This window comes from Arachis ipaensis, chromosome B3 (genome assembly GCF_059453495.1).
Source record: "Arachis ipaensis isolate K30076 ecotype BB chromosome B3, ASM5945349v1, whole genome shotgun sequence".
NCBI classification, from domain to species: domain Eukaryota; kingdom Viridiplantae; phylum Streptophyta; class Magnoliopsida; order Fabales; family Fabaceae; genus Arachis; species Arachis ipaensis.
In genome coordinates, this window is record NC_142438.1 from 39286504 (window position 1) to 39358592 (window position 72089).

Here is a 72089-nt window from a genome sequence, read left to right on the forward strand (position 1 = left end):
CAACCACTTGAACTTGTCGGATCGTGTGGGTCAAGAGAATGACGAGGGTAATCAAGTTATGGATGATGACAATGAAGAACAGGAGCTACAGTCACCGCCACCTCCACCTCCACCTCTACCTCCACCTCCACAAGAACAACCACAATCCTCAAACCCATATGTACCTCAAACACAGTTTACCATATCATATCTAATACATCAACAGTATTGGGGTACTCCACAGCTTGACTCAGGAGATGGAGCATCTTTTAGCCAGTTACTTGGGTTCATGGTTGCAGAAGCAGATCAATCACAGTACGGCCATCAGCCTGATATCATGGCTGGTAGGTATTCCTTGGACGCGATGCATCCATACCGTACTTCCTCGGTTAGTACTGGAGGGTTGGTATCTGGTAACTCTAGTAGGAGTGACAGTGGTAGAGGAATTCTTAATAGTCAAAACCCTCGCCGTGTTTTAATGGGTCTAATTGAAGAAAATTCTAGGACAGCTGAGCTAGAGACAGACGAGTATTGAGGATGACGAGGAGGATGAAGATGAAGACATGGAAGAAGTGAAGAATCTCGTAATGATGCTTCTGGTGATGATGATGATGGTGCAGGTCCTATTATTGCTTTATTCTTTAGCCAATTGATTATATTATATTCATATATGGTTGATTTGCTTATATTATATACTTGCTGGGTCAATTGATTATATTATATTCATGTATGGTATTTGTGTTGATTTTATTATATTATAAACTTGTTCAATCAACTAATTAAGTTATACACAGGTGAGGCACGAACTCCAGCTGAAATAGTTAAAGGCTACAATCTCAGGGTTGATCCGCCATGTCGTAGCGCTAATCAATACACTTCGTCCCTGTTCAAAAGGATCTCCAAGAAATACAAGGATCTTGTGGATGACGTAAAGTGGGCAAGGAGAAAGTAGCTTTTGTGTAGTTAGTATTATTATTGTGTATGTTATCGAACACTTTTCTATGTATCGTTTGAATGTTCTATGTATTATTACAATGCATATCATGGAGTACTTTTCTATCGCAAATGGCATATAGTAGTTTGATATCAGTTACAATGTTTCAAATAACATACTTTATACCTTGGATAAGTTATATAGAGTCGCAAATATCATAGCTACTTGGATTTAACGCAAAATACATAAATCTACTGAGCATTATTGCCGGCACTTGCACCACCTACCTGACGGCATCTACTACAGCTGTGTCCCTCAGCCCCACATTGCTTACATCGCCTAGGACGACGTAATATTCGCATGTCCATCTCGTTCAAGAAGCGCGTCATCCTTGGACGACCTTTGGTAACTCGTCTCAGGTACGAATTCGGTACGAATCGAGGCCTGTTGTAAGCAGGCCATGTAGTAGGATTCCCTAGTGGCCTAAACTTGGCTCGGTAAACCCGTCGAACTTGGTCCATCTTATACACATTAAGAACATACACTTGCCAATCTAGTCATTGATTTTCACAACATGCAAACACATGTCGACAAGAAATTCGGTCCACCTAGAACTCACCGCAGTCACATCATTGTCGACGGAGGTCGACGGTATACTCCATTGCACTTGGCATCTCACGCACTTCAAAGACCTCATTTTGCCTGTCGAAGCAATTCACCTGGATGTTTCCTGATGCAAGTTGATTTGCATGCAATTTGGAGGTCACAAGCTTAGAAAAAACATGGCCGGCATTAATCTGAGCCTCCGCCTCGATAAGTTGCTTTGATAAGTGCAGTGATGGGGAGATTGTGTGCACCCTTCAAGATTGAGTTGATGCATTCCACGAGGTTCGTCGTCATGTGACCCCATCGGTAACCACCGTCGAATGCCAATGCATACTGTTCGCGGGGATTTGGTTTAGCCAGTTAGTGTAAGCCTCGCCCCGTTCTCGTAAACGTTGGTAACGCAATTCGTACTCGCAGACCGTCCTCGAATATCCTGCACAATAAGAAAGGACAAATCACAAAAAAAAAAACCAATAACAGTACACTGTTAATAATGAACTTCAAATTACAACGAGGTTACCTATATTGACGATAAGTTTTTGTAGGTACAGTGCCTTGAACTTTCTTAAAAAATTCGACTCTATATGCCTGATGCAAAACATGTGAAAAGCTCTGGGAGGCGACCAAGCTCCGTTAATGCGGGCCACAGCTGCATTGATGGATTCGCGTCGGTCAGAGATCAGTCCCATACCATCTCGAGTCACTACATGTTGTCGCTGGTTACTCAGAAAAAAGTGCCACACATCAGAAGTCTCTCCCTCCACAATAACAAATGCAATTAGGATGATATTGTTGTTACCATCCTGTGAAACTGCAACCAACAGACAACCCTTATACTTTCCGTACAAGTGAGTCCCGTCTACTTAGACAACTAGTTTACAATGTCTGAATACTCTAATACATGGGTAATAACTCCAGAAGACTCTATGCAACACCCGGATATCAGTAACCAAGTCATCGCCTTGATATGCAGGCATAGTCTCAAAATGGACAACTGCTGATGGCTCCTTATGACACATGGCCTCAAACTATATAGGCGAAGCTTCGTAAGATGCTTCCCAACCTCCAAATATTTTTCCACTGGCTTTTGCTTAGCCAACCATGCTTTCCGATAGCTGATAGTGTAATTAAATTCGAATGTACTTCTGCAATAACTAATTTCACCTTTATCGAGGGGTCAGCCTCAACCAACGGCTTTATTGCTTCTGCAATTGTGTTCGAATCCAACTTCGAATGATCCTGAAAAATGGTTGCTCTGGTGCAAGTGTGACTACCATTATACCTCATTATAACCCAACAGTACTTTCTACTAATCATGCTAACCCTGATAAGCCAATCACAACCTGACCCATACTGCGTACATTTGGCATAAAATGTCAGCGGCTCCGACTCATAAACCTGGTAGTCTACACCTCTTCGGATAGTATAATCTTTCATTACTCTAATAACAGCTTTCCTGGAATTGAATTCCATTCTCACAGCAAATTCACCATCTACGACAACAGGAATTTCTACCACGACGACAGCCGTAGCGTAAATATTTAATACACAAATATTTAATAAGTGCAATTAAAAGTAAATCAATAATCATTATATCAAACTTAATATAATTAATAAACACTAATTAAAAGCATAAGCACATAAATAAATACTAATTAATAAACAATAATTAATATTTAACTTAAACAATGACTAACTAGAAATAATATTATTAACTAAACAAACACAGAAACAAATGCTAATTACGTATATTATCACATGTCACGTAACTATTTGGTCACATCGATCAATATAAATTATTATAAAATTCTAATCCTTCGTATATACATATAGGCAATTACGTGCCTGCATTCGTATACTCCGGAAACTTCGAAGCATGCATGGCTTCCAAGTCCAAAACTCGCATGAAAGACGGCTCCTCAAACGGATGTTCGTTTGCGAGTGTATTTGCCACGTCAGTCACATTTGGTGCCATAGTGCCGTCACCTTGGTCTTCGTCTCCATCTGGACCAACAACTTCGTAATTGCTTTCAAACTCTTCCTCACTGTCGCTGTTGTAATCTTCCCGTTCAATATTTAGGTCGGCTTCAGACTGTTCGAATTCAACATACACTTCAATAAACGATATCTGACCGCGACTTTCAATGTACATTGAAAACATCTCTTGCATGCTCGCTTCATCAGTTACATATTTCGTCTGAAATTGAACGAATCCACCAAATACCGGTATGGGATACCTGTATAAAATACCTGTATTCTCCTAGACAACCCAGATTCTATCTTCTCACAAATTACACCTTTTAGTTCCTCGAATGAGATTGTGAATGGAATAACAATATCTAACGAATTTTCACAAATAAATTTCACTCCTTCATTTGTTTCTAACAAAATCTGACCGAAATAATATACTTTCAGTAAGACTCTATTATCCATTTTTCTCACTCACATGAATAAACTTCACACTCAAGTTATTTTTCTTCGTTCGAAAGAACAGAGAAAGATAGATGGAGGTGCTGAGGGAAGAAGATGATGAATTGAAGAACTGCTCTAATCAGTCCAATACGAGCTACTCACACTTATATAATGTAAAAATATATATATATATTATACTCAACTCGGACCCAGCGATTACCGTTAACGTATTCAAATATTTATTAATCAAATTCGGACGGTCCGATTTGATTTTAGAAAAAAAATTACTAATCGGATGGTCCGATTAGTCACTCCTAAAATTCAAAATTTTTCCTCCCTCACAACTCGGACCATCCGATTTGGTTATCCAAATTTTTTTGTACAGAATTCAGATGGTCTGATTTCTTCCATCAGGTCTCAGCAAAAACTGTCCCACATCTATGTATAGCACTCCCATATTCCATATCAACGCATAACTCACATATAGCTGGCATATCTAAAATAATGAGCCTCTTTGCGGTAATGTCATTGATTCACCATGACTTTTGTAAAAGTTAAAAAAAAAACAAACAAAAGCTTAGTTGTATCTTTGATTTTGTAAAATTTGTTCACTGTAAAATCTTTAAAACAAAAGTATGTAATTAAATACATAAGATAATTAATTTTTTCTAAAAAGAATCAAACAGTCACATCTTTTTACAGAGGATGGGGGACGAGAGCGTGGATGATGATAAGAAGACAGCAAGCAATATAGGATTTAAAAAAAAAAAAAAGAATTCTAAAGTGAAGTAGTGGTTAAAATGATAAATTGAGAACCTAATCATCTTGAATTAAAATAATAGGACTCTGATATGATAAAAATTATGAATTCAACCGTGATTAAAATTAAACAAATGTTATGTACACACATTTGTATATAATTATTGCATTATTTAATCAACTTTAATATGTATTTTATATTTTATATGTATTTTATATAAATGATTGATTTGATAATTAATTTTAGTATATCCATAGTTAAAAATTTACAAGTAGTTGTTATTATGTGAAGTTAATCATTAAAAATTGTTAAATAATTTAACATATTTGATTAAATTATCATCTAACAATTTTTAGCTATCAAAATTTTCACCTTATATATAATATGATTGATCTTTATAATTTTCCTTACTTTTAATTTTTTTAAGAAAAAAAAACCCTAATAATTAATTATTAAAAAATTAATAAAAAAATTTAATTTTATATCAATTTTATACAGATAATTAGTATTAATATATTAATAAAAATAATTATTTTTTAAATTTACTCTTTAAAAATTTATTTAATCACAAATACCTGATTTAATACATTAAAATTAAATTAACTTGATAAATAATTAAATATTACATAATAAAAATAAATATTGCAATGTATAATTAATTATATATTATTACATTGATAAAAATAATTAATTTTTAAAATTTTTTTAAAAAAATCATCTAAACAATCTAATTAGAAAGAACCGAAAAATTTTTATTCTATAAAGTAAAACACTTCTAATTATTTTTATATAAAATTGACTGTTAAAAATTATTAGATGATAATTTAGTTAAATTTAATAAATTATTTAATAAATTTTATAAAAATATTATTTATATATTAAAATTAACTACTAAAATTAGTCATTAATATATTTATATTTATATATATATATAATTTAATTTATTTTTAATATATATTTATATTTTAATATATATTTTATACTAATAATTAATTTTAGTGGGTAATTTTTAACACACTCGCACTTCATAACTATAAACTTCGTGCATACAAAAATTGCTCCCGAGAATTGAGATTGAGGAAAATTTCAGAAAAATAAATAATAAAAGGAAGGAAAGGAAAATAAGAACTGCAAAGATTCAAAGATTCCGTAAGATTCACATATTATTAAACTCAGAGCATCAGAGGTTCGTTGTCATCGAGGGCCATCGCGTATCCTAGGGGGGGGGGGACTTTGCACTTGGGTGGTTCTAGTTTCTGCGTTGCATCGTTGCATTGATTTTCAGGTGGAAGAACTTCCAAAATTTCACCGGAACATTATGAGCAATTTCATAACCCTGTGTAGGCCTCACACACTGTTCTTCTCTTCTTTCATTACTTGCAGATACCTGTTTCAAACCAGGGCTTCTTTAAGGAACCCTAATTGCGATTCCCATTTTCCCTCTTTTTCGTTATACTCTTCCTGGCTCATCGATTCCTGGGGTTCGAGCAGGACTTGACTATGGTTTCGCGTTAATCAGAGGAGAACTCTGGTCAAGGCTTCAAATTGGGACGAACAACAATCCCCTTGGTAAAATACTGAAACTTTTCACTCTAAAGTTCGTTCCTTTTCCCGAAAACAACGAAAAAGGAAGAAAAGGGGAAAAAAAATCAGCCAAAACAGAGTCTTGCAGCTGAAAAGACCACCGATTATAATTTGGGTTTTGCTAAAGTTGAAACTTTTTACTGATTTTTTTTTTTTTTTGAAAACTTCTAGTTATTATTGAATTCAATGCATTTGGGGTTGTCACCTTCATTCGCGAATGGTTGGTTGTGTAGTGGTGTAAATGATGTTAGCCTTTGTTGTAGGAAGAGAATAGGGATGGGAAACTTCCTATGGATACTTGTTTTGACAGTTGATTCTTGAATTGACTATGCTGAAACAACAGAATTGGACAGAGATGCTGATGAAGAACAGATAAAGAGCGCTTATCCACGATTGGCTAAATTCTATCATCCAGATGGTATGTAACTATATTTGTTAATTCCAGCCACTGCTTCATTGAAGGGTTGTATGTAACACTGATTAATGATGGCCTATCTTATCACATCTAGAAGCAATATGTTCATATGGCCATTTAACTTGAAGCTTAGTTTCTGCGACTACTTTGCATTGTGGCATTTACATCTTGTCTTGGATACTAGTAGTTTGCTAGAAGTACAGTTCCACTGTGCTTGTGTTGTTTTCTAAGATGAAAATGTCTGAATACATATAGTAACTCTACTTCACTATTCCAGTCTATGATGGTAGAGGAACCCTTGAGGAAGGCGAAACAGCAGAAGCTAGGTTCATTAAGATCCAAGCTGCTTATGAATTGCTTATAGACAATGAGAAGCGAAGACAGTATGATATGGATAACCGAGTCAACCCTCTGAAGGGAATATCTTTTATGCATCTGACTATCTTCGCAGTTGATTCTAGTTACTTGTTAAGTTTTATCTTTCATAGAGGAACTTCAATATGTTTAACTTTTGCTTTTCTAACTTTTAACCTTTTTGGAACATGTTGTGTGCATTGTCTTTTAATTTCTATACTTCAAAGGTTGGTGAGTAAAACTATGTCTACGATTGAAACAGTTTGACATACAAAGTGTTCACATATTGATATATTAAATTGCCTTATTCCTCAATCTTACAATCCTATAGCAAAGTAGGACATGCTATCAATTTCTTCCCTTGTATAAGCGTGCCAGATTGAGTTACTTAATCAGATATTACTGTTTTGTGTTTCCTATGGAGAATGCATTTATGATGCTTTCTTGTCACTTTTTTATCTTTTGAATCATAGGAGAGTGTCTAAGTTTGATTTGTGAAATCCGTGACCATATCCTTTCTTCTTTTTGTAATCTCATAACACATTACTTCTCTTCATATTGTCAAATGTCAATTGAAGTGGTGTTTTGATTCCTTCAGGCGTCTGAGACATGGATGGAGTGGCTAATGAAAAAGCAAAAAGCTTTTGATCAACGTGGTGATATGGCAGTTGCTGCTTGGGCTGAGCAGCAGCAACAAGAGTTGAATCTACGTGTCCGTCAACTTTCTCGTTCAAAGGTATTAGGGCATACTTAAAATTTATCACTTCCAGGTTTGAGTGAATTTTAAAGAATACAGGGCATAAATTAAGTCAAAACAACAGTTATTTTGAATAGAAGGAAGTAGTTTTTCACCCTAAAGTAGAATTTGTGTTTTGAAATGGCAACAGTATAACATGCTTTTTTTTTTCATTTTCTTTTTTTTTTTTACTTTTATGTGACTGAAATAGTTTGTAAAATCTTAGACGGATCCTGATGAGGCAAGGAAGATTCTGGCTAGAGAGAAGGCAGCTGCTGCTAAGAATTTCTCCAATACCCTTAAAAGGCACACACTTGTTCTCAAGAAAAGAGATTTGATGAGAAGAAAGGCTGAGCAAGATCAAGATAAACATATCAGCCAGCTCTTGGCAGCAGAAGGTCTTGAATTAGATAGTGATGAATGAAAATGGGACATAATTCTCACTTATCAACATAGTTATCGGAACCGAACCGGTAATATGATCGGGTCATCGGATTACTGGTTCAACCGGTGGGTCACTGAATCCGGTCATAATTAAAAAAGTATAAAATTATATAAATAAAATTAAAATAATGTCTTAAAACTTAAAATGTAAGTCTTTACAAACATTAATAATCTAATATCAAGTCTTAAACATAACTAATAATCTAAAAAAAAAAAGATAATAAACTAGTCTTTAGTACAAAATATGTTTTCAATTTATATCAACAAGAGCAAGTGAAAGATAACACAAACATTAAATCAAGTCCAAGGGGTGAGCTTTAAGTTGGCATCAACATCTTCATAGGACAAATTTAGAGCTTGATCAACATTTTTTTCATTTTGATTTGCATCAATATCTTCCATAGCATTATTATAAATTCTTTTAGTGGCAAGATCAGGGGTAGAAGTTGTTGATGATGCTTGTTCTTGAGATGGTGGTGTTTCTGATGGTGTTTGAGATGAAGACATTTTTAAAATTCTAGCAAAAGAAACCAAAAATATTTTCAACAACAAAAGATTTACTTAAGTCAGTTTTTAAGCAATACAGCAATTGCCACCATTTCACCAAAGTTCACTGACTTTGTGATTCAACAAAGTGAACAAACAGCAACTCTAAAAAAATCCAGCAATAAACAACAACAGTTCTAAAAAACACAGCAACTATACAACACAGCAACTCTAAAACACAGCAACCAGCAACAAACAACAACGCCAAAAAACTAAATACAACATCAGCAACCATTAGATTCAAGTTAAACAATAATTCTAACTAAAGTAATAACCATCAGATTCAATAACTCTAAAAAATCAAATACAATAGTAATAACCACCAGATTCAATAATAATACTAACTAAAATATGCTCAGCTTCAACAATTCTAAAATTCAATTACAACAGTCAACAGCAACTACCAGGTTCAGTATTCAACAATTCTAGATTTCTAGTAAAAGACCATGGTAAAAAACTTGAAGGGAGCTCACCTGGATAACTGGTTCCCAGACCGCGACCAAGAAGACGTCCACCACCACCCGACTGACCCGAGGGAGCAGATGCATAGATGTCTTTTGTGAACTTTCTGTCGCCGACGAAGTGAACGTAGGGCAGGAGCACGGGACCGCGACGACGACGAGGTGAGGAGACGAAGTGAGAGACTGAGAGCGACGAGGTGAGGCTGTGACCGTGAGAGACCGAGAGTGACGAGGTGAGCGGAGAGGCGACAAAGTAACGAGGTGAGGGGAGAGACGATGGAGTGACGAGGTGAGGGTGAGCGACTGTCGAGTGTCGACGACGAAGGATCAGAGAGAACGGAGACGAGCACCCGGGGGGGTTCCACACTTCCACTGGAATTAGACTGATTTGATTTCTCAGATTATGGGCAATGGGGAGGGGGGAATAGCCATTAGGGTTCGTTGAAAGGGGAGGGGGGGATCTGAAAGCGAAACGACGTCGTTTCTTTTTTTTTTTTTTTTTTTTTTTGAAAGGAAAAGCACAACCCGGACCGGGTTGAATTAACCGGCCGGATCACCAGTTTTAACGTAAGCCCGTCAGATCAAACCGGGTTCCAGTCGAACCGGTCAGGTCGAGCCGGATTTGATAACTATGCTTATCAATAGCTAATATTTTATTATTATTATTATAAGGAATATAGATGTACATATATGTATTTTGTAACTTACAGTATAAAGATGAATGAGATTTTACTTTCCCAATTGTAGCACTTAATTACTTTGATAGGAAATCCTAGACATCCTGTATGCATATGTAGTTATGTATGCATATGTAGTTATGTATGCATATGTAGTAAAAATTATCTTTGAAAAATTATGAATTATTGATTTTTATTTCCTCCATCAATGATTGAGATGTACCATATACTATACTTTAAACAAGCTAAATCCAATATGGTTAATGCGTTATTTGGTCCCAGTATGCATAATTGAATATCCAAAACACGTTAATGGTTAAATATTCAAAAAAGTAGAAAATTTGTAACCACAATCTCAATATATCTATTCCTAAACTATCTCCTTTTTAACACCCTTTATTTCTATTTTCTCTTCCTTTATTTACTTAAACCACAATCTCAATATATCTATATTGTGTAATCCTTCTTTTCATTTATTCATGGTTTTATTACATACAATGAGAGTTGTCTTGCCATGGAATTGCAACATGGAGAAGTCGTGGAAAAGGTCAAACTCAAAAAGTGATTCACCTCATTCTCTTCGAATCCTCAATGTAAGCTGAATGTCTCTGAGAAAGAAGCTTAATGAGGGGATTCTCTACATCATCATCAGCCTTACTCTTATCTCGTTGAACCGTAATCTTGTCGTCAATGGTGACAACCACCACTTGCTCTTTGCGCGTGGAGAGCTCGTTCGCAACAACAGCATGCATATTGTACTTCTCGAGAGCACCCCGCGCCTTTTTTATAAGAATGTTTGAATCTGTCTCTAACTGTTAACCAGGGAGGAAAGGTAAGTCTATTACAATATCACTCCAAAAAATTATAAAGACCAAATATCCAACCCATCAATACCTTGAAAGATATGCAAAAAGCAACGGGTGCCCAATCTTTCCTAAGCACTGATAGCATCTTTGGCACTTGAACAAGTTTCACATCCAAGATGTGAGATCCAGATTGAATTTTATGTTCTACCTGCATAGGATAAATATATAGCAAGTAGATATTACCAAGTCAAATATATTTTATGAATTGAGGTGTTTTAATTTCAAGATCCTAGCTTTGCAGAGCAATTTTCACGATGATCATCAATCTCAAAATAACCCTTAAATAGTTTCGATGATTCAATAAATGTTTTTCTGCTTATACTTTTCAGTTTTCACAATCTAAGCAGGACTAATTAAGTTATACAGTGTTATCTGTATGCTAATTCTCTAAATAATAACTAACTCTAGCACAGATGTTGAAATTGACATGGTTAATATTCTTGTATCTTAACATATTACAAAATCATTCAAGCCAAAATTGAAGTTAATAAGGGATGAAACTTTCATGGAAAGAAGAATCAACATATCAATTTTATACCATGTCCTTCCAAGGAACATAAAAGTCAGATACTGCAGCAGCAAGAAAGAACATTGCACGTGGGCCAATATCCTTCATTGGCTTTGAAATTATTTGCAGCATCTACAAAATAAAAAACATATTTATCAATGATCAATTTGTGCCAAGATATATAATTATTAAACACTTAAAGTTAAGCTACAAAATAACAAGTGGCTCTAACAATCTGATGAACCCATGGAAATGAAAAATAAAAAATAAACAAATTATTGCTGGCAAACACCAAGAGAGGAAGAAACTATATACACCACGTAACAGATTGCGCTGTATTTTTTTACATGAAATTAATACAAAGAAATTATAGTGAAGTGAAGCTAACCTGAAGATACTCAAATATAGTGCTGAAGGGAAGCTTTAACAGGAGACCACTATTCACTGCCTGCAATAGTATGATATCATAGTAAGGCTATACTTATTAACAAAGACAAAATGAAAAAAAAAAAAAAAAAAAAAAAAAAAAAAAAAAAAAGACGATGAAATGACAAAATCTTAGCTACAGATCATACAGCATGATGATCCACGATAGCGGTCTTCACTGCTTTAGAATAAGCCTCACCGACTGAAGTATATAACAGCATTCAGCAAAATGCAGAAAACCCATATGTTTGAATAAAACAGCAAAATAAGATGAAATGAAGTGGGCATGCAAAATAACATCATTACAAAATATCCAATTAAGTATCACTTTGAGTGGTCTTCATCTAAAGACAAGATTAAAAAGCAAAAAAATTGCATTATATGATGAAATTATATATATGATGGAATTTTGTCAGCCTTTAGCGAATCAAGATAAAAATTAAGAATCTTCTAGAGGAAGAAGAGGGGAAAAAACTTACAAGGCACTTAACATCATTGTTTTATACAACTAACGACCTACATGATCAAGTCTTTTATTTCAGTTTATCACAATTTTTAGTGCAAATTCTAATGTGAAGCATCGCCTAGTAGAGTTATTGGATCATTTTATTTATATTCTTTTCCTTCCCTTTTTTAATGGTACAAGAAGAGGATGAAGCAGAAACCAAAGACCTTGAATGTTTAATCCTTCGGTGGCCTCAAAGCAATCAAGTAAGGGATCATCAGGAAGGGATCTACAGAATGGCTGAAAACTTCCTCTGAACAAGAGTTACAGGTAGTAAGCAACAACACACAAAAAACAAACATAAAAGAAGGATACACAGAAAAATTCACCTCCGGTACAAGAAGATCACAGCATATCCTGCCTTCAGAAAATACCTACACTCAACACAATCAGCAACATTGTATTCATTCCCCTCCAAGAGATCACCAAACAAATATCCAAGAAAAAGTTTCATTGACAAGAACAAGAACAAGAGCAAGTGCAAGAACAAATACTCAGTGGATGTGGCTCCCCTATGACCTGAACTAAAGTTGTCAACATAGCGAACGCACCGCTGCTCCAATGGAGCAGTGGTGCCACCAGAAGTCACACAAACAATTCTCTTACCTATCCCATTTTCTGTGAAGGCAACAACAACAACAACAAAAATCCACCACACATTATGCAGGGCAAGCATAAAAAAACACAAAAGGAGAAATGCCAATAAAAGAAAGCATAATTTTTAATGGTTTAGAACACAATACAATACGATACAAAAGAGTGTCACTGTCACAATCACTTGCCTGAAGATAAAGAATTCAGCTGAATGAAGTGATTCAATTTCTGAATGATATCATTCCTATTCTGGAGAGGTGGAGCAGAATCAAAGAACGCTTTGACTTGTGAATCAAGGGTTTGCTCAGTATCTTGGGATCCATTTGGTGCATCCATCTGAAACAATTACACCCACAATGTCATTTATCATTCAAACCCATGAGAGATAAAGCAGAAGGAATTAGAAAAGTAAAATATATAACCAAAAAAAAATCAATTTTTTTGGGTGCTCAGGATAGAATATCTAACCTTGAAGGAAAGACTTTCAGATTTGGGGGTTATTATTCGCACAAATGAAATTCAAAATTAGTTAGTTAGGGAGAAGAATCAGAATCTTACTGTTGCATGTTTATGAAGCGATTGGGTTCAAGTTTTATATAATCCAAACTTTCAGGAAGAAATAGTTTTGATTAATAGCCGACAATTGGTCCATGAAGATTAAGATTAGCGTGGTGTTTGGAGAGCAAAGGAATTAGATTCTCTCAAGAATTCGGAACCCCACCTTAAATTATGACTGGGTCCATTTTCTGCACCCATACCCGACCCCTCACTCGATAATATCCAAACAGTTCGGGCCAATTTTAAACCGGGTCTTAACAATAAATTGAACCAGAAATTGAAGATGAATAGATGATGAAAGCAGCAGTCAGCAAATGGATAGATATTAATAGGGGTGTACATGGCCCAGCCTGGTCTGGCCCGGCTCCGAACACTTTAGGAGCTAATTTAGTGTGATTTCATTGGGTCTAAGTTCGGGTAAGGGTCTCAAAAATAGATCCGGTCATTATTTCGGGTCGGGTCCGGGCCATATCTCGGGTTACCCGAACTCGGCCCGGTCATCATACACAATTAATATTTTGTGTTATTAGGCTGCGTTTGTTTACAGAGACAGGACACTGAGACAGGGACACAGAGACACAAAATTGTGTTTGGCAGAGGAGACATGGACAGAGACAGTGTGTCCAGAGACACTAAATTAGTGTATTTTGTGTCCATCCTGACAGGAAGGACACGGAGACACTAATAAGGGACACAACTTATTTTTTATTTTTTCTTTCTTTATTTTTGTTAATTTTTCATAATTATATATTTTATTATTATATTTTTCATCTCAAATTTTTTGAATGAAAAAAATGAGAATAAATTGGATTTTCATAATTTGTTCTAGTTTATCACCAAACAGAATACAAGAACACAAAATTTTGTGTCTCTGTCCATCAGTGTCTTGTCCTGTCCTGTTCTCAGTATCTTGTCCTATCCTGTTCTCGAAAACAAACGCAGCCTTAGTGATGGATGATGGCTATTCTTATGTGGAATTTAAATATTGTAAACCTTAATATTTTGTGCTATTAGTCATTATAAGATTATAAGTTAATGTTTTATGTTTAAAATGTATAAGACTTTAGACTAATGCATAATATTGTGTTATTTGTATTGATTTAAATATTTGGTGTTATTAGACAATATTAGTATTGATTATGGTTTTGCTTTAATTTTAAAGAAGGATTGGTTCTTGTTATATTTTTTTAAGTGAATTTTACTATGTGAATTGTGAAATAATGGTTGGAGAACATTCTTCCATAGCCAAACCCTCACTCACATTATCAAACCCACATAACTCTTCACTTCGAGCTCTGATCGCAGCACCATTTGCGGCCACGTGACCGCGACATCGAGCTTTACAAAGCCCAATACATTGTAGGATAAGGAAGTCATGTTTTCTTCCTCATTTTCCTCATTTCCAATTTCAAAATTTATAAGCAAAGATATTGAAAATTGTTAAATTTCGGTTTTTAGGTTCGAATTAGCTTGAGAAAAATGCTTAATCTTGCTTAATTGGTGCTTGAGTAAGGTGATAATCGTAGAACCCTAGTTAACTCATTGATTTTGTATTTTGGGTATACATATGTGAAAATGTGTATTAGGTTTGTATATATGAAAATTGGAGTTTGATTGTGAACATTGGAGTCTTGGTGGAACTTTGGATGTCATTGCTTTGGATCCTTAGGGCTGAGTTTTGAACCTTTTGGTGATGCTTTTAGGTTATACGAGGAAATCGGCTAAGGTATGGTTTAGGTTTCTCGTATTTAGTATATAATGTCTTGTGAAAACTTAGGCTAGAGGGCCATAGGATAGGTTGGAATGATTAAGTATGTTGTATGCTTAGTACTTGTGATAATGATTGATGATATGGATTGAGCATGTGTTGGAGATCATTGTTATGGTAGAAATAGGATGCTAAATAGAGATTGAATAATGATTTACTAGTTGATGGTATTGAATTATGCAAGTAACATAGATTGTTGATAATATTGTTGATTAAAGTGAGAAATTTAGGTGTGAAATTGTGTAATATTGAAGTATGATTGATTGTGGTATGATGTGAGAATTTAGTGCTGTATTGGTATGCTATGATATGTTGCTGTGCTGAATATATGTATAGGAGGTTGGATTTGAGTTTGGGTTTTAATGAAAATTGAGGTTTGAGGTTTTTATGTAAAATAGATTTTTGGCTGAACTTTGGCGAGCCATAACTTGGCTTCTAGATCTCTAAAGCATTTCAAACCTATTTCATATGAAAATTGAGTCTGTGAAGTTTACGCCGTTCGAAGAACGGATGAAAAATGTTTTAAAACAAAAAAGTTATGCGCATCAAAAGTTTGGTATGTAAAGCTGAAATTCTACAGACTTAACCATTTTTTAACTAATCTGCAATGTATGCGTACACGGTCCCTCTATACACGGATGTTTGATTCTGTCCAGCGTACCTGCGTACGTGGACGAGGTAATGCATATGCATGATGGGCAAATTTCACCCACACACGTACACGTGGTCCACATATATGCGTGACCCCTGTTTTCAGCAAATGGGATTTTAGTGTTTTAAACATGATTTTAAACCTCTAAACCTCTAATTTCATTCTTTTAACCCTAGATCTTAGTAGTATGCCTAGTAACAAGATGAAGCTAGAAATAGGTGGTAACTTGGAGATGAAGAAAGTTTGAGAAGTGATGATTTAGATATGAGGAGATAGGTTGTATAAATTTATATATATATATATATATATATATATATATATATATAAATTTACACTTCTTATATTATAAGCCTGATTAAAGAAAGGAATAAAAGTTACATTTGAGCAATCTTTCTTTAAAGTGCGACCCCAAGAGATGGTAGAATGTGAGGATCCCCTTCTTTGTTCCTCCTGGTATTGTACAATCGCCCCCAACGAGATGGTGGGAGGTTAGGATCCCCTCCTTTATCCCTCTTGGGGATATGAGAACGTACATCCTGGGTAGACGCAAGGGTTGTGGTTTCACCCCACTTGCTCTAAGTTGATTAGTATAGATGCTCCCCAGGTAGATGCAAGGATGTAGTTTGCCCCACTTGCTCCGGGTTATGATGAACTATGTATAAAACTGCAAATTTATGATATATAAGTAAAGTTATGCCTATAATGAATGATTATGAATGAATATGAATCAAATAAGGCTTATGCACTTATGTTATATGAGATACGAGTGTCCCTGGGTAAAGTCCTGTGGCTTGCCACCACGTGTTCCAAGTTAAAACTCGATACTCTGCTGACCCTATGACGTAAGAGGTGACTGGGCACTTATAAATTCTTGGAAAGGTTAACCCCCATTGAGCAATTTTATATATATGAGAAAAAGCTATGCATAGACTCTTGGGGATGCGTGTCGGGAGATAGTCTAGGGTTTAGCAGCTGGACTTGTCGGGTTGGCTTGATAACCGACAGATGAGACTTATCAGCCACATGACCAGCATGCATCATATGCATATTGTTTGAATTGCTTGCTTGTGCATTAATTGGGATTGCCTAAGTGATTATAATATGTTATTTGTTATATTTGCTATCTGTATTACTTGTATTCTACTTGTGTTTGCCATTGTTTGCTTGTCTGTCTATGCAATTTCTTCGGAGTTGGAGGAACGGAGGAAAGGCGGAGAGATTGAATGTTTTAGTTTGGATTTGGTTAAGTTAGAAGCTTAGAGGACCACCCGTTTATGATTTTTGTTTTAACTCTTTAAGTTTTATAATCTGAGTGTCGGTGTTTTAGGATTGCCTCTAGCTTTCCCAGGACCTTATATCTTATGTATGCGACACCTTTACCATGTTGAGAACCCCCAGTTCTCATCCCATACAAAATTGTTGTTTTTCAGATGCAGGTCGAGATGCACCTCGCTAGGCGTCTGGAGTTCTCTGCAGCGAAGTGGGCTATTCGGGATTCTACTTTTGTTCTATTTTGTTATATCTATATGTATAGACTCTCCCTATGTATATATGCTTTACTGTTGCACCTCATAGAGGTTTATAGAGAACTAAAGTTACTTTTAATTAACCTCAGTGCCATTAGTCATGATTATGAAATGATTATAAATGAATATAAATGAAATGAGGCCTATGCACTTATGTTATCTGAGATACGAGTGTTCCTAGGTAAAGTACCATGGCTTGCCACCACGTGTTCTAGGTTGAAACTCGATACTCTGTTGACCCTACGACGTAAGAGATGACCGGACACTTATAAATTTCCGAAAAGGTTAACCCCCATTGAGAAATTTTATATATGAGAAAAAAACTATGCATAGACTCTTGGGGATGTGCGTCAGGGGACAGTCCATGGTTTAGCAGCCGAACTTATCGAGTTAGCTTGATAACCGATAGATAAGAATCATCAGCCACACGACAGGCATGCATCATATGCATATTATTTGAATTGCTTGCTTGTGCATTAATTGGGATTGCCTAAGTGATTATAATATGCTATTTGTTATATTTGCTATCTGTATTACTTGTATTCTATCTGTGTTTGCCATTGTCTGCTTGTCTGTTTGTGCAATTCCATCGGAGTTGGAGGAACGGAGAAAAGGCGGAGAGATTGAGGGTTTTAGTTCGGATTTGTTTAAGTTAGAACCTTAGAGGACCAACCGTTTATGGTTTTTGTTTTATTGTTTTTCAGATGCAGGTCGAGATGCACCTCGCTAGACGTCTGGAGTTCTCCACAGCGAATTGGGCTATTTGGGATTCTACTTTTGTTCTATTTTGTTATGTCTATATGTATAGACTCTCCCTATGTATATATGCTTTACTGTTGCACCTCATAGAGGTTTATGGAGAACTAGGGTTACTTTTACGAATTTTGAGTTATGGTTCCTTATATGTATATATATGATTATTCTCTGGGCAGCCTTAGCTTCGCAGGCTAAGTTCGGAGCTTGATATTTTGTACTTTTGACCCTTTACTCTTGCTTTTATATATATGTTTATGAGCCTTAGCTTTCTTCGTACGCACGTAATCCTTTATCGTGAGCATTGCACTTTTAATTTTACGATTTTGTTTTACCTATTTTTCAAGGCTCTTAGTATACTACATTCTTTCGACTATTACACGTATATATATTTTATTTTAGAGGTCGTAATACCACACCACCTTTTTTTACGACTTAAGCATAAAGCTCTGTGTGGTAGGGTGTTACATGTGGTGGTGGAAAGCGGAGCAAATCGAGGCAGTGATGGTAAGGAACAGATCACGATGGCTATGGAGAGGTAGAACAGAGGCGGCATTGGGAGCAAATCAGCGCCGTGAGTTTCTTCTATCTATCTCAATGGCAGCAACGAAAGCAGATCTGACGTTGTGGCATGGAGAGGCACAACCACGATAGTGACTTTAGTTACCAGTGAGAAGAAGAAGAGGAAAAAATGGTGTCTGGTGACATGGTGTTATGAATGGTGATGAAAAAGAAGAAATGGATGGTTGGATGCATTGTGATGATGATGAAGAAGAAGTACCAAATGAAAGTGGCTTGCTTTGGGATCTGGCTGGTGTGGAAGTCCTTATTTGTTCTCTTTGGGCCGAGTCGGATGACCCAAACATTTACCTTGACCCAGTGTGATTGGGTCCAAACCAGTTCTTCAAGCAGGCTAGATTTTGTGCAGCCCTAGAATAATAGTTAAACAATATTTCATTATTAAAAATTAGTTATTAAATTAATTATTATATATTTATATATGTTAATATATATTTTTTAATTAAATAATTATTGTTAAAATAATTAAATCTATTATAATAAATAATTAAATTTGAAATAAATAAATAAATAATTAAATTTATTGTAATAAATATTTAGCCAGATTGTTAGATTTAGATGTCGGATGATAGATACACATACACCCATTCAAGTTGGTGACTTCCAAACACACCTCAACTTCTAACATTAATTGTTTATTAGAATAAATTACCATTTGTACCTATGAAAGATACAGACACTAACAAATGTACCCATATAAGAAAGAAATGACGATTATAACCACAGAAGATGGCCTCCATGTGCCAAGAGTATCCAGACGTTGATTACACAATTAGTCCGTTAGTTTCCGAACCTACGTGGCAACAAAAACCTCCTAAACCTATTTACGTGTGTTGTTACTTTGACATGTGAGTGTTTTAGAGCCAAGTAATACAAAGATTCAAACCCTAGCATCCCTTTCTTCTCCATTTTGACCTTTGCCCTAGAAATTGACAACATTGCATTTTGCGTTGGTCCTAAAATATGAACTGTAGTAGAAGACAACCCTTTAACCCCGAGAGATGTCTCTGCGCAAATTTAACTTGGCTACAAGTAATGCAAGTTGCAACAACGCTTTGAGTTCAAAGAAGAAGAAGGAAAAAAAAACTTGACGGGAGATGCTTCTGTGGGCTGGAGGTTCCGTTGATGGAGTCCGGCATGATGACAAATCCAAATAGATGGTTCATCCGATGTCCTCTTTGGAAGGTAATGGATATGCTTTTATTTTTTTTGTGAAAGTTCTCCTTTTTTGTTTTTTGAATTTCAATTGATACTGGGGTGGGTATATATGTTGATGTTCCAGGTAAGAGACTACAAATATTTTGTGTGGGTGGATGAGATCGAAGAAGGTTGGGAGGGTCTGGCAAAATCATTAGTTAAAAGAAATATGGAGCTTTCTCATGCGAGACAAGAAGATGGGTTGATAATTATTACAGTTGGAGTAGAGAATCATGAGGTTTTATCGATGATGACAAGGAAGATAAAAAAAGTTAAGGCTAAAGTTAAGAGGAGTAGATTGTTGCTTGCAATCTTGGCCTTGGGGGTGATGTTTTGTGTATCTTGTAACTTGTATTTAGTAATCAAAATATAGGAAATTTATATTTTGAGATCATTGTTGTCTATGAAAATGGTTTCTTGTTCTTCGAATGAATAGAGATTGAAAACAATACAACGGATCATGTGATTTATTGTATGCACCCATAGTAAGCCAGTTATGAGCAAAGTCTTCAGGTCTTCTGCTATGGTAAGCTAGGGCAGCACAGACATATCTACAAGGGAGATCAATTAACTGCCACACTCTACAGCTGCATGTTCCTTTGTCTAAGTCTACACCAACCTTTACGGGCAAACACTGCACTTCATAAACATTTCTAGCATCATCTCCTGTCGAAATAGGCCTACATTTATTATGCTCCCTCTTTTCCCTCTCTAATCTGATCTGTTGTACTGGGGTTAACTTTCTATTATATCCTATCAATGCTTTCTTGTTCCTTGCTATAATCCTCATGACGTATCACCTAACCTCTTCCAACATGGTGATGATCGGTTTCCCCTAAACTTCTTAATCTTTGCGTTAAACACTTTACAATTATTGTTTGTGTAGTTGTCCATCTTAGAGTACTCACTAAAATGGGCTCTACTCCACTGTTTTGGTGCACGTTTGTCTAAGTATTCCCAAGTTCGGATATTGATTTTCTTCAATCTTTTCATAGCAAAATTGAAGTCTTGGTTGGTGGTTGCCTTTCCACATGCCCACATACACATTCTCATCTGCTTGTCATTCCACTTCTTTCTGCATAGCACAAAATATGTGGTTGGCTCCTTTGTACATTTTTTGCGCAGCATGTATTAATCTTTGATTATACGAGTACAAATTATGTATACAATGCAAATAATTTATATCAATTCACATTATTAAACTAAATTCAAAATATTTAGTAACTAATTATGCAACTAAAACAATTCAGAACACAATTAGATAATAATATTCAAAGGAGGAAAATGATGGCCAGATAAGATAAGTACTTCTAATAAAGGTAAATATACTTGGTGGCATGCATGCATCTTATCTTCATACATAACCTTGTGTTTTCGTTTACGAAAGAAAGAAATGAATCCCTTTTCGTTAGTAGAGGATGTATGTTGTCATTTAATGGTCTTAGATAAGAAAAATAATTTAAAAAATTCATAAGCCAAACTTTTTATAAAGAAAATAACATCAATTCTGAATTGTTCACTCTGTAAATCAATTAGATATAATAAGTTTTAACAGAGAAAGTCACTGAAGATGGGAGTAAATCAGTTATGTACATAATGGCATTCTAAAATTCAGCAGCTTAAGTCAGTAACTAAAATTCTGTACACAATGACAACACACAAATTCAGTAGCATAAGTGGATAATTATAAAACCAAACAAAACTTGTTCAGCATCATATAAAATTCAACAGCTTAAGACACTAACTATGTAGTCCAACCAATTCAGAACACAATTAAATAATAAAATTCAGTAGCATAATTAAGTAACTAAACCAATTCAAACTACAAGTAGATACTAAAATTCAGCAGCTTAAGTCACTAACTAAAATTCTATACACAACAACAACACTAAATTCAGCAGCATAAGTGGATAATTATGCAACCAAACCAAACTTGTTCACCATCATATAAAATTCAGCAGTTTAAGTCACTAACTATGTAGTCTAACCAATTCAGAACACAATTAGATAATAAAATTCAGCAGCATAATTAAGTAACTAAACCAATTCAGATCACAAGTACATAATAAAATTTAGCAGCATAAGAAAAAAATTAATTAAGCTTTCCAAGATTGTACACAATCATATAATAAAATTCACCATTTTAAGTCACTAACTATGCAGTCCAACAATCCAGAACATTAGGTCAATAAATATTGAAGAAAAACAATTATGCACACATTAGTGTACTAAAATTCAGAAAATTAAGGGCTAATTTTATGCATATTATATAACTCAACAAACGACAATAAAACTCAAGTAGGAGTGATAAAATCCTTCTGAATATATGACATGAAGTTAAACCTGTTTGCTCTGAGATCTCCAATATCCTCTTCCAGTATCTCTAAAAACCACTTCCAACTATTTTTGTTCCCGAATTCCACAATTGCATAGGCAATTGGGTATATGTGGTTATTAGCGCCCTGCCCTATGGCTGTAAGCAACTGACCCCCATAATACCCTCTAAGAAAAGTCCCATCTAACCCTATCAATGGTCTACATCCTTAATTGAATCCCTTTTAGCAGGCGTCAAAACATACATAAATTTAAAGAAATAGAGGGTTTGAATCAGGATGTGGATTCGTGTGGATTCTCATTGTGGACCCTAGATAGTCTTGACTCTTGAGTATCTCATTTGTACAGTCACAAAGTCTTGCATATTGAGCAATCTCAGAACACTCAATCCTCTCCTTTGCTTTGACTATGGATCTGTAGATTTTCCTCTCATTGATCAACATGTCATACTCAGCTCTAAAGAATTGATTAGCGTCCCTCACTGTCAAACTTGGTTGCCGCTTTATTCTCTCCTCCAATTCATCAACAACCCGTTCACCATTAGCTGATTTACAATGATTGTCTCTGCTGCATGTGTGTTTATTAACAAAAGTCTTCACCTGATAACCCAAAGAAAATGACCTCTTATCACAGTATGTTTTCCAAGGACAACCTTTATCATAGCATATTGCTTTCCTTCTTGTTGAGTCAAAACGAGGAAAGAATATGCTTCTTCCAAGGTTGATGTTAAACTTCTGAACTGCCTTTCTGAATTGATTAAGTATTTCAAACTCCATCCCTAACTCCAACTGGACTTGCCTAATAGGAGCATCAACATTGCTCTAAGGAAAAACTAGAGGCTGATCTGCATCTTCATCACTTGCTATACTCCTCAGTTCTTCTGACTCATAACAATAATATCCAACATTTTCAATAGAGTAGTCCTCTTCATCAACAGGGATATAAAAGGATGGAGGCTTCTTAGGATCAAGGTTGGGTATGAATGATTGTCTGGTGGGGAGAAACCTCTTTGCTGATCTTCTCTTGTTCACTTTAGGCCTTACCTCAGCCTGCTCATTTGGATTTAATTTGGGGAGAACTATTCGTATCAGATGGTGGAATTGAATCTGATTCAGGGTTTGATTGTGAGAGTGGGTTCCTATATGACTGTGGAATGTACTGAGTTAATTGTTCAACTGCTTGGCCTTCGTTCTCACTAGATCATGTACCAAAAACTTGTGTTGGAGATGTTGAACTAGCATTATGCCTTGGTTGCTGGTCATGCTCATTGGGGTGCTGTGAAGGCTGGGGCTGATTGGATGGTGGCTCATTTGGTTGCACATGTGTTTTGGGAGGTTGGGATACCTACTTTGGTGATTGGGTTGGTTGAATTGGTTGTTGCGATCTTTCTTGGGCCACATTGCAACTGCCCTCATCTTGGAACTGAACTTCAACATGCTTACTTGTTTTATGGGCTTCTTCCCTATTCTGGGCCTGACCCCTACTATGGGCCTCCATGACAGTCTATACATGACCTACTATTTTAGCATTATTATCATCCTCAACAACTACAAGTCTTCTTTTTGGAGTCTTTTTCGGAGTTGGAATCCTCTTAGCATAGGTCTTTAACCTCATCTTTATAGGAGTGATGTTCTCTTCAACTATAACAGAAATATTTATCGGGTGCTCTGTATATAGCTTAATCCTGTTACCATTTTTCACAGCTGCCTCATACATTTTAACTAAGTCCATATTAGCTCTTAACATTTTCATTCCATTATCAAGCTCTTTATCTGGTTTTAGCCAATGAAAATTAGTGATAGACGTATATCCAATGTCATTCAGCAAATCACTAATGAAAAATTTATTTAGGGTATTGACATTAATCCTCTTAATCTCTGTTACTTTCCTACTAATATATAACATCTTCTCATATGGACCTCTTTCAAACCTTCCTCTATGATTAATAGAAAGAGTTATATGGATAGTGGTTAGATGAAAAATTGAATTTTTAGGAAAGGTTAGGCAAAGATAAATGTCAAAAAAGATAAGCAAAGGTAAATTCTATTTCACAAATTTTGGACAATATACAAGAACCATAACATAAATAAAGAAAAATTTATATGACTTTGGCCCATTACGGGACTAGGCCCGTTGAAATACAAAAAAATTGTTGATCCGGCGGTAGCTTTACGGATCGGGATATTGAACCCGACGTGAATCGAACACGCAACCTTCTGATCTGGAGTCAGACGCGCTACCATTGCGCCACGGATCCACTTGTCACTTCCTTCGCATATTAATATTTAAATATCCATCATCTTACTACCACCCCCTTGTTTACTGATCAGTCCCCAAACGAAATCAGAAACAGAAACCGAAACGGAAAAAAAAAACAATTCCCGCCAAGCTCAACAAACTTATCAAGCGTTTTCTCTCTCTAGAAATTCCCACCAACAAACCAACTCGTAGCTCATTCTCCATTTCTCGCTGGAAAAAACACAATCTCGGTGGTGAAAGGTTACAGTGAGAAGAAGAATCGGAAATGGCGGCGGAAGGAGGTTCCGATCAATTCATCGACATCGTTAAGCTCTCTCCTCCGGCAAAGTTCCCGGCGGCATTCCCCCAGGACCTCAAGGTGGCTCCCTCCTTGAAGCGCCGCCGCTCTGGCGGTGACACGTGGGTGGTGTCAGTGTTCGTGATAATCCACGTGGGCGTCTTCATCGCAACGGCGACTGCGCCCTAAAAACCCTCGGAAGGTTCTCCTTCCAGCCTCTCTCTGAGAATCCTCTCTTAGGCCCTTCTCAGTCCAAGTGAGTTCTTTTATTTCTTCCAAAGATTCTCTGAATCTGAAATCTTTTTCTGGTTATCAATTAATCGGAACTTCTCGTTTTGATTTTTGGTTGGTGCAGATTAGAGGAAATGGGAGCGCTTGGGCGGAATTTCTTGACAGAGTATCACCAAACTTGGCGTCTTTTCACCTCTCCATTTCTTCATGCTGGGCTCTTCCACCTCCTCCTCAATCTCTGCAGTATCATCTTCATCGGAATTCACCTAGAGCACGAGCTTGGACCGTGTAATTATATTTTTCCTTTTACAATACTTTTCTTTAGCCTTTTAGGGTTCGGATTCTACTGTCAATTGTTTATTCTGTTGATTGGAGATAAAATTGCTGATGAATGATGAATATTTTATTACTCGCAGTAAGGATTGCTGTAATCTATGCAATGTCTGCATTTGGGGGAGCCTTGATGGCTTCTCTTTTTCTTCAGCACACCCCAGCTGTTGCCTCTTCTGGGGCTTTGTATGGATTACTCGGAACTTTACTCTCGGAGCTCATTTGGAACTCGGAATTATTAAAGCATTGTTGTGATTTTTGTAATTAATGTAACTTGGTTTGATTTCTGTGAATTTATATTAGTTGTTGTTAACTTTGACAAAATGAAAAAACTTAAGCATCAATTTTATATTAGTTGTTAATTTCTGTACAATCACCTCCATGCTTAGCCCAAAGGGAAGCTCGTGGAAGATACGAGACCGCCCCTGCTTCAGCTAAAAAGGGACCCTCATCTTGTTCTTGTTGCTGAGAACAGCCACCACAGGCTTCCAAGAAGAAATTGTGGCGGCATTTAAGTTGGAAGAAGCAAAATGGTGATTGTGGAACCTAGAAACAGAAACACCCAACATTGACATTGTTGCCATGCTTCTCTACTGTTTGACTTTTTATCCTTTCTTCAACCTTCACATCTCTTAACTCCTTCAATCTTATCAATATTTTGTTTCCTTGTTGAAAACAGCATTTTCCTCCATGGTGGACAGGAAGAACGAAGAGATGTCCACTTCCGAGCTATCTGGTGGGGCAAGGATTCACTATATTTTCCAATCCATCTTTGTGAATAATTTAGAGGTATATTCCTTGTATTTACATATGGCATAAAGCTCTAATAGAAAATGAGATATAGGTATAAAGTGACACAAAGATGAGAATATGGATATTTCTAAGTTTTATGGCACCACATGACAAATGAGTATGAAATTAACTTAAAAACAGAATTCTGAAGTTAGTTAGTTATTATAAAAATGTTTGTATTTATGTAGATACTATTTTCAATCTATCTATCTTCCCTTGCTTCATCATCTCTTCCTTTGATGATGCAGCAAGCTGTGACAATGCAACAGATGCAATTCCAGCAAGCTCTGCTTATGCAACAAACCATGACTGCACAGCAAGCTGCCAATAAAGCCGCCACCATGAAGTCTGCAACAGAGTTAGCGGCAGCCCAAGCTGCTGAAATAAGTAAGAAACTGAAAGCTGATGGACCTGAAATTGAAAGGAAAGAAACAAAACAGAAATTCAGGTCTGTTTACTTTGTCAATTTTTCCTAGTGTAATTGTTCTACCGGTGCTTCTTGACTACATTTTCAATGTTTTTATTGTTGCAACTAATTCATTTTAGGGTGTCCTACATAAGTATCATGAACCCATTAGAGTGCTTGAAATAGATTTATAAGTTTGGTAAAGGTGCCTGAGGTTTTTGTCATTTTAATGTTTTAGGAAAAAAAAATCATAATCTTGTCCCCATTTTGAAAGGGGTATATGTTTTACTATATTTAAGAGTTTTGGGTTTAGTGTGAGTGCAATGCATCATTTGCTTTTTTATCTTTATATATATTACACAATTGCCTTTGTATTATAGAAGCTTGCAGTTTTATGTGCCATAGCTTTGAGGTTGAGTAGCATATCTTTTTATTGTGAATATGCATTCTCATCAATCATAAGGGTTCCCCCCTCAATGTGTGCAATTGCTGTGCATAGTGTTTTAAAATTGTTGCATGTTGATCTGTCTTTAAAATAGATGGCTGAATGGCTGTGGAACAAGCAAAGTTTAGATTGTGGTTAGGGATGGAAATAGGCCAGGCGGCCTGCCAGGGGCCTGCAGCCTGGCCTGTGTTTGGCCTGGCCTGGCCTGACTTGTTATAAAATAGGCACAGGCTTAGGCTGTTATAAAGGCCTTATTATGTTAATAGGCCAGGCCCAGACTCACTAATTAGCCTGGCCTGGTCTGTCAGGTCTGTCTGGGCCTTTTAATACATAATTATATATATATAAATAATTTTTTTATTATTAACAAAATAATGAGATATTTTAAATTTACTATATTTAATTATAAATAATTTTGTATATTTTAAATACTTTAAAATTTAAAAATTCTAATAAATATTAAATATGACATTTTATATATAAATATGTTTATTAAAAAATATTTTTTTTAAATAATATTTTTATTTTTGTAAAAAAAATTAGCAGGCCTTTTAACAGGCTTCAGGCCAGGCTAGGCTGAATAACAGGCTTAGTACTTTGAAAAAAGCCTATAGCAGGCTGCAGGCTAGGCTCAGGCCAATCAACTACATGACAGGCCAGACCTATTAAGAACAAAGCCTGGCCTGACCTTGCCTGTTTCCACCCCTAATTGTGGTGACAAAATCTTGTTTGTATATTATTTCTTTTTGTCCTTCATTTTCATATGCTAACAAAGGTCTTTAATTCATTAATTCAAGCTTGTAGCTGATGTATGTTTTTGAGGTAAACAAAATAAGCCTTTTTTATTTTATATCATCTTTCAACAACACATGATTTCACAATTTAAAACCTTATTCACCAACAAGAAGCTAATAATTACATTGGATATGCTTTTGAAGTTAAACAACTTGAAGTTCGACCTTGCATTCTTAAGCAGAGGAGTAAGACAACTAGGAAAAGCAATAATCAGGAGTAATCTGCAGGATTATTATTACGGTGAAGAACTCGGTTATGAAGCTTGGAGACAATTTGACTCGGTTATGAAGCTTGGAGACAATTCAAATTGTCAGGATACGAGAATGAGGCATGGCTCTTACATGGAGAGTGAAACAAAAATACTGGAATTTGTGGTTCCTAGTCCATGGAATTGGTTCACAAAAATTGTTCAATGTTGTTGAGTGTTTGCTTTCCCAAGCTGTGTGTTCGAAGCACTGTGTTATTTTTGTTTTTTATTTTATCTGATAAATAATGGGCACTTATGCTCCCAAATCCTGATCTGTTGATTTCACAATGAATCCTGAATCCTAAAGAATATAATATTTACTAGAAAACATTATAAAGTATAATTAATTTGCCTCTCTGCGTATCGCGCGGGTCTCACTCTAATAGATATTGAAGGCTAATGTTGGAATGGAAATTATAGTAGTTTCACTATTGATGTTACTTCTAAAATTTAACTTTGGTTATTTCATATTTTCATGTATCTCTGATTTTTGTTGAAAACAGTTCCTATTTTCCATAATCGTTGATATTTTCTCGCTAAACAAAATGAGTCAATTATTTATTAATTCTTAACAAGTAGTTTGGGTATAAAGTGAAGCCTTCATTTATTCATATAGATATATTCTATGTTTTGAAATGTTCTTTCTTTCAGTAGTTAGGAGGAGGATGTAAGTAAATTTAATAGGAATATAGATAAATCACTTCTTGCAATTATTATTTTTTATTGGTGTTGACTGATTAACAATCATTATTGCAGAAAAGAAGGCTTTTCTGTTAAACAGGAGCAGCTCATCAGATCAGTTTTTGTAATATTCTATCTTGAATAGCATTTTCATGGTAAATAGATGGTAAAATTTTAGCTATGCTTAGATGGAAATGCTCCTGTATTCTGGGTTTTCAGTTTAATGAGGAAACTATCACTTCAAATGGGCGAAATCACAATCTTAATCTTTAGTTAGAGGCCTTCTTATGCAATATCAAAATGAAAAATAAAATCCGAAGAAAAAAAAAGAGTCCTATAAAAAATCGTTTGTTCTCCAGTCCAATATTAAAATGCTATATAATATGTATGATGTATCAATCATGCTATGCGTAACACCAAGAGTGTGCCTCATTTTTGAAGTTTCTACATCTGCGTATGTTTGTAAAAATATTAAATTTTATTTAAACTAAAAAACCTATAAACTTTGCCCTAGTGAGAAAGGTCCATTTTCTTGATGACAAATAGAACAAAATAAATATTTAAATACTCTTAATAATGTAAAAACTTATGAGACCTAGTTTAACAATAGTTCTTCTCAAATAAAAATTTAATGTTACGAACGATTTATAAATGAACTTTATTTTTTTTTTTGGCCCTTAGTAATTGTGCATTGCTTTTCTCTATCTTTTTTAACCTCAGTTCCTAGATGGTGTCCTGAATGAATATCCACAAGAACCAGAACCTTTGAAATCACCCGCAAATTGGTTTAGAAATCATATAATTTGGAGTTGAAATTGTTCAGACAACGATTTTGATTACAAACAACAACGATTTAAAACAGACAAGTAGGTTGGGAAGAATGATTCTTGTTTGCAGGTAAAATGACAAGTGGGAGAGTCACAAGGATCCATATTATAATGCCTTTTTATAAATTATTTGTTTAGTTTGTTGAGTACGAGGCAGACAAACTTTGTTCTTGCCAAAGTATCACACAACTTCCAAACATAAGAAAGAAAAACCAATAAAAAAATTACAAATCCATCACAAGTTTTTTCTTGGCTCACCAAGGCAAACACAAATTAAATGACATTCTAATACACTTTGAGTTCAACCAATGCAAAAGAAAGCTGACTTAACCACTAGATTTTAAAACTGACAATATTTTATGTCACTGTCACTACACTAGGAAAACATTTTAAAAAAAAACCTACAGATTTTAATATTATATGTTTCTCATTTCTCAAGGCTTAAATATTAAATTTTGGAGGGTTCAACTTCAAACCTTTAACTGTCATTCATTTCCCGGAACCTGGCAAATGCCTTTTTATGAATAAGCATCTTATAACTGTCCCCTGCCTGCACCTCAAGGCTAGAATCTAACTTCTTCTGCTGACTTCCAAGTCCTGCTCTATTCTCCATGGCTTGTGCCTGTACTGGCTCTACCATTCCACTCCCATCCTTTCCAAGTCCCTGTGCATCAAATTATAAATTCAAGAACAACCAAGCACAATATTGAAATATTAGAATCCTTCAAATCAGAGATATGTTGTGAGAGAACATCAAATTTCCAGGGGTATCCCATCAAGTCTACAGGTGCAATTTGATAAAATAAAATAAAAAGGACAGCTCAGTGCACCCGTGACCTTGTGGTCACACAGAGACAACTAATGCTTTTAGAATGTGTTTTAAGTTAATTTCATACTCATTTGTCATATGGTGCCATAAAACTTAGAAATATCCATATTCTGGTCTTTGTGTTACTTTATACCTATATCTCATTTTCTATTAGAGCTTTATGCCATATATAAATACCAGATTATACCTCTAAACTATTTACAAAGATGGATTAGAAAATATAGTGAATCCTTGTCCCACCAGATAGCTCGGAAGTGGACATCTCTTCGTTCTTCCCGTCCACCATGGAGGAAAATGTTGTTTTCAACAAGAAAACAAAATATTGATAAGATTGAAGGAGCTAAGAGATGTGAAGGTTAAAGAAAAGATAAAAAGTCAAACAGTAGAGAAGCATGGCAATAATGTCAATGTTGGGTGTTTCGATTTCTGGGTTCCACAATCACCATTTTGCTTCTTCCAACTTAAATGCCACCACAATTTCTTCTTGGAAGCCTGTGGTGGCTGTTCTCAGCAACAAGAATAAGACAAGATGAGGGTCCTTTTTGAGCTGAAGCAGGGGCAGTCTCGTATCTTCCACGAGCTTTCCTCTGGGCTAAGCATGAAAGTGATTGTACAGAAATTAACAACTAATATAAAATTGATGCTTAAGTTTTTCATTTTGTCAAAGTTAACAACAACTAATATAAAATCACAGAAATTAAACCAAGTTACATTAATTACAAAAATCACAACAATACTTTAATAATTAAAATTACAGAAATCACAAAGAGGGAGTTACCGGATGGGAGAGGCTGACAATGGTGATGAAGCGCAGGGATGGTGTGCGAGCACGACTTGGTGCGAGATGGTGACGACCGATGACACGAAGAGCGACAGAGACCTTGATTGTGAGACCGGAGACGAGAGAGGGAGAGAGCTTCAGTGCGACGCTGATGAGAAAACTTTTGCGTGGTCTAGAAATTTGCGGATAAATCCTCGTTGCAAGTGTAGTTTCTAAACCTTCAAAAGTCCTTTCATACAAATGTTTTGGTTGTCACAAGTAACAAACCCCTTTTAAATTGATAACCGAGTATTTAAACCTCGGGTCGTCTTTTCAAGGAATTGTAGGGAGGTATGTTCTTATTATTGGTTATGAGTCTTGTAAATTGGGGGTTTTAGAAAGTAAGGAAGCAGTATGTTGCATAAGAAGAATAAGATAAATAAATATCTATAAAATAAACTCTTGGCAAAGTATAAGAACTGGAAGTCCTATCCTTATCAATTGTGATGAGAATTGGATTTTAATCCCACTTGGTCAGCCTTTACTAAACAAAGGAAAGTTAAGTGGGCTGATTGGCTTGATTCTCAAGTCCTAGTCAACTCCTGTAGAGAGACTAGCTTTAGAGCAATCCTAGTTCAATCAGAATCTGCCAATTTCAACCTCTGTTTTATTTGACAACTCAAGCATCGCCAATTACCTTAACCAAAGCCAAGAATGTAGAAAGCTAAATTAAAATCATAAATATCTGGAATACCTCAAATAAAATACATTCAAAGTAGTAAAATCTAACATGGCAAAGTTCATAAGCCATTGAAAAAATAAATAAAAATAAAAAATCTGGGATTGAGAGTCACTCCTAAAACTAAAAGAAGTCCTAAATCCTAATCCTAAGAGAGAGGAGAGAACCTCTCTCTTTTGAAAACTACATCTACTGCTAAAATTGTGAATGTGAGAGCCTGCTTATGAATGGATGCAATCCCCCACTTTATACCCTTTAATCTGTGTTTTCTGGGCTGCGAAATGGGTCGAAAACAGCCCGAAAATCACTGGAGAAGAATTCAAACACGCTGATTTCCGCCACTGCAACGCGGCCGCATGGATCACGCGGTCGCATCGCCTATCATCAGGGGAACTATAGCATATTATATATCAAATCGAAGCCCCGGACGTTAGCTTTCCAACACAACTGGAACCGCGTCGTTTGGACCTCTGTAGCTAAAGTTATAGCCGTTTGAGTGCGAAGAGGTCAGGCTGGACAACTTAGCAATTTCTCCAACTTCTTGTATTCCTTCCACTTTTGCATGCTTCCTTTCTATCCTCTAAGCCATTCCTGCCCTGTAATCTCTGAAATCACTTAACACACATATCAAGGCATCTAATGGTAATAAGAGAGGATTAATAATAAGCAAATATAAGGCCAAAGAAACATGTAATCAATCATAGCACATAATTAGGAAGAAAATATAAAACCATGCAAATAGTATGAATAAGTGGGTAAAGAGTTAATAAAAACCACTCAATTGAGCACAAGATAAACCATGAAATAGTGGTTTATCAACCTCCCCACACTTAAACACTAGCATGTCCTCATACTAAGCTCAAGAGAAGCTATAAAGGATGAAGAATGTATGAAATGCAACCTATGAATGTAACTACATGCAGAATGTTTCCAACTACTTAGTTAAAGGTAAACAAATCCTTCAAGAGGAAATATGAACTGGATTTCACTAATTCAAATCATGAAAATGAAGTACAAATAGACTTGCAAGAAGAAAATAGCTCATGAAAGCAGGGAACAAGGAATTGAGCATCGAACCCCCACTGGTAGTGTATACACTCTAATCACTCAAGTGTTTTTAGGTTCGATTCTCTCAATTCTCTACTAACCTTGCTTTCTAAGGCTTGCTCTTCATCTAATAATCAACATAAATTTAATGCACAGATACACATATCAAGAGGTCTTTTAAGGGTTGTAATGGGGTCAGGGTCAAGGTAGGATTGTATTTGGCCAAGTGGACTAAAATCTGAATCCTTAATTAACTTAAACTTTTCCCACCTAACTTAAACAATCCATGTAATCATAATACAACATCTAACCATCCATTAACCATGTTTTCCACATATTCATGCATTCTAATTTCAAGTACAACTCATATGCATTGTTTTCAACATTTACTTTGGGACATTTTGTCCCCTTTTTCTTATTTGCTCTTTTTCCTCTTTTCTCTTTTTTTTTTAATACATAATTTTTCTTTTTCTTTTATTTTTCTCAATGCATATGATTAAATTATTGGATGCATGAATCATGTCCTAAACATTTTTTTCACATTTTCAGAAAATTCTAACATACTCAATTCTCAAACCAATTGTTTCCAAATTCGCTTCCCCACACTTAATTTATGAGCACTCTCACTAGTCTAAGCTAACTAAGGATTCAAATTAAGGACATTATTGTTTTCCGCTTAGAGTTAATGATGTACTAAAGTAAAGAACAAAGGGGTATAATAGGCTCAAAGTGGTTTGCAAGGGATAATGAAGGGTTAAGGCCATATGGGTATGTAAGCTCAGTGAAACAAAGGCCTCAATCATATAAGTGCATGCATACATTAAATAATGGAAATATAGAATCAAGCAAGACAAAAATCACAATTTTAGAGAGAAAAACACACACCAAAAATAAAGTATTGGTTGATAAAATGCAACCAATCAATTAGGCTCAAAAATCTCACAGGTTTTGTGTGTTCGAGTTCTAAATCATGTTCCAATATAATATTTCTTCAAACAAGTGTAACATTAAATTTTATTCAAATTAGTGAAATACTTTAAAAGGTTTCTTGAAAAAGAAAATATTACTTTAACCAAGTGGTAAAATATGCAAAAATCAAACAAATATGCAAATACAACAACTAATCTACAAAGAAAATTTAAACATTGGTGTTTGAGACAAGAAAGTACTAACCCATGGAGATCGGTATCGACCTCCCCACACTTAAAGATTGCACCGTCCTCGGTGCATGCTGAGTTTTGCAGGTGGATGGGTTGTTTCAACTGATGCTTTTCTCATCAAGGAATGTGCGTAGGAACTTGTTTGTCTCTCCCATGTGAACGTCTTCCGGTTCTCTTCCTGGTGGCCATCCTGAAAGAAAAAGGGAAGGAAAGTAACCCAAAGCAAAGATAGAAAACAAATAAAACATGGGTTGGTTAATGCCAAAAGTGAGGGTCTCAATTACATGGTAGCTACAACATGTAAGTGAGAAAATAATAGAAGCACATGGCATACTAGTGGTGCAAAATATTGCAACAATGAGGGAGAGAGTGTGGGTAAGGAGAGATAATATAAATTCATATCAATGTAAAAGTAATACAAATATAAAAGATTAGCATTGATTTAAATAATATTACTCAATCAGAATTAAACAAGTCACTAAGCATCAAGAAAATACCAGAAAAGATGTAACAGTTGAATAAGAATATTTGAACACCAATAATAATTTTAGAAAAATAAAATATGCAATGAATGAGAGTATGCAAATAAATTAAATAAAATAGAATGGGAGTGAGAGAAAATAAGAAAGGAAGAAGAAATAAATAACAAAAGATAAGAGAATAAGGATTCGGAGAAGAAAAGATAAGAAAATTGGCACTAATATGGATAGGTTGTGCGATGCTGGCGACGCGGTTGCGTGGGTGACGCGGTCGCGTGGTGCGCAAATAAGGTTAGATGACGCGAACGCGTGGGGCATGCGATCGCGTGACTCGGTTTGTGTTGGTGGCGCGAGTGCAGCCTCGCGGTCGCACAACTCTCTGTTCGAAACTTGGTATTGCCAAAATCCAGGGTGACGCGGTCGCGTGGTCGACGCGATCGCGCGGGTGGCCTTATTTCTAATATGACGCGGACGCGTGGGTGACGCGTTCGCGTGGCAGGGCTTGTGCTACTAGCACGGGTCCAGCCCAACTCCAGCTCAACTTTCGGTTGTGCACCCTTTGACGTCGAAATCCAGGTCACGCGGCCGCGTGGGGAACGCGGTCGCGTGGGAGGCCATTATTTCCCTGCGATGCGGACGCGTTAGTTACGCGGTCGCGTGGGACGAATTGTGCCACTGGCACACCTCCAGCCTTGCTCCAGCGTGACTCTCTGTTCGTTTTTATTTTTTCTTCTCTCCTTGTGACGCGGACGCGTCGCTGATGCGGTCGCGTCGCGTGCTCGCTTTTTTTTTTTTAATCTGAAAAGATGCAGAATGTAGTGTTAATATGAATGTGATGCAAAACTCCAGGTTCAATATAATAAAATAAAATAAAATTTCAAAAACAAATAAAACTAAATAGAAATGAAAAAGGACGATCATACCATGGTAGGTTGTCTCCCACCTAGCACTTTTAGTTATAGTCCTTAAGTTGGACATTTGGTGAGCTCCCTGTTATGGTGGCTTATGCTTGTATTCATCCAGGAATCTCCACCAATATTTGTATCTCCAGTAACCTCCGGGGTCCCAAACTAGGCGCAGAAAGCCTTCAAGTAAGTTAAAGCAAGTGACCAGGCCCCAAGAGTGGTGATTGATAGAATGGATTCCGGGGTCCCAGACCTTGCCTTTGCACCCGTCTTTTGGTTGAGCAATATTGTTCCCTCCGGGTAGCAAGCAGTCTGAATTCTCACGTAGGCGGCCAAACAACTTCCTAGACCCATTCAGTTGAGCTCTATACCAACCTTTACGTTTAAACTTAAAGCTTCCAACCATGATGAACCTTGCAGGACAATGCTTACCACTAGCCATCTTCCTCTTACTCTTAATGCCACAAAGAGCTCTAAGTTGACCATCCATCTCCAGTAGCCCATATTCAAGTGGAATTAGAAAGCTAAGGGATATGAATTTTACCCACTTGAATGTTGTGAAGGATGATGGCAACTTAGGGGGAGGTATTTTTAATGAAATTGTAAGCTCCACTCCCTTGTGCTCTTTTCTGATAACTACCACCTCTTTGCAAGCTTCTTCAATTTCAACCTCTTCCTCTTGGTAGCTCTCTTTCAATTCAATCTCCTCTTCATTGCTTTCCAAGGGCATGGGAGGTTGTGCTTCTTCTTCTTGAATCTCCATCTCTTGATCAACCTCTTCCAAGTCTTCAACTATGATATTCTTTGGAGGTTGTACACCCTCCTCAGCATCAATTTCAACCGTCTTGGAAGGAGACTCTATGACTGGACTTTCCCATGGAGGTTCTGCATCTCCTAAGTCTTCAACCAACTCTTCTTCTTGAACAATGACAGCTTCTTCTACTTGTTCTAGTATGAATTCATGCTCTGTCTTGTCCACTGGGGTTTCTGGTATCTCCTTCATGCTACGCTCTTCACTAGACTGTCCACATGGGGCTGTGGCTGATCCTTGTGTATTTAAGCGTCTAGAAGCCCATTGAATTAATGCTTGCTCCAGTTGTTGAGTGGTTGCCTGAAATCGATCCACTGTCTCCTTGAAACGATCCTTTGTCTCTTGATGCACTCGGTTATCATAGGTAGGATCATAATGCTCTGTGATTGAAAAGGAAGTGCACTAGAGCTTGAGGGTTGATTGTTAAAGGTATTTGGTGGTCTGATTTGGGCGGCGAGAGCTCGTATAGTAGAGTTTAGATCGGTAAGTGCTCTCTCCATGGAGGTTTGGGGTGGATCTATTTATGGTTCATTTGGTTCATAAGGTGGTTGGTATAGTGGTTGAGGGTTAGGGTCATATGGAGGTGAATGGTGGTAGTTGGCTTGTGAGTGTGGTAGTTCAAAGTTGTGTTGAGGAAAGGGTTCATAGGCATATGGTGGTGGTTGTTGATAGTCCATTGGAGGTGGCTGTTGCCATGAGGGTTGATCAAATCCTTGTGGCTCCTCCCATCTTTGATTGTTCCAACCTTGATGCCTGTTCTCATTGTAATTTCTTCTTCCTGCAATATTATTGTAACCAGACTCATAGCCAAAGGGGTGAGAGTTCATAGTAGAAAATAAAAATTAAGAAAAATAAAAATAAATTGAAATTAAAAGATTATTTAAATTTTGAATTTGAAAATTAAATTTTGAAATTTGAATTTTAAATTTTTGAAATTTGAATTTTTTTTTTGAAATTAGAAATTTGAAATTTTTTTTTAAATTTGAATTTTTAAAAAATTTTTAAATTTGAATTTTGAAATTTGACTTTTGAAATAAGATAAGACAAGATAAAAATTTTAAAATAAAAAATAAAAATCAATAACCTCTTAATTTAATAAAAATAAAAATAAAAACAAATCAAAAAGCAAATATTTACAATAACCAATAATAAGGCACACGTTTGCAATTCCCTGGCAACGGCGCCATTTTGATGAGAAAACTTTTGCGTGGTCTAGAAATTTGCGGATAAATCCTCGTTGCAAGTATAGTTTCTAAACCTTCAAAAGTCCTTTCATACAAACGTTTTGGTTGTCACAAGTAACAAACTCCTTTTAAATTGATAACCGAGTATTTAAACCTCGGGTCGTCTTCTCAAGGAATTGCAGGGAGGTATGTTCTTATTATTGGTTATGAGTCTTGTAAATTAGGGGTTTTAGAAAGTAAGGAAGTAGTATGTTGCATAAGAAGAATAAGATAAATAAATAATTATAAAATAAACTATTGGCAAAGTATAAGAACTGGAAGTCCTATCCTTATCAATTGTGATGAGAATTGGATTTTAATCCCACTTGGTCAGCCTTTACTAAACAAAGGAAAGTTAAGTGGGCTGATTGGCTTGATTCTCAAGTCCTAGTCAACTCCTGTGGAGAGACTAGCTTTAGAGCAATCCTAGTTCAATCAGAATCTGCCAATTTCAACCACTGTTTTATTTGACAACTCAAGCGTCGCCAATTACCTTAACCAAAGCCAAGAATGTAGAAAGCTAAATTAAAATCATAAATATCTGGAATACCTCAAATAAAATATATTCAAAGTAGTAAAATCTAACATGGAAAAGTTCATAAGCCAATTGGAAAAATAAATAAAAATAAAGAACCTGGGATTGAAAGTCACTCCTAAAACTAAGAGAAGTCCTAAATCCTAATCTTAAGAGAGAGGAGAGAACCTCTCTCTCTTGAAAACTACATCTACTGCTAAAATTGTGAATGTGAGAGCCTGCTTATGAATGGATGCAATCCCCACTTTATAGCCTTTAATCTGTGTTTTCTGGGCCACGAAATGGGTCGAAAACAGCCCGGAAATCGCTGGAGAAGAATTCAAACACGCTGATTTCTGCCATTGCAACGCGGCCGCATGGATCACGCGGTCGCGTCGCCTATCATCAGGGTAACTATAGCATATTATATATCAAATCGAAGCCCCGGACGTTAGCTTTCTAACGCAACTGGAACCGCGTCGTTTGGACCTCTGTAGCTAAAGTTATAGCCGTTTGAGTGCGAAGAGGTCAGGCTGGACAGCTTAGCAATTTCTCCAACTTCTTGTATTCCTTCTACTTTTGCATGCTTCCTTTCTATCCTCTGAGCCATTCCTGCCCTGTAATCTCTGAAATCACTTAACACACATATCAAGGCATCTAATGGTAATAAGAGAGGATTAATAATAAGCAAATATAAGGCCAAAGAAACATGTAATCAATCATAGCACATAATTAGGAAGGAAATATAAAACCATGCAAATAGTATGAATAAGTGGGTAAAGAGTTAATAAAAATCACTCAATTGAGCACAAGATAAACCATGAAATAGTGGTTTATCAACGCCATAGTGAGAGAGATGAGAGAGACCGAGCTCCAGGGGGGAGAGAGAGAGATACCAAGAGGAGAGAAGAACACGAGAAAACTTGAGAAGATGAATAGGTTTCTGAAACCCAGATCAAAGAACAATTTTTGATTTTTTTTGTTTCTCATATATATATATTTTTTTGTTGTTTAAATTATTTGAAAATATAAAATTAGAAATAGTTGAATTTTAAAATCTGATTGATTTAAAAAGGTATTTTTGTCTAATCGAATAAAATAAAGATGTTTAAGACTTTTGTAAAATTAAATAAAAAAATAATTTTTATTTTTATTTAATTAAAATGGTGTTTTAGTAAAAGTAGTGATATAATATATATTTTTTTAAAAAAATTAGATGTTGATGTGAAAAATAAATTCCATATGACTTGTTATTATTTATCCATATTTTAAACGTATCGATACATATGAATTTATTATCGTACCAAACCAAACACCTTGTTTTATAGGGTAATTTTATATCTTGGTTAAATTACTTTATTAGATCTTATAATTTTTTTAAAATATAAAGACTCAATTACATTTTATAAATTTAAAAGAATTACAGACTGTTAGAGTAATTTTAACCTTATATTTAGAGAAAATGACAAATAGGTCCCTGACCTTTTGGCTCGTGGACATTTTCGTCCCTGAGCATTTGAAAATACTTTTAAATCCCCAACCTTAGCAAATTTTGGACGGATGAGTCCCTCCGTGGAATTGCCTCCGCCGGACCCATCGGAGAAGTCTGATCTGGCTCCCCTGAGGATGACGTGGGACGCCTGGGTGACAGCTGGACTGCTGAGTGGAAAGCTCAAATCGAAAATTGGACAACGAAGTCCTTGCACCACTAAACTACGTCGTTTTGCCACCCTACCCTAATTCTTAAATTGATTGCCCTTCTTGCTCGAGGCCAGTGGTGAGGAGCTCAACGTTCATGAACCATGGCTGATAATGGAGCACCAACAACGTCGAGAAGAAGCCACAGGGGAGTAAGAGAGGAAGATTCTGCTTCAAGCTCAGACCCTTATGTTCTTTACGACGGAGACCTCAAGGACGATGTCGCCCGGAGATGCTTCTGTGGAGTTTATGCGATTATGTATATGTCGAGGACGATTAGGAACCCAAACAGAGTCTTCCTGGGTTGCCCATTCTATAAGGTAAGATAAGTAACCTGTGAACTTTGTTCTGTTGGAATGGTTTTACATGGTGCCTTATTTTTGGAAATTTGACAGGGTAACCAACCGCACTGCAAGTTTTTTCTTTGGGTTGATGAGCATCTTGCTAGAATTGGTCACAGTGGTTGCGTCCTCGAAAAAAGACATCTGGTTGAGAAAGAGCCAGAAGTTGTTGAAGAGGATGAGGGATTTCATCATAGGATTGCTATTATGGAGGAGAAGGTTACTATGCTGGAGAAGAAAAAAACCCCAATAGCTTGTTGTGTTGTTATTGTTGTATGTGCTGTTGTGGCTGCATTTTATATATGTAGTCACTGAGCAATGAATTTTAGAAATTAGAGTTGGAAAATGTCTTGTTCCTAGTTTTTTTTGTGTATTGAAACATGGTCTTTAGGGAATTTTTCTATCCTATTATCTATCTAAATAAAGTTAAAGCTATGATATCAATTGGGTGTTGAAATTATGTTATCAATATGTGAAGAAGCCTTGAATGATTGAGTAAAGTAGGCATCAAAGTTGTATACTTAACCACATAACATATATTGATAGTTTGGTAAACATCTTTGCGACAGGCACATTTTCTAAAAGCTGCCCAAAGAGAACAAATTTGCTCAAGTTTATAGTATTATGAAGCTTAACATCACAAAAGTAAGCCTCAAACACCTAACAAGATTGCAATAGTTTATAAAAGCCTAAGAGCTTCTTCAAAAAGACACTAATTCTCCCAAAAAAAACATTGTAATCACATTCAACTTTCCTAAATGCTATTACAAGGCATAGTGCGCTGCCCAAGATGTCATTTTTCTTCATGTCTTTGGATTGATGGATGGTGGATTAGGAATGAACTTGAACAGTCTTGTTGTTGCTGTGCTTGCTGCTGCCATTGTCTCCTTGGAAGCTACTGTACTCGGTCTTGGCCTGACTTGAGATGGTTGAGGCTGTGGGAGTGTAGGCTGACTTAGAGGTGGGAGTGACGTGGCGTAAAGTGGGGCAGGCGGCCTGAATATCTTCTGTTTGGGTCTGATCTTTGAAGTTTTTGGTTGAAATGTTTCGCGAGCTATGGATGGAACTTGGAGTAGAGGCCTAAATGGTGTACGTCTAGTTACACGACCTGGCTGGGGTTGGTCTGCCACGGGAGTTGGAACCTGGTTGTGATACATAAGCTAGTATTCATGAGACTTAGGTAAAATAACAGTTTAAAGGGTTAACATAACACAATTACATATTATACTTACATCTGGAACCTGGATAGATGCAGCCTGGGTAGATGCAGCATGGCTAGTAGCTGCCTCGCTAGTTGGAACACTTTGGGTGTTAGGGGCATCCTGTAAGTTTAGGTTGACCATTGTTACTCATTACTATATGAATCCTGAAATATCTAACTAAACATAGAGATACACCAATATAGCAGATTACTAAGAATAAATACAATATTAACATCATCCTGTGGTGCTGACTGTGATAGTAGAAGAACAACTAATGACTGACTTGTCCCACCTTTCTTCGACTTCTTGGTCTTAGGTTTCCAGTTGGGGTTAGATGGGGCACCCTTGCATGTCTTGTAATTATGTCCTTCTGACCCACATTTACTACAAGTTACCTTAAAGGATCTCTTAAGCTTGGCACCTTGCTGCATCATAGGTTCAGCCGGATCCTTTTGTCTGTTGTGCACCTTTGGTCTACCAATTGGTCTCTTTATGATGGGAGGATCTGGTCTCAAATACTCACTCCGTGTCCAAAATTCCTGACTAGGCACCGGTTGAATAGAATATGCGTATGTTTTATGGATTGACTCCATGCATAACCATGGGTGCACATATTCTTCTGGTTGATCATGTCTTTTCCTTATTGCTGCCACTGCATGGATACAGGGCATGCCTATAACAGAGCAACATCATGCACTTGAATTAAACGGAACCAGAAAATTCATAACAGTAAACCAAGTGAATCAGAACAGATATAACAATGCTATTAAAACTAACCAGTCACCTGCCATTTGTTGCATGAGCAGGTTTGCTTGATGAGATCCACATCCACCTTTGTTGTCTTACGACTCACTTCGAATCTCTTTCGTTCTTCGTCACCTGTCCACTCTGCAACCCACTTGTTGCTGGGCCTAATAAGACGATCCAACCTCTTCTGCTGAACAGGTGCAAGCTTCCCAGAAATATTTTGTAGCAACTGCTTATGCTTGACCATCCTCCGCATCAGATAGCACCTTATTTCTTCACACATTGTGAGAATAGGCTTGCTTCTGTAGTTTACAATCTTCGAGTTGAATACCTCACACATGTTATTTGTGAGGTTGTCCACTTTTGGTCCATGTGAGAAGTAGGCCTTCACCCAAGTTGCTAGCTCAAACTTCGATAGATACTCCCATGCACCCTGGTTGATTCGCTTCAGTTTTTCCATTTGCTCTTTAAATTCTGGTATGGTGGTGCATTTAGCACAGTTCCAAACCACCTCCCGAATATAGAGATCCTTGAACCGGTTGATAAAATTTTTCCAAATGTGCATCACACAGTTCCGGTGATGGGCATTTGGCATAACTGCCTTCAAAGTAGGTAGCAGTCCCTGCATATCAGTTTAACAAATAAATCAAGTATTAATTCAGTCATCAAGTAATAAGTTCTAAGTTCTAACCGTTTCCTCCAAGGTGACAAGGACATAAGGGTCACTGGAATCACTATCACAAGGTTTGAGGTTAGTGCCTCTTTTGATGCGTAGTTTGATTAGACCCAGAATGTTCTCCATTGAAAACCCACCTTTGTCTATTCGGAATTGCTATGTGCTAATGAAACGATGAAGAATATAATAAAAAGTTGCTATCTTCTTATTATTTTTCTTATTTTTTATTTGTAACACTTACACACCCTGCACAATTTGATTTGTTTGTGTTATTATTATATATATGAATCTGAACACTTACAACTTTGTTAAATGCAAGCATCTTAAAACAACGCACACGACAAAAAACCAATCCTCAAACTTGGTCCACACCTAAAAAGGAATTGTCCTTTTTTTCTCTTTTTCTTGTGGTAGATAAACAAGTTACAGGGTCAATAATAATTGTCTATTTTTCCCCAGAACACTTAGCAAATATAGTCTACTAAAACACAAACAACAAAGCGAAGAAGGTTTGGTTTGGCCATAATACACCTGCCACCACCAACCATCCCCTCCTCCCCAAGCGGAAGAGCTCAAAAACAAAAAAAAAATAATAATAATGAAAAAGTAGATTAGAGAGTATTGGGGGAAAACATTCAAGTACAGTACTATCATAAAATCCAATGCCAACCACAACTCCAACAATGATAATATAGAAGCACAAACAAAAGAAACTAAGTCATCACTTCAATCTTATATACTAGCCACCTCAATTCCCACCCATCAGGCTCTGCAAATTTCTCAAGAAAGCATTGCAAAACCTCGCACACAACAATTAATAATAAAAACAGAAAATACCAAAATAGGGAAGTTCCAATTACCAGTGGATTTAGATTTGCAAGCCCTACTTCATCACCACACGCCAAGAACAGCTCATTCCAGCGAACCTCGCATCCTTCGAGAAAGTTCCGAATCTCACCCGGACGGAAATACCACAGAACCTTCACTTTCTTTGCCTTATCAGCAGTTTCCCATATCTTAATAAGCTTCCCGATATAAGGCTCAGGTTCACCCTCCTTGTAGAGATTACCTAATCTGAAAAATTCGAAAACCTAATTTGAGGACTGAAAACGTGCGAAAACTCACCGAAGAGAGTTCGATTTTGGAAGTAAAGTGGCAATATCTGATCCCAGACAATCGCAATTTGCAATGTTCGACTGGTATAAATAGAGTGGTTATGGATCTGATCCCCAACACATAATAACTCCAATATTTGTATGTGCACAGTGGAAATTGTATTTAAGTTTATGTAAAGGGAAAGGAAATTCCAAAACTGTGAATTTTTAGCATTTTAACTGAAGCAAAAAGCACATCAATAATGGAAAACTTTCTACTTCAAAAAAGGTAAACCATGAAAAACCAGAGAAACAGAGAGGGAGGGAAGGAGAGATTGAGAAATCTTTTACACAACCAAGCTAGTTCAAACAGCATTCCCATCAACATCTGATCAAACGGGTTGACCAGAGATTTAATTTCTTCAACAATCCAAAACTTTCTCTAACATCCTTAATGTAAAAAACACCAAATCCATTCAACTCACACTAACAAAAACACAATTCAGCACAGCAAATCACAAAAAGTACATAAACCATACCAACCAAATTTCAGGTTTTGGATCTAGCAGGCTAAAACAAGTAAACATCAACAATTCAAAGCTTCCGAATCAGAAAAGAGAAATGGGTAACTGTAAAAATGGCTTACTAATTGATTATGTAAAAAAGTATTGTCTCCCCTGCTTCCAATCATAGTAAAACATAAGAGAAAAGAGATTACCTACTGTGTTAGATGGCAGCAGCAGGGGTTGGTAGCGACGGTGATGATGGCGGTGGTGGGTTGGTAGCGGCGGCAGCAAGGGAGAGATGAGAGAGGAATGGTAGCGACGGCAGCAACCAGCAAGGGAGAGACGATACTGTGTTAGACGACGGTGAACGACAGTGAGCGACGGCGGCGAATAGTTCGACGGCGGCGAATAGTTCGACGGCGGCGAATAGTTCGACGACGGCGGCTCTGACGGTGGCAGCGGTGGGTTGGTTGCGGCGGCAGAAGGGGAGAGACGAGAGAGGATGTTGAAACGCGATTAGGGTTTTTGCGTTTTCAGTTTTCACATTTTCAATTTTGGAAGATTGAATTGAAGTTACTGATGTAAATAAACCAGTTTTAATTTGGTTTAAAACTAAACTGAACCATAAAAACTGGTTTTTAATAAACTGGTTTTTATAAAAAACTATGGTTTCAGTTCAGTTTTTTATTTAAAAAAACTGGTTTATTTAAAACAGTTTCAATTCAGTTTCAGTTCAGTTCAGTTAAACCAGTTTTTTTGCACACCCCTAGTCATCATACCATCTTTCTGTAATCAAACTAGTATTCAACAACAAAATAACCTTAAACAGCAGTGGTGCATTCATAGTAACACAGCAGTAGTGCATTCATAGTAACACAGCAGTAGTGCATTCATAGTAACAAAGCAGTAATGCACTCATATTAACTAAAACAGCACTCATTCTTATTAACTAAGACAGCACAAATTCATTCTAATCCAAAGCATACATTCATGCTAACTAAGGCACTCATACACTAAGTGCTATTAAATAACACAGAACTCACTCATGCTAACTAAAGCACTCATTCATACTAACTGAAGCACTCATTCACTAAGTCATATTAACTAACACAACACTCATTCATACACCCTAAAGCACGCATTCATACAGTCATATTAACTAACACAGCACTCATTCATACTAACTAAACCAGCAGGTGGATAGATGTATTAGGAAATAACATAGTATTCATTAACACTAAGCAATTATGAAGTTTACCTTTTGTTGGTCGGACATGAAGTTCCAACCATGAGTCTGCACATCCCCCAAATCCTTTCGAGAAGAGTCAAGAACCACTTCCAGGATTCCTTAGTTTCAGACCTAGCTACTCCATAGGCAACCACGTAAAATTGGTTATTGGCATCCTGTGCCACTGTTGTGAGGAGTTGGCCACCATAATAAGTCTTCAAAAAATAGCCATCAAGATGTATCAATGGCCTACACCCACTTTTGAACCCCTGTTTGCATGCTTCTAAGCATATGTAAAGCTTTTCAAAAACAGGGGGGACTGAGGTACAGGAGTGACAGACAACTCTGCCCTAGACCCTGGATTGCTTCTTAATATCTCAAACAAATAATCTCTAACATTACCATACTGCTCCCTCTCATTACCCATGATTCTCTCTCTTGCCTCTCTAACTGCTCTGTACACCATTTTTGGATGTGCAGTGAGTGAGTATTCTTCTCTGAGAAAGTCAATAGCCTCATTTGTCCTCATATGAGGCTGTGTATTCATTCTCTTCTCAACCTTTAAACTAATCCAATGTTGATCAGCCAGATTACTTCCCATGTCCCTTGCACATGTATGGTCATTTTTGTAAGTCTTAACCTGGTAGCATTGCAGAGACTTGTTGTATGATAAATGAACCAGCCACGGACACTCATCATCTATGCATCCCACCCTCACTCTCTCTTTGTCATTCTTAATCCACCTAAGCTCCCTACCATCAGCAATGAATGAGTCTTTTACAACTTCCTTAAATCTGTCAATGGTGGCAAACCTTGTCCCTAACTCAAACCTCCCCTCTCCATGCTCATAATCGTCATCAAACTCAGGAAATTTATGCTTGCTAGATTCATCATCTGATGAAATAGGTGTATGTAAAGTCTCAGATTCATAGTCATATACCGGGTCATCATCATCATCTTGCATCAAGCTCTCATAGAACCTAACATCTTGGTCCATGTTGGGCTGTGGGCCTCTGTTGGGCTGCGGGCCTCTGTTGGGCTGCACATTAGGATCAGGCCCAACATAATTTCTGGTTTGCTGCTCATTGGGTCCACTGCTTTGTCTCATCTTCTTCCACGTCTTCCTCTTTCTTTTAGCACCTGTCTTGTTTGCAGTTGTCTTCTTTGGAGACACAGCTTTCTTCTTTCCCTTCATTACTCTCTGCTTTTGCTACCCTCATCATCAGCACTTGTATCATCATCATCACTGTCACTTTCAAACCCGGGAGGTGGAGGTTTGTAGGGCTCATCCTCCGTGCTCTCGTACCCATCATCAGATGACGAACTCTGGTCATCCACCAAAACCTCTCCCTCATCAGGACTCTTACTTTGCTTTCCAGCATCCTCCACAATCTCAGGTTCATCAACCGGGTGGTCAAAGTATAGGTAAAACTCGTCAGTCTCTGTATTCTTCATTTTGTTCTCTCACATTTCGTTAATCCCTACATCCCCAGTGAGAATATGCAACCCAAACTCAATATCAGGACTTATTGGATCATACCAATAAACTGTCTTGTATGATTGGTACCCCCAGCCCTTGAACAGTGTGATCAAGTCTCCGAAATTAACGAAGTCTAGGTCCATTTCTGGAAACTTCTCCACCTTCCCATTTTTGTAAACCAGACAGCCATTACTCTCTCTCACAAAATTACCTCCATGGTGGAACACGGGCACTACAAACACATCAACCATCTGAGACAAGAAAAATGGAAAACTGTAAACAATGATCAAGAATTACTCTATTCACATATTAAAAGGCAAGAACCTTCAACATCCAAAATGAAAAATAACCGAGAAAATTTCTGTGCCCTAACTATGATTTAACTTCAACCGAAAATTCCGATTACTTTTTTCACAACTTCTATCAATATGCACGCTCAATCCATTCACATCATACTTCATACTTGCAGTGATATTTAATCTCACAATCCATTAACTACACTACAGTACAGAGTTCTTACCTTCGGTGACGAAGCCAACAACTCAGACAACAATGGACGCCGCTTCGACAGCCACTCTACACGGTGAACGTCTCAGCTCTGGGTAGTGATCTTTTTGGAGGGAGAAACAGAGTATGATGAACGTTGGTATTCCTTAGGGTTAATTGTAATTCATAAAGGGAGATGTGAGTGTAATGGGTATTGTAACAGACTTTGTAAGGGTAGGGTGGCAAAACAACGTAGTTTAGTGGTGCAGGGACTTTGTTGTCCAATTTTCGATTTGAGCTTTCCATTCAGCAGTCCAGCTGTCACCCAAGCGTCCCACGTCATCCTCAGGGGAGCCAGATCAGACTTCTCTAATGGGTCCGGCGGAGGCAATTCCACGGAGGGACTCATCCGTCCAAAATTTGCTAAGGTCGGGGATTTAAAAGTATTTTCAAATGCTCAGGGACGAAAATGTCCACGGGCCAAAAGGTCAGGGACCTATTTGTCCTTTTCTCTTATATTTATTAATACACCATTATTGGTTATAGACAAGTTTCCTTCCTGTTGAAAATGAAAAATTGACAAGTTTCCTTTGAATTAGATAATTTAATCTAAAATGAAAAATTGGATCCTTTAAATTGAAGAGAGTACCAAATATTGATAGGTCCTATAAAGAGTTTATGGAGACATTCAAATTAATAATTAAAAAAAAGTTGTCTTTAATCATATAAGTTATTTTTAATCTCAACCTAAACTTATTTGATAAAAAAAAGCGTTTAAGAAATCATTTTTAATGTTTTCATTTTATGGGATTATTTTTACACCTTTGGTACATAGTCGGTCCTAAGTCTAAGTAAAGGAGGAGGGTTATGTTAGGTTTTCGACAACGAACATAAAAATTTAGTCGAATCTTCATGACATGGATTAAAGACGTTATTGCGCTAAAGCTAAGTCCTTGTCCGAAAACAACGCGTTGTATGGATCGCGTACAGTGTCAAATGAGTAAGAGCCACTGCATCAGTGTCTGGTGTAGTGTTAAATGAGCAAGGGTTCCTGCGTTTTCGTGAACGGACGAGGGTAAATAAGCTAGTTCACAAAGAAAAAGGTAAAAGTAAAAATAAAGGTTGGAGCGATAGAAGGTTGAGATTTGGGACATGAAACATAGGCACTCTAACACGAAAATTCATGGAGGTGGTGGATACAATGACAAGAAGAAAGATTAACATCATGTGCCTACAAGAAACAAAATAGGTTGGCGCGAATGCTAGGGAGTTGGATACCTTCAGATTCAAACTTTGGTATACAGGAAAGGTGAAGAATAGGAATGGAATTGATATTATCGTGGATAAGCAGTAGAAGAAGGACGTAGTGGATGTCAAGAGGGTGGATGATCGGATCATCTCTATCAAACTTGTGGTGGAAGGAGGTACTTTTTATATGATTAGCCCTTATGCACTGCAAGTGGGTTCGGACGAGCAACACAAGATAAGATTTTGGGAGGATCTAGAGAGTTTGGTCCAAGACATACCTTCGGGAGATAAGATTTTATTAGGAGGAGATTTAAGTGACAATGTTAGAAGAGAAATGACTAGGTATGAAAGTATTCACAGAGGCCATAGTTTCGGGATAGTCAATACCGAAGGTAAAACTATTTTGGACTTTTTCTCAACCTTTGACCTTCTCATCACAAATACATGTTTTAAAAAGAGAGACGAACATCTTATAACCTATAAGAGTGGCATGACAAACTCTCAAATCGACTTCTTTTTGTTGAGGAGAGTCAACCGAAAATTTTGTATTAATTGTAAAATTATTACGGGAGAGAGTTTAACAGCACAACATATGATACTCGTTATAGATTTTTCCGTTGAGAAAAAGTTGAGAAAAAGATATCATACAAAGAATCTAAGGACGAGGTGATAGTGGATGAAAGGTGAGGAACAAAGAAGCTTCTTAAAACGGGTAGGAGAAGAGTCAAAGTGGGAAGGGGATGGAAGCGCAGAGGAGATGTGGAGGGAGATGGCAGAAGTTATTAGAAGAATAGCAAAAAAAATATTTTGGTGAATTTAGAGGGAGAGGACCAAGAGACAAGGAGTCTTGATGGTGGAATGCGAGTATATAAGAAAAGATAAAGGAAAAAAGAGAGTGCTTTAAAGAGTGGTTTTTGTATCGCAATGCAGATAATTGGGAAAAATATAAGGTGGCTAAGAAAGAGACAAAAGTGGCTGTAAATGAAGCAAGAACAAGAGCATATAAGGGTCTCTACCAGTCTTTAGAAAGGTATATATAGAATCACAAAGAGCCGTGTAAGAAGAACGAGAGACTTGGATCAGGTTAAGTGTATAAAGGATAAAGATAGAGAGGTTTTGGCTCAAGATAAGAATATCAATGAAAGGTGGAAGAGTTACTTCTACGAGTTATTTAATGAAGGATAGAAGACTCTTCCGAGCTTTGGTCGGTTATGCACGATGGAAGATCAAAATTTCAACTACTATCGAAGAATTCAAGACTTCGAGGTAAAAGAGGCTCTAAAGCGGACGAAAAATGGTAGGACAGTAGAACTCGATAATATTCCGATTGAAGTTTGGAAGGGCCTTGGAGAGAATGACATCAGTTAGTTAACCAAGTTTTTTAATGAGATTTTAAGGTCAAAGAAGATGCCAGATGAGTGGGGAAAGAGCACATTGGTATTTATCTACAAGAATAAAGGGGATATATAGAGTTGCGAAAACTATAGAGGGATCAAGCTCATGAGCCATAACATGAAGTTATGGGAAAGGGTGATAGAATGGAGGTTAAGACAAGAGACACAAGTAATAGAGAACCAATTTGGTTTTATGCCAGGCAGATCCATCACTGAAGCTACATACATGTTAAGAAGGATGATGGAGAGGTATCGTAGTAATAAAAGGAATCTACATATGATATTTATTGATTTGGAAAAAGTATACGATAGGGTGCCAAGGGAGGTCTTATGGAAGGTTTTGGAAAAAAAGAGAGTAAGGATCACAAATATTCGTACAACTAAAAATATGTATGATTGGGCTACAACTAGTATGAAGACTCAAGGTGGTATGACAAAGAAATTTTCTATTGGTATAGAATTACATCAGGGATCATCCTTAAATCCATACCTTTTCATATTAGTCTTGGAAGTACTCACAGAGCATATCCAACAGCCTGTGCCATGGTGCATGTTTTTTGCCAATGATATCATCCTTATGGAAGAGTCAAGAGAATACCTAAATAAGAAGTTGGATTTATGGAGAGAAGCTCTAGAAGTGTATGGTTTGCACATAAGCCGTAGCAAGACGGAATATATGGAACGTAAGTTTGGCTGCCGAAGGAAAAATCCTAATACAATGTGAAGATTGGAGAAAATATCCTACAAAAAGTTAAAAGTTTTAGGTATCTTGGGTACATCATACAAGATAATGGAGAGATTGAACAAGATGTAAATCATAGGATCCAAACAGGTTGGTCAACATGGCGGAGTGCAGCTAGTCTTATATGTGACAAAAAAGTGTTGGATGATACAGAGTGTTGGATGGCTAAAGAGGCGCACGAACATAAGTTAAATGTGGTAGAGATGAAGATGTTGAGAGGGATGAGTTGTCATACGCGATTGGATAGAATAAGGAACGAAGATATAAGAGAGAGAGTTGGAGTAGCACCTATTGTAGAAAAGATGGTAGAATCGTGTTTCAGTAGGTTTGGACATGTGAGAAGAAGACCAACAGAACACCCAGTCAGGAGAGTGGATGAGATGGAAGATGGATAAGGGGTTAAAGGCAGAGGAAGACCTAAGAAGACCACCCATGAGGTGGTCAAATGAGATCTACATGTAAACGGTCTCTTTGTAGACATGATACACAATAAAACACAATAAAACTCTAAACCTAGTGGAACAAGACTTTGTTGTTATTTAACTTTTGAATATTTGTTTTCAATTGTTAAACATTTTTGTTTCTAAAATTTATAAGAATCAATTAAAGTGCAACAATATTATACGAAGTAAACATATAAATAATAGTTGCCATTAAAATAAAAAGAAAGGTGAAAAAAATAAGTAATTACTCAAATTAATCCCCAAAGATTTTAAAAGCAGACATTTTAGCCTTTAAGAAAATTAATACACAGATTAATCCTCAAGGTTTTACTTCAGCAGATAAATTAATCCTCACTCTATTTTTCGACAGAGTAATTACCAAAATCAGTCTCTAAATATTTTAAAAGCGGATATTTTAGTCCCAAAAAAAAATTTAATGCACAGATCAATCCCTAACGTTTTTCTCTGTCAGACATAACAGTCTCTCGTCCATTTTACTTTTACTATATGTCAACCTTTATTATTATTATTAGCTTAGTTTTGTGCATGTGGACGAAGACACTAACATAATGATACACTCTTTTCGTTGGAAACAACCAAGGTAAATAATAATGCTTTAAAATCTAAATTAAAACATTTTCTTTTAATACAAACATACTTTTTAAAATAGAATATCTTTTTATTATATTAAATACAAAAAATATCAAATGATTTTAACCTTGATTTTTTTTAGAATAATCTCGAATAATTTATTTTTATTATTATTATTATTATTATTATTATTATTATTATTATTATTATTATTATTATTATTATTGAGTGACTATGTATATACTTTTTATATTTTTTTTATGCAAAAACTCTTTTTATATTATAAATACATACATGAGAATGTAATGAATAAATTTATCATTATTTTTGTCTAAAAAATAGAAAAAATTATGGTACAATATTATTGTGTAATTAATAATAATAATTATTTTATTTTATTTTACTTTTTTTTATAGACGGGAGACTGTTATATTTGATAGAAAAAAATATTGGAGATTGATCTGTGTATTAATTTTTTTAGGGGATTAAAATGTCTGCTTTTAAAATTTTTGGAGACTGATTTGGGTAATTACTCTGTCGAAAAATAAACTGAAGACTGATTTGTCTATCAGAATAAAACCTTAGAGATATTTTTGTGTATTTTTTTTAGAACTAAAATATCCACTTTTAAAATCTTTGAAAACTAATTTGGGTAATTACTGAAAATTTTATATAGGTTTTTATGTTAATAATGATTAGTGTATATCAATAATATTTGATATAGGTTTTTATGTCACTAATAATTAGTGTATATCAATTGCAAGTTTAAAATTTAGAGAAAATTCCACTCTCCTCTCCTGAGAGATACTAAAATGATATTTTCTTTCCCTCTATTTGTAAAATGTACATTCCCCTCCATTATAACTTTTAAAAAATCTCTTCTTTAATCTATTTTAATTTTTTTGTGTTAACTAATATTAACTTTATCCATTTTTCAAGGAAAAATAAATTATTTTTGTCAAAAATGCCATTTAACAAATTTTTTTCATTAAATTTTGCTTACCAAAATATCCTTTAATAAATTATTTTTTATTGATTAAATCGTATTTTTATCAAAATATTTTTAAAAAAATTTGATAATTAAATTATTTTTTTAAGATACCCTTCAATAATTTTTTAATTATTAAATTGTGATTTTACCAAAATTTTTGTTAACAATTATTTTTATATTTTACTATTAATTTTTTTATATCAATATATATTATTTTAATATTAAATAAAAAAATCTTACCATTGTTAATAGGTATAACAATTAATATATATTGATATCGGAAAATAATTGATAACAATTGCAAGCTATAGAGAATTCTGATGAAGAATTGAAACAGTACAAGTGTAGTATAACAGCACAAGTATAGTATAGCAGTATTAGGGAAGAATCCAAGTAATCAAAGTATGAGAGAATTAGATGGAAGGAATGAAGGAATCAATGAATGTGGTCCAGGTTCACCTGCAAAGGGGATTGGAATTAGAATGTGGAGTTTTCAGAGAGAGTGCACAGAGAGAAAAGATATCAAGCCAGAAGAGAAAACTCACATTACACACACACACACACCATCAGCCCTTTTTTCCCTTCTTAAACCCCTTTTGTCACACCCCTTTCTTTCCTCTTTGTATCAACACCGCCGCCCCAGACATTGACCTTGTCCTCAAGGTCAAAGGAGGGATGAAGTCGTCGCATGTCCTCATACCCTTCCCATGTCGCTTCCTCCGGCGACAGATGTTGCCATTGAATTAGCACTTGCTCTTGCCAAGTATCGTCCACTTTGATCATTCAATGGCCTAACACCCAGAGGGGCAGCAATTTACAACCGTTCTCATCAACGGTTAGAGGTTCCGGTAGGGTAACAGAAGGTGGTCTACCCACACACTTCTTAAGGAGAGAAATATGGAAAACTGGGTGCATTTTGGCAGTGGGAGGAAGCTCCAGCTTGTATGCGACTTTACCCACACGCTGCACCATGGGGAAAGGTCCGAAGTAGCGCATAGACAGCTTCTGGTTTTTGTGAAAGGCCACGGAATGTTGGCGGTATGGTTGGAGCTTGACATAAACCAAGTCGCCAATCTGAAATTCCAGGTCACGGCGCTTGCCATCAGCCGTGGCCTTCATCCGGGCCTGAGCTCTCCCCAAGTGGAATTTCAATGCTGTTATCAGGGAGTCGCGCTGTTGCAATTGTTCTGGATAGCTGGAGCGTCTGTGGAGGTGGTGGCATATCGGAGCAGAGGCGGAGGATCCTGCCCAAACAAGGCCTTAAAGGGAGACATGCCGATTGCCGAATGAAAGGAAGTATTATAACTGAACTGCGCCCATGGAAGCATCTTACACCAAGTCCTGGGATTGTCTTGAGTATAACAACGAAGGTACATCTCTAGACACCTGTTAAGCACCTCGGTCTGGCCATCGGACTGAGGGTGGTAAGCCAAGCTCCGAGCTAGCGCGATACCTTGGCGGATACAACATTGCTCCCAAAACTTGCTGGTGAATACCTTATCGCGATCCGACACAATAGATTGTGGCATGCCATGAATACTCACTACATGTTTGATAAAGGTTTCAGCAACTTTGGGGGTTGTAAAAGCAGCTGCTAGTGGCAGGAAATGGGCAAACTTTGATAGTCGGTCCACTACCACGAAAAGGACCGAATACCCTTGTGTTAGCGGTAACCCAGTTACAAAATCCATAGAAATATCCTGCCAAACATCGGTAGGAATTGGAAGAGGTTGGAGGAGACCGGCAAGCGGTAGTGTGGAGTATTTCGCCTATTGGAAAATAGAGCACTGGCGCACATAGTCCTTGACCATACGAGCCATATCCTTCCAAAAAAATTGTGGAGTTAATCGGCACAATGTCTTTTGATAACCACCATGGCCACCAATGGCTGAGTCATGGCACTCATAAAGAAGCTTCGGGATGAGGGACGAAGTAGAAGGGATTATCAGTCGGTCCTTCCAAAACCAAAGACCCTGCCGATGCTGTAATCTGTCAGACTGAAGATCCACCTCAAAAAATAAATCCGAGGGATTGAAGTGTTGAAGATCGGACCGTAGCTGCGTGAGAATGTCGCAAGTGAGTGAGGTGACAGCAAGAAATTGGCGAGACAGCCCATCGGTACCTTGATTATCCGAGCCCTTTTTGTATTCTATCTCAAAGTCATAGCCCAAGAGTTTGGCCAACCAAGTCTGCTGCTCTGGCATTTGAATGGTCTGAGCTTGGAGTTCCTTGAGGTTCTTGTGATCCATTTGTATCACGAACCTGTGATCGAGCAAGTAGTGGCGGAACTTAGCCACCACCGCTAAGATTGCTTGCATTTCCCGGGCATAGACAGATTGCTTCTGAGCCGTGTAGGAGAGTTTCTTCGAAAAATAAGCGATGGGGTGTCCAGCTTGGCTGAGAATCCCCCCTAAGACCCGTACCCGAAGCGTCTGTCTCAAGCACAAAAGGTTTGGAGAAGTCGAGAAGTGCCAGGACTGGTGCATGAGTTAGAGCCTCTTTCAATGTCACAAAAGCATCCGAGACTGATGGCGACCACACAAACCCCTCTTTGCGCAACAAGTTAGTGAGTGGCGCTGCCAGAGTGGCAAAGTTGCATATGAACTTTCGATAGTAACTCGCCAATCCCAGAAACGCCCGAAGTTGCTTCACTGAGGTTGGAATCGGCCAACAATGAATTGTTTCAATTTTTGAGTCATCCACTCTCACTCCCTCAAGTGAAACCACATGGCCCAGGTACTCAACTTGTGTTTTTCCGAAGGAGAATTTGGAGAGTTTGGAAAATAAGGAATGGTGCTTGAGCACGCGTAAGACATACACTAGATGATGTAGATGAGACTGCCAATCAGCACTATAAACCAGGATATCATCAAAGAAGACGAGCACAAACTTTCGTAAGACCTCAGAAAAGATAGAATTCATCAAACACTGGAAGGTAGCAGGGGCATTAGTCAGACCAAATGGCATAACGAGCCATTCGTATAAACCTTGGTGTGTTCGGAAAGCCGTCTTAAAACAATCCTCTGGTCTGAAACGAATCTAATGGTACCCCGAGCGGAGGTCGAGTTTAGAGAAGAACCGAGCACCGAACAATTCATCGAGTAATTCGTCCACCGTCGGCATAGGGAAGGAATCCTTGACGGTGGCATGATTGAGGGCCCGATAATCAGTGCAAAACCGCCATGAGTCGTCTTTCTTTTTCACCAAAAGCACGGGAGAGGAGAAGGGGATAGTGCTTGGCTGTATGATGCCCTCGGCTAGCATCTTAGAGACGATCCGCTCAATCTCAGACTTTTGGCTATGAGGATATCGATAAGGGCAGACCTTAATAGGCGTTGATAAACCACTATTTTATGGTCTATAATGTGTTTAATTGTGTGGTTTTATCATGATCTTTACCCACTTATTCATATGATTAGCATGCATTTATATTTCCTTCCTAAAATTATTACATGATTGAAAACTTGCTTCCTAGGGACTTTTAATTATGTATTTTAATTCTCCTTTATTCCATTCGATGCCGTGATCTGTGTGTTAAGTGTTTCAGGCTTTATAGGGCATGAATGAATTGGAGATTGGAAAGGAAGCTTGCAAAAATGGAAGGAACACAAGAAATTGAGGAGATGACTAGCTAGAAGTGATGCGGCCGCATGGCTTGCGCGACCGCGTGAAAGAGAGGAAATCGCAGTGACGCAGCCGCATGGCCCACGCAACTGCACGGATTGGAATAGCACAAGTGACGCGGAGGCGTGGACGATGCGCTCGCGTGGCAGGGCAAAACGCCGAATGACGCGGCCGCATGAATGACGCGATCGCGTGACGTGCGCGATCTGCATAATCTGCAGAATTCGCTTGGGGCAATTTTGGGCCCTGTTTTGACCCAGTTTTTGGCCCAGTAAGGCATACTAGAGCCAGAGAACATGCAAAAACCAACAACAACATTCATTCTACATAATTTTTAGTTTTTAGATCTAGTTTTACTCCTCCTCTAGGTTTTCTCTCTACACATTCATAGTTCTTAGGATTTTTTATTTTACTACTTTTGCATTGGGATATTGAGAAGAGTTATTACCTCATCAAGACTTCGTCATTCTAGTTCATTTTCTTTACTTGGCTCTTACTCTTTCATGTCCTTTAATTTACTCAATTTTACTATTGGATTATTTTAGAATTTATTAATACAAGAATTACTTTTATTTTTAATCGATTTTTTTATTATTATTTATCATGTCTTTCTTTAATTCCCTTTCCTATGTTATGAATTCCACATTCACAATGAGCGAGTAGTTCCCTAACTTGATGGGGAGTTGATTGAAAGGAACCCTTGAGTTGGAATGCTCAAAAGAAAAATTATAATTGGGTTTATTGTTGGATTGCCTTCTAGTCACTGACACCAATCCCTTTTAATTGAGTGGGTTGGAACTCGTGAACAGAAGTAGCATTCCAACTTGTTTGACTTTTCCTTACCTAGTAAGGGATAACTAAACAGAACAACCTTCAATTATCAATTAATCTAGAGAGTACTTCAACAAGAATAGGGCTTCCAACTAATCTACTCCCAGTCAAGGCTTTTATTTAAATTATTTAATTTCTCTAATTTAAATTCCTACTTATTCAACTCAAACCCTTTTTGAAAACATCTGATTAATAAAATAGCACACCTTTCTGCAACTTGTTGGGAGACGACCTGGGATTCATACTCCCAGTATTTTAATTTTAATTTTTGTGACACCCTTCTAAATTGATAAGCGGATTTCTGGTTGGTTAAGAACTATACTTGCAACGCATATCTTATAACAATTCTTGACTCGTCAATTTCCGCCACGTCAATTTTTGGCGACGTTGCCGGGGAGTTGCAATAGAGTGCTAAGTTATTGATTGAAATTTATTTATTTGCATTTTATTTTATCTTGCTACTATGAGCTGCTTGTTTCTTTCGTTAGATGACGCGTTCACTTCCTGATCCAAGCTTGCCAGTATTCGATCCTGAGATTGAAAGAACTATTTCACGAATAAGGCAAGCTCGGCGTCGGTTAGTCCTCTCTGAGGGCGGATCTGAAACGTCACTTGAGGAAGAAACCAGCCCCCGTTCTACTGATTCGGTTGATTTACGTGCAGGTGACATGGCAGCACCTAGGAGAGTTACTATCCAGGAGGCTGGAGCCCCTGATTTTACAATGCAACCATTTCAAGTGCATCACCCAGCGATGGCTACAGACTTTGAAATAAAGACTGCACTGCTCAATTTGATGCCCAAGTTTTATGGCTTACCTGCTCAAGAGCCTATCAAGCACTTGAGAGATTTCCAAGCAGCCTGTTCTACTGTCAGGCGTGATGGTGCAGATGAAACTTCAATTTTGTTGAAAGCTTTCCCGTTTTCTCTTGAGGGAAAGGCAAGAGAGTGGTACTACACTCAACCCGTAGCAACTGTATCCGACTGGGATACACTTAGAAGAGAATTATTGGAAAAAATTTTTCCAGCTGAAGTTACTGATAAACTGAGGAAAAACATTTCCATGATTGTTCAAGACGAATCCGAGACTCTCTATGAATACTGGGAGCGCTTCAATAATCTTCTGGAAGTATGCCCCCACCAAATGATTGACAAGATAGTGTTACTCGGTTACGTCACACAGGGCATGAGGCCCCAAGATAAGACCACATTGGAAAGTGCTAGCAATGGGTCTATGAAGAAGTACAAGACCACTGATGAGGCATGGCAATTGATCAGCGACTTAGCTGAATCTACTCGGAATCACAGGCAGAAACAAGGCTGTTCAAAAGCCGTTGCAGAAGTATCCTCTAGCAGAGAGACTGCTGCTCTAACTCAGAGTATCTGTGAAATGACCAACTTGCTGAAACAGATGCAATTGAATCAACAACAAGCTCAGCAAGCTCAAGCTTCTCCACCACAGCAAAGCCAACAGTTAGTCCCACAAAGAGTTTGCAGAGTCTGTGCTGATTATAGCCATTATACTGATGAATGTCCACAGCTCCAGCAGGAAGACAACACCGTGGCAGCCACTCATAACTTCTATGACTGCCCCAACCAAGGGTACAATCAAGGTGGCAATTACAGCCATGGATGGCAGGACAATTCTAACTAGAATTAGAGGGACAACAACAACAGAGGAGGCCGAGACAATCAAGGAAATCAGAGGTGGAATAATAACAACAACAGGCAGCAAAACCAGAACCAGCCTTACAGAGCACCTCACCTGAGGCAATCCCAAGGACCACAGAATACCCAACAGCAGACCTCTCAAATTACTTATCCTTCTTCATCTTCTAATGACGACTTACTACAATCTATTGATCGGAGACAACAAACCATGAAAAATAACCTTTATGCTACACTAAATGGTCTGAACTCTACTTTGCAAGCTCTTGTCTCACAGATTGGATCAATGAATAACTCCAATAACCAGCCTTTGAGCTCCAGTGGAATCCCCTCTCAACCATTACCCAATCCAAAGGGTGGTATTAATGCCATCACCCTAAGGTCCAGAACCACACTGCAGGAGAGGAATCAGGAGGAGCCAAGCCCACCAGAACACGCCTCAGCTGAAGAGGTAGTGGAAATAAAAGATGTTGAAGAGGAAGAGGACATACAGGACATGGCTAAAAAAGAAGAAGTTCAACCACAGGAGGAAGCACCAAAGGGTGCAGACACTGCAGAAGACACCACTCCCATTCCATTTCCACAACTTGCAAGGAAGCCCAGGAAGCAGCTAGAACCTGATCCCAAAATGGTAGAGATATTCAAAAAGGTTGAGGTAACTGTTCCTCTTTTTGATTTATTCAACAGGTATCTAAATATGCAAAGTTTCTAAAAGATTTATGTATACATAAAGACAAAATTAATGAATTAGAAACTATTCCTTTTGGTAGTTCCATATCTACTTTAATGGGAGGTTTACCTGAAAAGTATAGTGACCCAGGTCCATGTATGGTTAATTGTACTATTGGTGGTTTAGTATTTTCGGATTGCATGTGTGATTTAGGAGCATGTGTGAGTATAATGCCTTTGTCTATATATGATATTTTGAGGCTCCCTCCCTTAAAAAGGTCGGCAGCTCATTTTGTGTTAGCAGATAAAAGTATTATTACAGTGGCTGGAGTTGCTGAAGATGTATTAGTGGGCATTAAGGGGCTCACATTTCCCATTGATTTTTATATCCTGGAAATGCCCCAAAATGACTCAGAGAAGCCATCATCAATCCTACTCGGAAGACCATTCCTGAAGACCTCGAAGTTCAAATTAGATGCTTTTTCAGGAACATAATCTTTTAAAATAGATGGCCGAGTAGTAATCTTCAATCTGAATGGAGTTATGAAGCATCCTCTGGAGGATCATTCTATCCTCCAGTGTGACATCATAGATGAAACCATGGCTGAAGTTCACCAGGAGGAGTTTGAAGAGAAGTACATAGGACAAGGTCCAAGTGTGGGGACATTCTCAGAGGACAATGATAGTACTTTACCATTGTCACCAGCTCCAGACAATCCAGAGCCTGACCATAAGTAGAAGCTAGAATTGAAACCCCTACCTCCACACCTCAAATATGCTTACCTTGAAGACGAGCAGAAGTTTCCAGTTATCATTGCAAGGGAACTCACTTCTCAACAGAAAGAGCAGTTACTTAGTGTGCTGAGGAGGCACAAGAAGGCAATTGGTTGGAGTTTGGCAGACATAGTGGGCATCAACCCTCAAGTCTGTGAGCATAGGATATTTTTAGAAGAGGGAGCAAGACCTGTCCGTCAACCCTAGAGAAGACTGGACCCCACTATCTTAGAGGTTATCAAGAAGGAAGTGACCAGACTACTGGAGGCAGATATTATCTACCCCATTTCAGACAGTGAATGGGTAAGCCCAGTACAAGTGGTGCCCAAGAAGTCTGGAGTCACTACAGTGAAGAATGAGCATAGAGATCTCATGGCAACCAGAGTTCAGAACGCCTGGAGGGTCTGCATTGACTACAGACGCCTCAACTAGGCCACTCGTAAGGATCACTATCCTCTTCCATTCATTAATCAAATGCTGGATCGCCTGTCAGGTAAATCACATTATTATTTTTTAGATGGTTACACAGGTTATTTCCAGATTCATATAGCTCCTGAGGATCAGGAAAAGACCACTTTTACATGTCCTTTTGGGACTTATTCTTACAAGAGAATGCCCTTTGGCTTGTGCAATGCACCAGCTACTTTCCAAAGGTGCATGATGAGTCTTTTCTCTGATCTTATTGAGGACTGTATGGAAGTTTTTATGGATGATTTTAGTGTATATGGCGATTCCTTTAGCCTTTGCTTAGATGAATTATCTAGAGTATTAGATAGATGTGTCAGTACAAACCTTGTATTAAATTTTGAAAAATGTCACTTTATGGTAAAACAAGGTATTGTACTAGGACATGTTGTGTCTAATACTGGCATTTCTGTAGATCCAGCAAAGGTGGATGTTATTTCTAGTTTACCTTACCCCTCCTCTGTGAGGGAAGTCCGTTCGTTCCTTGGCCATGCAGGTTTTTACAGGAGATTCATTAAGGACTTCAGTAAGGTAGCACTTCCCTTATCCAGACTACTGCAGAAGGATATTGAGTTCGAGTTCAGTGAGGATTGCAAACAAGCGTTTGATAAGCTGAAGACCGCCCTGACTCAAGCTCCAATTGTGAGAGGACCAGACTGGAGCCAGCCATTTGAAATAATGTGCGATGCCTCCAACCATGCAGTAGGAGCAACACTGGCTCAGCGTGAAGGTAAGGACCCCTTTGTTATTGCTTATGTGTCTAAAACTTTAGATGCCACTCAGTCTAATTACACTACTACTGAGAAAGAGCTTCTTGCTATTATTTTTGCTCTGGATAAATTCTGAGCCTATTTACTTAGTACGAAGGTAGTCGTGTACTCAGACCACGCAGCTCTAAAGTATCTATTAGCTAAAAAGGAGTCCAAACCAAGGCTTATACGTTGGATACTGCTATTACAAGAATTTGATTTGGAAATTAAGGATAGGAGTGGTAACCAGAATTTAGTGGCAGACCACTTGAGTCGCCTTGAGCACATTACAGATGACCCCACTCCTATAGCTGATAATTTCCCATTTGATAACCTGCAAGCAGTATCTGAGGTAGTCCCTTGGTATGCACCTGTAGCTAATTATCTAGTTAGCCGCACCTTTCCTCCAAACTTTTCTAAGCATCAAAGAGACAAGCTGAAAAGCGAGTCTAAATATTATATATGGGATGATCCATATTTATGGAGATGTGGCGCTGACCAGGTAATTAGACGGTGTGTGCCTCAATCAGAATTCCAGTCCATCTTAGAGGCCTGTCACTCATCTGAGAGTGGAGGACATTTTGGCCCTCAAAGAACAGCTAGAAAAATCTTAGACTGTGAATTCTGGTGGCCTACTCTTTTTAGAGACGCTGCTAAATTTTGTAGATCTTGTTTTCCATGCCAAAAATTTGGTAATATATCCAAGAGGGATGAGATGCCTCAACAAATTATGCTTTTCTGTGAAATTTTTTATGTTTGGGGCATTGACTTCATGGGTCCATTTCCAAATACTAATGGTTATCTTTATATGTTGTTAGCTGTGGATTACGTTTTCAAATGGGTGGAAGCAATTTCTACATGCACTGATAATGCTAACACTGTTGTTTTTGTGAGAAACCACATTATTTGTCACTTTGGATCACCACGAGCAATCGTGAGCGATCAAGGCACCCATTTTTGTAACAGGAGACTAACAGGATTAATGAAGAAGCATGGGATAATTCATAAGGTTGCAACAGCCTACCATCCTCAGACTAATGGGCAAGGCGAGGTGTCAAATAGAGAGATAAAGCGTATCTTGCAGAAGATAGTCAAACCTCATAAAAGAGACTGGAGCATCAGGCTACAAGATGCACTCTGGGCATACATAACAGCATACAAAACACCCATTGGGATGAGTCCTTTCCGCTTAGTTTATGGAAAAGCTTGTCATCTCCCTGTTGAAGTAGAGCACAAAGCCTTTTGGGCAGTAAAGGAGTGCAACATGGGAATTGAGAAAGCCGGAGCTGAAAGGAAGTTGCAACTGCAAGAACTGGAAAGCCTTCGCCTAGAAGCTTATGAGAACTCAAGACTATACAAGGAGAAGATGAAGGCTGTACATGATCATCACATTAAGAGAAAAGAGTTCCAACCTGGGGATTTAGTCCTCCTTTACAAATCTCGACTGAGGCTCATGCCAGGCAAGTTGAGATCAAGATGGGAATGTCCATACAGAGTAGAGAAGGCCGAACCGTACGGAGTTTTTCACCTAAGTCATCCTTCAAGCTCTGAACTTATCAAAGTTAATGGACAACGTTTAAAGCTGTACCATGGAGAGAGGATGAAGAAAAACAAGGAGCTCGAGATCTTCCTCTTGGAAGATCCCCACATAGCCAAAGACTGAGCTAGTGGAGCGTCCAACTTACGGACGTTAAAGCAAAGTGCTAGGTGGGAGACAACCCACCATGGTATGATCCTTCTTTTCTTTATTCTTAGTTTTCCTATTCAATAACTCTTCTCTTTATTAGTACATTTCGTGCATCTGCATTTACATACTTTTATTTAAAAAAAAAAATTACGCGACGCGACCGCATCATTGACGCGTCCGCGTCGCAAGTGATTGGAGAAAATAATAAAACGAACAGAGAGTCACGCGAGAGCGTGGATGGAGGCGTGCCCGTGGCACAAATTGCCCCACGCGACCACGTCACTGATGCGTCCGCGTCAGGTGGGAACATTGGCCTCCCACGCGACCGCGTCACTCACGCGGCCGCGTGCCCTGGAATTCGACGTGAAAAGGGTGCACGACCGAAAGTTGTGCTAGAGTGGTGCTGGATTGGCGTTGAACGCACAATTCTTCCCAAGCGGACGCATGGCTCACGCGTCTGCATCATATCCTTCTAATGGCCACTCACGCGATCGCATGCCCTACGCGATCGCGTCACCCAACATTTGGCGCAATAAGAGTTTGAACAGAGAGTTGTGCAAGTGCGAGGCTGCCCTCGCGCCAGTAGCATAAAACGGGTCACGCGACCGCGTGACCGACGTGACCGCGAAAATTAGTATAAGTGCAAGTCGCGTGACCGCGTGCCCCACGCGACCGCGTCGCTTGCGCCGTACAGCTTCCCTGATTTGCCAATTATCTTATCCTTCTTTTCCCCAAATCTTATTTTCTCTTTTCCCTCCTTATTTCTTCCTTCTTCCTTCTTCCTTCTTTCTCACTTTTTACTCTCTCTCTCTCTCTCTCTCTCTCTCTCACCCCATTAACAAGGTTTTCTTTTCTTCTTCCCCCCTTACTTTTCTATTATTCTCCTTATTTTTATATGTTATCTTCTTTTCTTTTCTTTTTACTTTCATTATCCATATTTTCTTTTTCTTTCTTTTTCCTTTTTACTTGGTGTTGGAAATTTATTTGAGTCATTATTTCTCATTATATGCTTGTGGATTGTTGTAAAATTGTTTGGCAATTATATATTATTTTTTTAAAGGGTTGCTTGCATGTTCACTTTAATACTTTCTATACCTTATTTACCATGCATGCTATGTGTTTGTGAAAAAGCCCATATGACATCATGCATTTTTCTACATTATTCTATTCTACTATTCAATGATTGCTTTTCACAAATTCTCTTTACTATTGTATTAATTGAATTTAATTGTCAATACAAACGTGATGGCTAGTTTGTTACAAGTGATAACACATTCAACTAATTAAATACTTGATCTATGCTACTCATGCCTTTGCCTGCATGCCAATAAACCCCTTGCATTTAATTATCCTCCAATGCACTTGCTATATTTCTATTGATGAACTTTTCGCATGTAGTCATGACCTTGTGTTAACAACATCCTCTTTACTGTGCATCGCTTATCACTTATACAACCCTCTTCCTTGCTCTATCTCTTTGAATTTATGTTACTTTCTTTTTTTCCTTTTCAGGATGGCCACCAAGAAAGGAAAAGAGAAAGCTACTCCCAAACCACCAGCAAGAAGAGGAACAAAAAGAGCATTAGTGGCAGAGCCCTCTTCAACTGCGGTTAAACCCTCAACAAAAAGAACTAAGAGGATTATAAAGGTTGATGATAAAGAAAAAGCCTTCCCAGCAAAGGACACTGCGCGATTTTCCAATCGCTACTGTGAGCAGATGTTCCCCATCTTGGCAGAAAGGAGTTACAACAACGAATACCTTATTCTCCTCCCAAACCATATTGCTACCTTTGTTGAGTCGCAAATTGCACAAAGACAATGGGGTTTCCTACAGAGACAGCCGAGGCAGGTCAATCTTTCTTGGGTAGTTGAGTTCTACTCCAACTTCCACCTGCCAACCCTGCAGTCTGTCTTTGTCCGTCAGAAGCAAGTCCCCATTACAGAAGAGGCCATTCAAAAAGCTCTAGGTCTTCTCCCCATTCCAGAAGGATTGGACGCCTTTCAAGAAGCCGCACTCAAGCGCCAGATGTACCAATTTGACTGGGACGCCGTTCTCAGAGTTATCGCACTACCTGGCAGCCGTTGGATCTACGGATACCATCGTACCCGCCCTAAGGGAATATCGGCTTCAGCACTTACCTTGGAGGCTCGCGCATGGGCACAGATCATGTCCCATTACGTCTTTCCGAGCACTCACGAGTCCTCCTTCACTGCGGACATGGCCGTTCTACTATGGTGCATCCTTACAGACCAACCTCTGAACCTACCAAGACACATCCGGAATGCCATGGGACATGTACAAATTGCGGGCAACTTACCTTTTCCTGCCTTGATCTCAGATCTTGTCTCAGCACCCGGAGCCTCCTACAGAGCTGGGGACACCAAAGCCATGCTTCCACGGGATGATCAGTATGTCCCTAACGGAAAATACATCAGACCTCCACCAGCCGCCACAAGCCATCCTACTGAACCAGTTGAAGATATTCCTTCTTCAACACCACAAGCACCTACAACAGACCAACTGCTCCATCAGATACTCGAAAGGTTGGATCGGCAGGAACACAAAGCTAAGATGAGAGAGCGTCGTAACAAGCGCCGATTCACATACCTCAAGGAGCTGATTATGGGAAAATTCAAGGACTCAGACACCCCGGACTCCACTTCCTTTACCAGCACAGGAAGCCATGATGGTCCCGACTGTGGAGATACTGCTACCAGCCCACCTTTGTTCCTGACAGATGGCACCGAGGACGGTACAAAGCCTTAAGTGTGGGGAGGTCGGTCAGTACCTGACTTCCGGAGGTAATTTCTCTTCCCTAAACACCAATAAATTAGGATATTTAGTTAGTTTTTCTTTTGTAGAATAGGATAAATTGCATAGTAATAGGTTAGTTGCATGCATGTTCTACTTGATTGAAAAGACAATAAGTTTTCCTCTAAGACCCTATTTTCGGAACAAAATTTCACTAACTTTAATTAAAAATTTTATGTTAAATTTGCTTGAAGTTGTATTTGGAACATGATTTTTAAGCTAAAGAATACACAACCTGTGAGATTTGAGCATTTATGCATGGTTACATTATTTAACCATAATTATTTTATTCTTATGTGTTTACTTCTCTATGATTGTAATCTATATTTTGTTTCATCCTATATGTCCAATGTTTATTATATTTGTATGCTTGCATATGATTGAGGCCATTATTTGTTTAAACTCACTTATCCAAATTAAACCTACCCTTTCAATTACCTTTGTTAGCCACTTTGAGCCTTTAAATCCCATTTGTTCTATAGTTTACCACATTACTAGCCTTAAGCGGAAAAACAATTATATATCCCAAATTGAATCTTTGGTTAGCTTAAGATAGAATTGTGTGTGCTAATTAAGTATGGGAAATTGTAGGAACAAAAGATAATAAGGGAATGTGTCATGATAATATAATGGGAATTTGGATACCTACTCATGTGAAACTATAAGAATTAAAAAAATCTATGTGCATTGATAAGCTGTGTTTATTTTTATGTTTATTAAAAAAAAAAAAAAACCAACCAAAAATATTCAATAAATAAATAAGGGGACAAAAATTACCCCAATGCTAAGTTAAGAATTCAAAGATCAATGCATGTATGATAAAATTAAAATAAAAAGTTGATACACGAGTATGGAATGTGAAAGGGAAATTCTGGGTAGCTAGGTATGAATTCTAAAGTTATATAGAATATATAGGTTATGTTAAAACTTGGGTTAATTAAAGATTCAGTTTATAAGCTTATTTAGCCACATATGTATCCTTACCATTACCTTGGTCCTATTAAAACCTTGAAAAGACCTCATGATGTTTGCATTGATATATTAAATGTTTTTGATTGGTTAGGAGAAGAACAAAAATTAGAGAGCATGATTAGAGAAGGATAGAGTGATTGCCCTATACACTAGAGAGATTAGAGCATACATACATCATCAGTGAGTGTTCAATGCTTAAAATTCTATGTTCCCTGCTTTCATGAGCTACCTTCTTGCATTTTTATCTGTTCTTACTGTATAAGAATTGAATTAGTGGAATTTGATTTGTAATTATTTTGACGAGCTTATTTACTATTGATCAATGGACAAGAATCATATAGTTGCATTAACATATATAGGTTGCATTGCATTGCATGAGTTTTACATGTTCCTACTCATTTATTTTATCTCCTTCAACTAAGCATGAGGACATGCTAATGTTTAAGTGTGGGGAGGTTGATAAACCACTATTTTATGGTCTATAATGTGTTTAATTATGTGGTTTTATCATGATCCTTACTCACTTATTCATATGATTAGTATGCATTTATATTTCCTTCCTAAAATTATTACATGATTGAAAACTTGCTTCCTAGGGACTTTTAATTATGTATTTTTATTCTCCTTTATTCCATTCGATGCCGTGATCTGTGTGTTAAGTGTTTTTGGCTTTATAGGGCATGAATGAATTGGAGATTGGAAAGGAAGCTTGCAAAAATGGAAGAAACACAAGAAATTGAGAAGATGACCAGCGAGAAGTGACGCGGCCGCATGGCTCGCGCGACCGCACGAAAGAGAGGAAATCGCAGTGACGCGGCCGCATGGCCCACGCAACCGCGCGGATTGGAATAGCACAAGTGACGCGGAAGCGTGGACGATGCGCTCGCGTGGCAGGGCAAAATGCCGAATGACGCGGCCGCATGAATGACGCGATCGCGTGACGTGTGCGATCTGCATAATCTGCAGAATTCGCTGGGGGCGATTTTGGGCCCTGTTTTGACCCAGTTTTCGGCCCAGAAAAGCAGACTAGAGCCAGAGAACATGCAGAAACCAACAACAACATTCATTCTACACAATTTTTAGTTTTTAGATCTAGTTTTACTCCTCCTCTAGGTTTTCTCTCTACACATTCATAGTTTTTAGGATTTTTTATTTTACTGCTTTTGTATTGGGATATTGGGAAGAGTTATTAACTCATCAAGACTTCGTCATTCTAGTTCGTTTTCTTTACTTGGCTCTTACTCTTCCATGTCCTTTAATTTACTCAATTTACTATTGGATTATTTTAGAATTTATTAATACAAGAATTATTTTTATTTTTAATTAATTTCTTTGAGTATTATTTATCATCTCTTTCTTTAATTCCCTTCCCTATGTTATGAATTCCACATTCACAATGAGCGAGTAGTTCCCTAACTTGATGGGGAGTTGATTGAAAGGAACCCTTGAGTTGGAATGCTCAAAAGAAAAATTGTAATTGGGTTTATTGTTGGATTGCCCTCTAGTCACTGACACCAATCCCTTTTAATTGAGTGGGTTGGAACTTGTGAACAGAAGTAGCATTCCAACTTGTTTGACTTTCCCTTACCTAGTAAGGGATAACTAAACAGAACAACCTTCAATTATCAATTAATCTAGAGAGTACTTCAACAAGAATAGGGCTTCCAACTAATCTACTCCCAGTCAAGGCTTTTATTTAAATTATTTAATTTCTCTAATTTAAATTCCTGCTTATTCAACTCAAACCCTCTTTGAAAACATCTGATTAATAAAATAGCACACCTTTCTGCAACTCGTTGGGAGACGACCTGGGATTCATACTCCCAGTATTTTAATTTTAATTTTTGTGACACCCTTCTAAATTATTAAGCGGATTTCTGGTTGGTTAAGAACTATACTTGCAACGCATATCTTATAACAATTCTTGACTCGTCAATTTCTGCCATGTCAGCGTCGTTCTGGGTAACAAGGTAATGGTGTGATCATGCACTCTCGGTGGGGGCAAGCCTTTTGGAACCTGAAAAACAACTGAGTAATCCCGCAATATAGAAGCCAAGTCGGGCGCCAAATCAGAAGGTAATTCCAAAAGAGGGGGGGTGTCTGTAACCAGTTCTTGTAGTTGGAGTGTATACATTTCCATAATATCATCTGTTATGTGCAAACGCCGCAACTGATGGAATTGTGCCTGAGCTGGGTTGACATCTTTTTCACCCTACAAAGTAACCATCTCAGCCCCAACCATGAAGGTAATGAATTTTTTCCTATAATTTACCAAATGGGTGTCTAGTGTCTCAAGCCAAATGTCACCTAAAACCAGCTCTTCACTAGCAATGGGGAGTACGAAAGCTGATATAAGGAGCAAATGATTCTGAATGGAAACCGGTAAATCACGAACCTCACCCTCGCATTGTAGCAAGGCACCATTACCCACCTCAACCTTGAATCTTTGGGAATGATGAACTGGCACTGCCAGGCGTCGAACCAAAGCCGGGTGGATGAAGTTATCCGAGCTACCGCCATCCATGAGTACGCGGATGTCCGTGACGTGCACCAGACCTCGGAACCTAATCGACCGTCGGGCAGGGATGCCGGCCATGGCATTGTACGAAAGGTGGAGGGGCTCGACCATGTCCTCAGCTAGTACCGGCGAGGTTTGGTCCACCTCAGTAATCTCGATTGCAGAGTCCTGGTCCGTAGGGACTTCCTCCACAGTTTGGATTAGAAATAGTGCTTGGAAGCACATTTGTGGGAAGGGGAATATCGCTCGTCACAGGTAAAACAGATTCCCTTTTCTCGCCAAAACTGTATCTCCATTGGGGTTAATTTGCGCATTGTGCTAGGCTTTGGAGGGTTGGGGAGCAGAGGAGGATTTTGAGGCAGCGGTTGTGCAGGGGAAACAGTAGTGAGTGGTTTTAGGGCTAAGGCGGCGGTAAGCCGAGCCGGCGGTTGGTGTGGCTGAGCAGTGGCAGAACGCCAGCGTTGGATTTGGGGCAGAAACTTTTTCTCAAATAATTTGGCCAGAGAAACCACTTGCAATAAAGAGATCAGGGAGTGGGCTTTCACCTCCCGTGTCAGTTTCGGATGAAGACCACCCACAAAGCAATCAAGAAGCAAAGCATCATCTAAGCCATATGCACAGGCGGCTAAGTCATTAAAGGATTCAAAGTAAGCATTCACCGTGGTGGATTGTTTCAATTTTAGTAGCTCCTCTCGGGGGTTTTCAAAGTGGGACAGTCCGAATTGCATTTGCAAGGCAGTGGAGATGGCAAGCCAATCGGCCATAGGTTCAAGTCTCTCTCACATCTGAAACCAAGCAAGGGCCCGGCCTTCCAAATTGATGGCTACCAGATCCAATCGTTGGTCCTCTGGGATATCATAGATGTGGAAGAAGCGTTCTACGTGATAGATCCATTGGGAAACATCCTCCGTGCCAGAGAAACGAGGGAAATCCACTTTCATCTGCCGAGGGTGGCCAAAGATAGGGGAGGAAGGGCCGCGTCTCGGGGATTCTACCAAGTGCTGCGCGAACTGCTCCTATAACGACCCAAGTGTTTGAGTGATAGAGGCGAATTGCTCGGTGTAGCCATCCGATTGCTCGGTTAAACGAGAAATTGCAGCTTGCAACGTTTGGAGACGAGTATTCTCTGTCATTGTAACTCAATGAGAGCACCAATTGATAACAATTGCAAGCTATAGAGAATTCTGATGAAGAATTGAAACAGTACAAGTGTAGTATAACAGCACAAGTATAGTATAACAGTATTAGGGAAGAATCTAAGTAATCAAAGTATGAAAGAATTAGATGGAAGGAATGAAGGAATCAATGAATGTGGTCCAGGTTCACCTGCAAAGGGGATTGGAATTAGAATGTGGAGTTTTCAGAGAGAGTGCACAGAGAGAAAAGATATCAAGCCAGAAGAGAAAACTCACATTACACACACACACCATCAGCCTTTTTTTCCCTTCTTAAGCCCCTTTTGTCACACCCCTTTCTTTCCTCTTTGATCTTACCAAGATTTTTTTATTTAATGTTAAAATAATATATATTGATATAAAAAAATTATTAATAAAATATAATTATAATTGTTAACAAAAATTTTGGTAAAATCACAATTTAATAATTAAAGAATTATTGAAGGGTATCTTAGAAAAATAATTTAATTATTATTTTTTTAAATATTTTGATAAAAATACAATTTAATCAATAAAAAAATAATTTATTAAAGGATATTTTGGTAAGCAAAATTTAATAAAAAAAAATAAAATTTTTATTAAAAGGTATATATTTTTGTATAAAAAAATTTATTTTTTCTTGAAAAATGGATAGAGTTAACATTAATTAACACAAAATTTAAAATAGATTAAAAAGGAGTTTTTTTAAAGTTATAGAGGAGGAGAATGTACATCTTACAAATAGAAGGGAGAAAAATGTTATTTTAACATCTCTTAAGAGAGGAGAATGAAATTTTTTCTAAAATTTATGATAATAATCTAAAAATAAATTTGATAGTCAGATGTTATTATGTGAATACAATGAAAAGTATCAATTTATAGGTTAATGATACAATTTAATCATTATTATTAATTTAACCTAATATAACTTTGAAGGTATTTGTTAATTAGGAAGAATGGTATGTGTTTGAATTGAATTTCTACTAGAGTATATAAATATGTCAGTTAACGAATTTTGTAGAACTAGGAAGATATGACCTAACATAAGAATAGATAAATACATAAATTAATGTATCTTAATGGAAAAAAAAAGTTTGTAACCTAAAGAAATGAATCCTTTTATTTTTTAATAATTGAAGGAGTAAATGTGTTCTCTAACTCTTTAATACTTTTTTGTTATATTTTTTTATTTCACTTATAAAATTAATGGTAAAAGATCACACTTTACTCTTTTAATTGTCAAAAAAATTGAGAAGATCCATTTTAGTAACCTAACATATGTTTTTTAAGCATTTGATTTGATCAATGCAAAACTCAACATATTCTAATTCTTTTTTTTCCGGTATAAATATGAACATCTAAAATAATAA

General features: G+C 37.5%; 5 protein-coding genes and 1 non-coding gene across 10 annotated transcripts; 3 read left to right on the top strand and 3 right to left on the bottom strand.

Moving 5' to 3' along the window:
- Nucleotides 1-6195: 6195 nt before the first annotated feature.
- LOC107630329 (uncharacterized) lies at nt 6196-10075 on the top strand (the record flags this gene model as incomplete). Its single annotated transcript, XM_016333424.3, has 5 exons — nt 6196-6261; nt 6609-6693; nt 6968-7105; nt 7641-7780; nt 8007-10075. Coding segments are annotated over 5 exons (627 nt in total), but the record flags the coding sequence as incomplete, so codon positions are not given.
- Nucleotides 10076-10192: 117 nt separating this feature from the next.
- Nucleotides 10193-13562, bottom strand: LOC107630330 (phosphopantothenate--cysteine ligase 2). Of its 4 annotated transcripts, none has more exons than XM_088509665.1 (10): nt 13276-13556; nt 12996-13143; nt 12708-12831; nt 12543-12587; nt 12381-12466; nt 11858-11910; nt 11671-11730; nt 11313-11414; nt 10803-10922; nt 10193-10720 (listed from the first exon to the last, which is right to left on the bottom strand). In XM_088509665.1, exons 2-10 carry the CDS (start codon nt 13141-13143, stop codon nt 10475-10477), a joined length of 984 nt encoding a protein of 327 aa, XP_088365791.1. In that variant the 5' UTR covers nt 13276-13556; the 3' UTR covers nt 10193-10474. The 4 variants fall into 4 exon arrangements, with proteins under 4 accessions (XP_088365791.1, XP_088365792.1, XP_088365789.1 ...); XM_088509666.1 differs by having other exon boundaries at nt 13366-13555; XM_088509663.1 differs by having other exon boundaries at nt 12543-12831; nt 13276-13562.
- Nucleotides 13563-24359: 10797 nt separating this feature from the next.
- Nucleotides 24360-24431, bottom strand: TRNAW-CCA (transfer RNA tryptophan (anticodon CCA)). Its single transcript has one exon. It is a non-coding gene; the product is annotated as a tRNA-Trp (tRNA).
- Nucleotides 24432-25357: 926 nt separating this feature from the next.
- LOC107634392 (uncharacterized) lies at nt 25358-28293 on the top strand. 2 transcript variants are annotated; one of them, XM_088509108.1, is made up of 4 exons: nt 25544-25804; nt 25951-26060; nt 26312-26511; nt 27853-28293. In XM_088509108.1, exons 2-4 carry the CDS (start codon nt 25962-25964, stop codon nt 27854-27856), a joined length of 303 nt encoding a protein of 100 aa, XP_088365234.1. In that variant the 5' UTR covers nt 25544-25804; nt 25951-25961; the 3' UTR covers nt 27857-28293. The 2 variants fall into 2 exon arrangements, with proteins under 2 accessions (XP_020974432.2, XP_088365234.1); XM_021118773.2 differs by having other exon boundaries at nt 25358-26060.
- An 11440-nt stretch (nt 28294-39733) lies between these two features.
- Nucleotides 39734-40285, top strand: LOC148570362 (uncharacterized). The gene is made up of 2 exons (XM_088506997.1): nt 39734-39949; nt 40025-40285. The coding sequence occupies exons 1-2, from the start codon at nt 39734-39736 to the stop codon at nt 40283-40285; spliced, it is 477 nt and encodes a 158-aa protein (XP_088363123.1).
- A 488-nt stretch (nt 40286-40773) lies between these two features.
- On the bottom strand, nt 40774-42484 carry LOC148570363 (uncharacterized). Its single transcript, XM_088506998.1, has 4 exons — nt 41950-42484; nt 41397-41845; nt 41203-41292; nt 40774-41112 (listed from the first exon to the last, which is right to left on the bottom strand). Exons 1-4 carry the CDS (start codon nt 42482-42484, stop codon nt 40774-40776), a joined length of 1413 nt encoding a protein of 470 aa, XP_088363124.1.
- Nucleotides 42485-72089: the final 29605 nt, after the last annotated feature.

Excerpts from the sequence above, each read along its gene's own strand:
- LOC148570363 (XM_088506998.1), bottom strand. The coding sequence starts at position 42,484 with ATGCACATTTGGAAAAATTTTATCAACCGGTTCAAGGATCTCTATATT. Across the intron at positions 41,846-41,949 it reads CAACAAATGGCAGGTGACTG|GCATGCCCTGTATCCATGCA; the intron begins GTTAGTTTTAAT and ends GCTCTGTTATAG. Across the intron at positions 41,293-41,396 it reads CACAGGATGATGTTAATATT|GATGCCCCTAACACCCAAAG; the intron begins GTATTTATTCTT and ends CTAAACTTACAG.
- LOC107630330 (XM_088509663.1), bottom strand. The coding sequence starts at position 13,143 with ATGGATGCACCAAATGGATCCCAAGATACTGAGCAAACCCTTGATTCA. Across the intron at positions 10,923-11,312 it reads ATGTTCCTTGGAAGGACATG|GTAGAACATAAAATTCAATC; the intron begins GTATAAAATTGA and ends TATCCTATGCAG. Across the intron at positions 10,721-10,802 it reads CTTTTTGCATATCTTTCAAG|TTAGAGACAGATTCAAACAT; the intron begins GTATTGATGGGT and ends CCTGGTTAACAG.
- LOC148570362 (XM_088506997.1), top strand. The coding sequence starts at position 39,734 with ATGGCTGATAATGGAGCACCAACAACGTCGAGAAGAAGCCACAGGGGA. Across the intron at positions 39,950-40,024 it reads TGGGTTGCCCATTCTATAAG|GGTAACCAACCGCACTGCAA; the intron begins GTAAGATAAGTA and ends GAAATTTGACAG.
- LOC107634392 (XM_021118773.2), top strand. The coding sequence starts at position 25,962 with ATGGTGGACAGGAAGAACGAAGAGATGTCCACTTCCGAGCTATCTGGT. Across the intron at positions 26,061-26,311 it reads TCTTTGTGAATAATTTAGAG|CAAGCTGTGACAATGCAACA; the intron begins GTATATTCCTTG and ends TTGATGATGCAG.